The sequence below is a fragment of the Bidens hawaiensis genome, unplaced genomic scaffold, assembly GCF_021521415.1.
Source record: "Bidens hawaiensis isolate Kalapana, Puna unplaced genomic scaffold, B.hawaiensis_p1.1 tig00008036_1, whole genome shotgun sequence".
Classification (NCBI taxonomy): Eukaryota; Viridiplantae; Streptophyta; class Magnoliopsida; order Asterales; family Asteraceae; genus Bidens; species Bidens hawaiensis.
In genome coordinates this window covers 919,896-991,721 of record NW_027491563.1, presented here as the reverse complement: position 1 = coordinate 991,721, position 71,826 = coordinate 919,896, and the positions used below count along the sequence as shown (strand labels likewise).

The following is a 71,826-nucleotide window of genomic DNA, read 5'->3' as shown; positions in this document are numbered from 1 at the left end:
GGCGACCGCGCCTGCTTCAGTTGGTTCAGTTGCTCACCCGGTTGAGCCAATTGTTCCAACTGTAACGACGTCCCCAGCCGGCTGTCAGTGCCATATTTACTGATTCATTCACTGAGCCGGCGGTGAGTGTTTCTGTGGATTCTTCCGCAGCCACGGCCGCGGTTGTGAGTTCACCTTCGGTGAGTTCACCTCCGCTGGTTTCTACCGCGGCGGCCTCCGCTATGCCTCCTCCGGCGCCGGCGACTGCGGCCGGTCCTTCAGGTATGTCCGGGATTGGGGCGTCAAGCCAATCTCTGCCTCCTTCCCATCTGCTTGACCTCTTGGATGGATATCCGTTAGGTTCGGGTGATGGGTTTGGCGGCTACAGGCCTGTCGTTGACCCTACAGGTGCGTAGGGTTATTTTGGCCTTTATTTTATATATATATATATATATATATATATATATTTTATCATCTTTTCCTAACTGCTTTTTGCTTTTGCAGTGTCGGATTCCAATGAAGTGTATGTTCCACGATGGAACATCCGCCGAGGAACAACCCTTCGGACGCCTGTAGAATGCGTCGAATGGGTGCGCCACGCCGCCCCCGCCGGTGCGCTGGGGGAAGCCATGTCCAGCTACCAGGAGGGTAGGCTGTCGAATGAATTGCGGATTCTCCTTGCTCGGATGCAGCCGCGCGTCGAGTTACTTTGCCGTGAAAACGACAAGTTAAAGACGGCGCGTAGCCTGGAAGTGGCTCAGGCGCGGGCCATCCGGAAGGAGAACAAGAGGCTTGCCGCAGTGGCTGCGGAAAAGGAGAAGGCCTTCCAGGCCCTTGAAGTTGAAGTTCAGGCCCGTCTCGAGGCCCGTTCCAAGGCTGCCCAAGCTGTTAACGAACAGCTTCGGCTGGCTAAGGAAACTGCCCGGAACGCGACTGAGAGGGCCACCAAGGCTGAAGCTGTTGCTGAGCCTCTACGCATTGAGAATGAGGAGCTTAAAGCCAAGCTAGAGAGGCTTCAGCAGGCTCATGATGCCTTGGCTATGGAAGACGCCAAGAAGCTCCAAGAGATCTTGGACCAGAGGGGCGTGCTTGACCACACTGAGCGGAAGCTAAAGGGCGTTGAAGAGGCTGCTGTCAAGGAAGTGTTGCTCGCCAACCTTAACAAAAGTGAAGCCGAACGCGCCCGTAACCAAGCTCAAGCCGCCCTCCAGGAAGCTCTGGTTGCCAAGGAATGGCTTCTTCGAGAAGCGTTGTCTCAGGTATGCGTAATTTCATAATATCTTTACGCTTTTCTTTGTAAATAGAAAAGGTTTTGATACTTGTATTTTTTCTTGTAGGTTGTGCATCGAGTCTTCACAGACACATCATACGACGATGCCATGAGCGCAGCCCTCAACGCTTCTCATGAGGATGGGGAAAAGGCCGGCTTCCTGCTTGGTCTAGGGTTCGTTGAGAAAGGCATCCCGCCTTCCAACTTCCCTTTATATGATGTTGATACTGAAGCTGTATATGACCAAGCAGTGAATCAGTATGCCGCCTTCCCGCATCCGGTGGTGGAGAAGGTGAACGAAGTTGCTGCTGCTGATGATGGGCTAGCCATTCTAAAGACCTTCCTTGAACCGCCACAGCCAACTGATGGTGCGGGTACAAGTGGGTTTGGAGGGAGTGGTCCTGAAGCTTGAACCTTAAGATCCCTTCCCACTGTTAGGATAGGTTTACATTGTATAGATTTATATTCTTGTAGGCGGGTAGTTACCTGGCCATTCTTGTAATGATTATTGTGAAATATAAATCTTTGTGCGGGTAAGACCGCTACTTTCACTGGATGACTTGCTTTATAAACGTTATATGACTTGCTCATGCATACTTTAGTTTGAATTAGCAACTTTCCAAGTGTTTAGAATAAGTTAACCTTTGAACGTGGTAGATAATAGGTTGAAGTTTTGCTTCCTCCTTCGTGATTGTGCGGGTAAGACCGTCACTTGCACTTAATAGGATGGCTAAACTTTACCTATATCTGACCTGCGTGGAGGTTTTCCTCATCTTTTCGTTAGAAATTTTCTAAGGGTTTAGAATAGGTTAACCGTTCGACGCGTGGTTGTCAATAGGTTAGTTCGGTTTCTTCTATCATGATTTGTGCGGTTAGGACCGGCACTTTCATTTAGTGGGATCACCAAACTTTACCTATGACTGACCTGCGTGAAGGTTTGCCGTTTTTGGTGTTGATGCGGGTTTTGCCGCCGTCCACATGCAACGATTTCTTTACACTTATTTATGCGGTGAAAACCGGCATCAGTGTTTTGAATAAATTAACCGTTCGACACGCGGTTGTCAATAGGTTAGTTCGGTTTCCTCTATCATGATTTGTGCGGTTAGGACCGGCACTTTCATTTAGTGGGATCACCAAACTTTACCTATGACTGACCTGCGTGAAGGTTTGCCGTTTTTTGTGTTTATGCGGGTTTTGCCTCCTTCCACAAGCAACGACTTTCCCACTTATGTATGCGGTGAAGACCGGCATCAGTGTTTTGAATAAATTAACCGTTCGACGCGCGGTTGTCAATAGGTTAGTTAGGTTTCCTCTATCATGATTTGTGCGGTTAGGACCGGCACTTTCATTTAGTGGGATCACCAAACTTTACCTATGACTGACCTGCGTGAAGGTTTGCCGTTTTTTGTGTTTATGCGGGTTTTTCCGCCTTCCACAAGCAACGACTTTCCCACTTATGTATGCGGTGAAGACCGGCATATCACTGTGGAAAGTTCATAAGTATAAATGTAAGATCATCAGCATCAATGTTTTAAGAAGAATCATTTCCATTAGAAGTGGCTCTGGGCCTTTTCTTTACAAGTTTGGAATTGATCTACATGCAAACTGTGTAATTGAGCTCCCTTACATGTTGTTGGGATGGGAGTGCCATCGAGCCGATATGCACCTGGTTCGGGATCTCGTTGTTTACGCAGCATGTAGTCTCCAACATTGAAGCTGCAATTTTATTCGTGTTTTCCCCAACTGGGGTTCTACACGCATCAGCCTGCTCGTTACGCCACGAGGTGCGCGAGCGTCCCATCTCTGACAAATGCTTCGACAATGTCCTTCACGTCTGTGCATTCTTCAGTGTTATGGCCTTTTGTCCTGTGAAAGTCACAGTATTTGCTCCGATCAGCATTGTGACGATGTCGGATTATTGGAGCCTTTGGCCATGGGAGCTTCTCAGTGGCGAATATCTCGGTGACGCTTTTAGTGAGTGGCGTCCATCTGGAGTTCTGGTTCGACTGTACGTTATCCCTTCCGCCTAACCGATGTTGCAAGCCGGATGAGGTGTCAAAGTTTACCCTTGACTGCCAAATGCCTAGCTTCCGCTTTTTGTTTAGTCGGGCGGTAAGGACGTTGTCTTCTCTTGTTTTCTGGGTGTAGAGGTTTGTGCTCTGGGGGAGATCTCTACCCAGTTGCTTCTCCGTTTCCGCAAAGCGTTTAGCTGCTGTCATGATGGCATCCCATGTGGATGGCATGCCATCTTTACCCGTTAAGGTGCGGATGAGCTCTGGGTCATTCGCCCCCTGGATGAAAGCAGCGCGAACAAGATCTTCGCTAATATTACCCAGACTTAGCTTCTTTGAGTTGAAGCGAGTGATGAAGTCTGGCAAAGATTCATCTTTCTCTCGAATGCAATTGAGGATTGTCCATTGCTCTTCGGTATACTTTCTTTGTTGGCTGAAGTGTTGGCTAAACTTCTGTTGGAAGTCTGCCCAATCTAGATGTGGTTGGCCGGTAGACGATCGAACCACGCTCTAGCTGGCCCAACAAGCGTCATTTGGAACATGTAACACCACGTAGGTTCCGTCCAATTACTGACGGTTGCCCCCGCTATGAATCTGTTCAAATGATCGTCTGGATCAGATATACCATCGTAAGTGCCGATGTTGGACATCTGTTTGGCACTTTTCGGGGCGATTGCTTCCGCAATGTCCCTTGCAAATTTGGACGTTCCCGCATTTGCCGCAGTTGGTCTAAATGTTTTGGAGAAGTCACGTGGGTTTCCACCCGCTTTTTTTGGTCTGAAGGTTTCTCCAAAATGCCTTCTTGGTTGGGAGTCCGTTTCCTTACGCTTCCCTTTCGTCCTATGACGAGGGTTTGCGTCACTATCGGATTCCTCCGAATCATCGTTCAAGTAATCTACGAATTCATCAGCCTGTTGGAGTGAACGTAAGCGTTCATCCAACTCAGCTTGGAATTCTTTTTGACGTGCTTCCGCCCACGCTTTAACTTCATCGAGTGTTTTGCGGGGGAGCCTCGTTCGTTGTCTCTCTAACTGGGTATCGGTGAATCCCAGTGAGCGATTATTTACTGCACTTGCCCCAGCTCGGGTAACTGGGGTAGTGTTCGTAAAATTTACTGCACTTGCCCCGGCTTGGGTAACCGGGGTAGTGTTCGTAAAAACTGTGTAGTCGCCGGTATTCCCCCCAGTAGCTGGGGTTGTGGTTACCGGAGTTTCTTTAACCATCTTTCCAGAAGTTTTGAGAAAACTGAAAGGATTAAGTTCTAGCTTTTATGCACGAATGGCGCCAATGAAGAAACACTAATCTACCCCGGGCAGATTACGGATAATCTGGGGGTTAAATAGATGTTTCCCACGAGGGGTTAGATCCGGCAAAGATGGTTCTTCTGATAACCTGCAAAACAGACACCGTAAGCTCGTCACTGAGAAGGGGGGGTACCTTCTTGTGACCACCCTCCGGCGTGAGAATCAGACTAGATTGCTCTTGAATATAAGTGTATATTAAGAGATTGACTAGAGCAGATATCAGGTAATATATCTAGATATGAGATATGAGATATGAGATGAGATAAGATACCATTCCAAGGTGTTGGAGTATTTATAGCCGAAGGTAGGTTTCCAAGAAGGTACAGCCGGCTGAATAGTGTTCCTGTTCTGCCAACTGTGGGCTACGCACATGCCATGCTGGTGGTTGGTGGGTAGGCAGCGGCTGATAGTGACCAGGCCGGCTGTGTACTATTCCTGTTCCACCAACTGCAGGCTATGCACGTCCTCCGACAGGTTGGTGAGTAGGCAGCGGCTAATAGTGACATACAGTACAAGAGCGTGCTGCTCGTCATACTGTTGTCAGTGAGCTGTCGTATCTTTGGTCAGATCTTTTGTCCATACCTCGTCAGGTACAGTACAAAAGATCCTCCAGTATCGTACGGACTGGCTTATTTGGGCGGGAGTATTCCCGGTTTTGCTCATTCCTTCTTCAGGTGACATTACTGAATTATTATGAGAGCTAAGTGCCTTGTGCGTGTAGCTTTGCTGCGCAGGTAGCCTTCCCTGATGGCTTGTATCCGCAGCTGCGGGAACAGGCAGAGTACTTCACCATTGGGAGGCTTTTCCTGCGGGAACAGCTTGCGTACTGCGCGTAAGGACGTCACGTCTCTGAGCATGGTGGGTCCTGCGGATCCAGTTGGTCTTGGCGCAGACGTCCCTTTAAGTTAAGTCTTGCGAGTTCAACCACGCAGACGTCTGTTAAGGAGTCTTGCGAGTTCAACTGCGCAGACCGTCCCTTTTCAAGGTGAGTCTTGCGGGTCCATCTGGGCTCTGCTGGGACCTACCTCTTCAGTTGGTGTTTCTAGAAAATCCAACCAATTTTGTCTTATTATGTTTTTTTTATTATTTTTCTTCGTTATTTTGTTATTATTATTATTATTATCATATATTAATTAATTATTTATTTATTATTTAATATCCTTTCGGTTAAAAACAGTTAACACATATATATACCAAAAATCATTGTTAAATCTGCACAAATAAAAGAAAATACGACAACTAGAACATAAAATCTACATGAAGTCCCCCATGTCCATACTCATGTCGTCGTCGTGGCCCACGAGCCCCCCGAACGCGTCGCCAACGTCGGCATCGTCCTCTCCCCTGCGCCTCGGCCCCGAACCGTCTGGGGCATCCACGTCGTCGCCCCGTCTGCGTCTCACGCCAGACGTGCTCGCCTCGTGGTCAAAATTGGGGGGGGGGGTGACGATGGCGGTGGCACGGTGTACTGCTGTCCAGACAGCTCCGCTATCTGATTGCCAACAAGCCAGTCGATCTGGCGCGACATCTGGCTCATCCGCCAGTCAATCTGGCGCGACATCCGCCTCATCTCCAACTCTAGGGCCTCCAACCTAGCGTCGGTGGTGGGACCCAGACGCACTGCGCGATATGTGTGTGGAACGTGCTGCGTCGGCCCCTAACAACAAAACCACAGAAATACGTTTAATACGAAGTCGAATTAAAAGAAACGATAAAACGTTAATATATTAAAACGTACCTGAGATGCGCCCGGATCCTCACGTCCGGCACCACTGTCGTCCGAATCCCCGCCGGCCCCCTCTCCCTCGTCGACAGGCTCATGGACAAGGTGCCGCAAGCGGGGGAGGCTCGACTAAAGGCACCAGGACGTAAGGTGCACAGGCCCCCGCCCCGGCCACCAGTCGGTCCTGCGGGCCGTTGGACCCGGGGAACAAACGCACAATGTGCATGCCGCCGCAACGGAGGTGGTCCAGCGGGCTGGGAGGGGTCGGAGTGATACGCAGGCCGTCCACCAGGGCTCCATGGCCCAGAGATATCGCAAGCTGGGTGACGTACCCGCCACCCATCAAGGACCCTCGTCCCTGCCTGAACTGGTAGCCGACAAAATAGTCTGCAAACTCCCTAGCGAGGTTGCAGTGCCTGTGATTCAGCACACACCTAAAAAAACAGGTCGTGTAGGCTGCAGTGCTCCGCGCCCTGATTGCGACCCGCGATGGACATCGCAATCAGCCGTGAAGGTACCTGTGTAATATAAGATAATATAATTTATTAACAATAATATAATATAATATAATATAATATAATATAATATAATATAATATAATATAATATATAATATAATATAATATAATATAATATAATATAATATAATATAATATAATATATTATTATATTATATTATATTATATTATATTATATTATATTATATTATATTATATTATACTAAACAATAGAATACATTTTAAGAACGTCCCTGTGCAGCGGGTCCCTAATAGCCGAGACCTTGGAACTCGTGTCCAATGTCCTATCCCCGAAGTGGTGATCGCTGACGGCCCGCCACCATACCCGCAGCTCGTCCTCCGGCATCTGGTGGATGCTCTCCGTGTTATCGGGCTGCGTACCTCCTGCGCGGTGTATAAGCGCAGAGCAACCGCGAACTCCTCCATCGAGAGATGGAGGTCATGCCCGAACTTGCGGAAGTAAACCTCCGACTGTGTCGTATCGGCGCCTGGCACCCTCATCTGAATCTTTGGCGTACCAGGCGCGCGGGGCCTGCAATAATATAATATAATATAATATAATATAATATAATATAATATAATATAATATAATATAATATAATATAATATAATATAATATAATATAATATAATATAACAATGTGGAGTAAACTTGCGTAACGCGTATCGTGCAGTAAACCTCCAGTGTCCGCTCCCGGTGGGCTGATAGTGGCATACTGAAACATCGGCTCCAGGGCGTATCCTGTCCAATGTACTCAGCCACCCGCTGGTGCGCGTCACAAGACTCCAAAAACGACCAGGATATAATCGTGCTGGGAAACGGGTGCATCTGGCGTAGGCGAATGTATCATGTGTGGGCGGGAGAACCCTCATCAAACTGCACATGAGGGTAGGTGAGCAACACGTCGTTGCCCTCGGGGTGTCCGCGGCCCCGCCCCCGGCCCCGTACACGGACATAGCCCTGGCCCCGCCCCACCTGCTCGAGCTCGGCCTCAATCTCGTTGTCCACAAACTATAATAATAACAAATAATAATAATTATTATAATAATAATAATAATAATAAATACTAATAATAAATATTAATAATAATATTTATAATAATATTAATAATAATATTTATAATAAAACAGAAAATAAAAAAAATTATATCAGACGACGCGTATAGGGCTATACGCCGCGTCTGATAGTCCGTGTAAACGAACGGCCGGACTCCGGCCGACGGTTTTATCTATCAAAACAACAGGATCATCATCATCACATCATCAACAATAAATCATCATCATCATCATGTTAATATAATCATCATCATCAACATAATATTAAAAAATTACCTCCATGTTGTGTTGGTGTCGGGTGAAATCACGTCGGCTCGTTTGGTATTCCGGTCGGTGTCCCTCCGATATAGGCTCGTGTGTGGATGCTCGGATGCTCGGTTGATCGGCCGGGAGTTTGAAATTTGAAAGTATGTGGCTGTTGAGCTGCCGGCGACTGATATAAGGGGGCCAATACGCCGCGTATAGGCCTATTTTTCTATTATTTAATTTTCATTATTTATTAGTATTTATTATTGATTAGTTATTAATATTAATAATAATTTGTTATTTAGTTATTATTATTTATTATTTATTATTATTATTAATATTTTTATTATTTTTATTTTATATTATTTAGTTATTAATATTAATATTAATTTGTTATTTAATTATTGTTATTTATTATTATTAAAATTATTATTATTTATTATTTATTATTTATTATTATTATTATTATTATTATAGACTTTTTGTCCACTGATACAATATCTTCTATAAGCTGTCTAGATCTACGTTAGAGGATTCCCTTCGCCAACCCTGGCGTATGTCTTCGTACTCCTTCAAACGCTGTCCGAACCGTGTTTTCCATTCGAGCGCCGCCGGTACGGCGCTTCTTTCCCAATTAGGGTTTGGCGTAGGTATTGGGAAATGCCCTACATGGTTGATATATATCCAGTGATCACCTCCCCAGTTAGCGATGCCTATAACCTGTGGATCCGGAACCAAGTCAGGACCGATTCTCAATGGGAAGTAAGATTTGATCTAATTGCCAACTAGGTTGACTAACACACGCGTATGTCTGAGCAGCCACGTGCCCGTGACCGGATAAGCTGAACCAACGACTCGGCGGCGCCGGTTTGACTGTGTTGGAGTACGGAATGCTGGAATGAACCCAGCCGTACAATCTGTCATCCTCTTTGTTGAACATCGCCCTCCACCACCCTTCGTTCGTTTCCAGCTCGTTCTGCATCGTCCGCCTAATATCCGGCCAAACTTTCTCATGTATCCCCAAACCCACTGCGATTGATCGAAAACTGCAGTTACCGTCTGGGCGTACGTTTTTGATGTCTGCGACGAACGACTGGGCCTAGCTAGGAATGACGCTCCTAAGCGTTTCTATCGCCGGTACTTGCGCTGGCGAAACCATCAAAGGAAACCCGAGGTGAGCTCCCGTAGGTTTCGATGTCTTAGGTCGTCCACGAGGAGTTTTAAACCGCAATGCTGACTGGGACAACGAACGAGTCAGCGAGGATGGGGTGGGGATTTCTTGGCTGGGCCCTGTGATGAGGATGGGTTGTAGGAGCTGTGTGTGGGGAGATCTGGAGCGGGGGTGTATGCGCTGTGCCTCGGGGGATCTGGTTTTTTGGGACACCCCCGAGGATCCTCTCTTTTTTCTGGCTCCTTCTTTTTAGATCTCCCTGGAATAGCAGACAAGAGCTTGGCGAAAAAACTTTTATTTTGATTAGGGTCATCTATGGACGATAGCGTATCTGTGATGTCCCGTAGACCTGTTGCGTAGTCTGGCTCTTCGTTCGGCGGACAGGCTGGATCAAAATTAAGCCTCCTACAGAACGGGTCAACATCCTCTATTGGGATACACGTGTTGTTAACTATGTATCCCTCAATCCGACAAGCACATGGCAGCCCCGAAGACGAATACAAATGGTGGTCGCATGAAGCACCGCCGTCACGCATCTTGTGTATCAACCCATACTCGTTCACAAGTAGACCCAGAGCGTGAATCGACACCCTGTTTATTAGCTTTTTCAACAAGATGTGCTGTCGATGTCCTTCCATGACCTTCGAACGGGAGGCTTCAAAAGATTTACCGATTTCTTTCAACTGCGAGTTGACCATTTTAAGGATTTGCCTGGAAATTGTGTCGACCGAGTTGTTGCTTCCATTTAGGTACCTTTTCATATTTGCGTGCTGGCTCTCAACTCGGTTCGTCGTAGTTTCGCCGTAGTTTCGGCGTTCGTCGATCCAGCAGGCTACAAACTTGTGTTTGTATGGATCCGGCCAGCTCTTGCGAATGTATTGCCAGACCTCTGAAAAATAAAAGGAAACGTTATTAAGACGAATGTTTAGGTTATTAAAAACTGTCAGGTGATACGAAGGACTTATCGGCTCTATCGTCTCGTATCAAATGACGCTCCATGTTGAGGCGACGGTGGTCATGCTCCTGCACCGTCGGCGACTGATACAGGACCTTCCACCAGTACGCAAAGTCCGTCCCATTTTCATGCTATATAGGCCCTTAAATTTTCTCCTTATATTCTCGGATATGTGCCACCTGCATAAATATGTGCCGCGTCGCATGCGTTCATGAGGGCCTGGTCCGCGTCAGTCAGGATCACGCGTGGCTCCATGCAGTTGTCGAGCATTTGTTTAAGTTTCTCTAGAGCCCAGCTGAAGTTCCTCTGCCGTTCCTTGATCACAAACGTGGCGGCGATACAAAACGACTGTGATGTCGAGGTCACACCGATAAACTGAACCAACGGCCAGTCGTATATGTTGGTGTTGTACATCATGTCAATCATCTGCACCTCGGGGAACGCACTCCACATCTTGTGCGACTTACTATGACAGAAGAAAATTTCCTCCGTCCTGTCGTCGGTATCACTCTCCCGGGTATAGAACGTGAAACCGTTGCCTGCGAAAAAGTTTTCCAGCGCCTGCATTGGATGAAAAAAAACTTTGGTAAATATTACAAGCACAACAAGTACACATTAAAACTACAAGTGTTTTGAACTACCTTCATAGGGGTGTCGCCTAGTAGACCATCCCTCCTAATCTTGGCGGTGTGGTTGTATATATCTTGTGGTTGTATATATCTTTTATTACAGGTTGCACACCGGGAAACTTTTCGCGGAGGGCTGCTTCGATTTCTTGCGGCTTCCCGCCGGCCCTGTGTAAACTCTCAACCATATCCAGCTGGTCGGTGTTCATTTTTCTAAAAGACGCACACCTCTCCTCGAATTCAACGGGATCGTGGTTGTGAGTCTCGTTTACCACTTGAACCCTCCAACATGCATGTAAGGCCCCGATCCCGGAAACCCTACCTTGGCGTTGGATTTACTCATAAACACAGTTATAAAATCAGAGTTAATTAAAACTTTCGCGGAATAGTTAAAAACTTCATACATTACATTACAAAACATCGAATCTTGTCTTAACATACAAAATATCCTTTCATTGACATAATATAAGACAGTCATAACACTTCTTCATAGATACCAGTCTCTTTAGCTCATGCCATGTGTCCCTCTTCAAGCCAGCTGCCTCAACCTATTTGCCTGCGTGCATACTAAAAGTCAGCTACGCTGAGTGAGTTCTAGTTAAGCAGGTAACATACATTTCATTCTCATTCTTTACATTTTTACTTCCATACATTCCTATTTTTACTTACCTTCATTATTTTATACATACATAACCTTTCTACGTTTTTAAAGAGCCTTTCGCCCTATAACCTTCGCATTTATTAGGGTATGCAACCCTTCATTCTTCGCCTATATTATTGGGGTAGGCAACCCTTCATTCTTCGCCTATATTATTAGCGTAGGCAACCCTTTATCTTCGCCTATATTATTAGGGTAGGCAACCCTTTTTTCTTCGCCTATATTATTAGGGTAGGCAACCCTTTATTCTTCAACTTTACATATCATACATACCATTCATACACTACACATATCGTACGTACCTTTCTTTCATTAGCTATATCTGTTCTCATATACCTCTTCACACATACGTTTAACTCTTTCTACACTAATTAGGTATATTTATAACATTCATACGGCATACACTTACCACTTAAGGTAAGTGTATTAACTAATCACATTGAGTATGCACACAGCCCCAACTCATAACACATAAATGGGGCTAGAAACTTACCTGGGTCCTGTTTCTCTCTGAGTTAAGTGTAATGCCCTTCCTTAGCTGCGCACGGCTAACTGTATAACAAGGCACGGGTATCAGTTATCTATCACTTCTACTTCTTACGTCTAGGTGAATGAGACCCTCAACTAACAGGGGTTCGGGGGCAGCACCCCTGGTAGCGGGGTCTAGGGGCGGCAGCCCCTAGCAGGGTCCAAGGGGCAGAGCCCCTGGCTGGGGTTGAACAATTTCGCATGGGAGGTTTCGTTTCGCTTCGCATGGGAGGTTTTCGTTTCGCTTTGCATAAGAAAATTAATCGGGTCACATTTTAATAACAACTTAAACAATTTCGCATGGGAGGAATTTTGCATAGAATTTTGCTTCGCATAACCTATTTCGCTTCTCAAGGCTGAGCGAAGCGACATGCCTGTTTCGCTTCTCATGGCTGAGCGAAGCGAAATGCCTTCCTTTCTTCGTTTTTACCATTTTAAAGCCATTTTACTTCATAGCTCTTCCTCAGGACCTGATTTTTACTCTTTCTCAACTTTTGACACATTCTGACTCTATGCACCTGATCCTGAACACATATCTCAAAGTCCAAACGCCACCTTTTTACCTTAAAGTGCACCCAAGTGGTTATAACTTACCAAGTTTATATTTTTCTTACATTTCACAACCCGATCTACCATTATATCTGTTTGCATGCCGATTCTAATCATAAAACTTAACCATTTAAACCGAAACCTACCTTTTGCTTCGGGTTCGAGTTCAGATCCGGACAATACGAGGATCCGGACGTGTTCTTGCTATTCGAAGGCACTTGAACACCAAAATCTTCCTTACTTTTGCTTGGATTTGAATCCGAAATGCTAGAGAGAAAGTGTGTGTGTTGTGTAAAGAAATGGTGAAAGGATGGGGGATGGCCTTATATAGGGAGCCATGGGCCTCACCATCCACCTCCATTCCAATCTTATCCAAATGCAAACATGCACACAACCAAACTAACGACACACCGATAATAATAAACTTTCTGTTATTTATTAATTCTCAAAATATGGATGTTACAATGCACCCCTCGAGTCGTACCTGCCTAGGATCTTAAACGGACAGCATTTTTTGATGCAGCCGGTACGTCTCACCGTCGCCTTTATTTTGGGTTCGCCTCCGCGATTGCATGCAAGGTCCACGGCGTTTTTCCTTGACCGCTGGACCACAACAACAAACCCATGCTCCCGTCCTCTAATTTTTACCCATTTCTCCAGCTCCTCGCGGCTCTCAAAAATCTGAAACATTTTACGCTAATTCTTAAGCTGTTTATTAAATAACATACAAACAAACAATATTAACTTAAACAAAACACACGGTGCCTTACAACATCTGTTTTATACAAAACCTTCACCTCGCGTATATAGTAGTCATCGTACCCATCTTCGTTATTTGGGTTTGGCCCGGCTTGATCATTTCGCCCGTGGTGCGATGAAGACTCGGTTCCTTAAAACGGATCATTTGCTACCGGTGGCTGGTATGATGACGTTGGCTGACCTCCATAATCCGACCAGGCGACAGATGACGGGTACGACAGCTGACTACCGTAATCCGACACGAAATACTCCTACCATACATAAATTAGAAATTCAAACAATAGTCCTAGTGATAATAATAAATAATAATAATACCTATAAAAAATAAAATATAATATTTTAATAATAAATAAGAATATTAAAATAATAATAAGATAACAATATATTTACAATAAGACTATATAATGAAACCTGGTTCAAGTTTGGCAAGCTGGCGAGCCAGTGTTACCATAAAATTGTTCGGGCTGACAGTAAGGTTGTTGGGGCTGAGTATCATACCCGACATACTCCTAACAAAACGTAATGCAGCATGTGTTAGTAAAAAAAACTACCAAATTCATACTAAATAAATATATAACGAAACCTGGTTCAAGTCGGGTAACCACGACGTGCCAGGCTAATCGTTAGCGGCGTAACCCGGCTCCTCATTTGGAAATAAATGGTTAAACCAAGACATTCTAGGTATATATAGTACAAATGTTGTGTTGTTTTTTTGTTGAACGTTGAGAGATACAACGTCTCCATTTATAATAAAGAAAGGAAATGAGGGAAAGAAGGGGAGCCGGGCTCCAATAATTCAGCAAAAGCAATACGCCGCGTATAGGCCTATACGCGGCGTATAAGGTATGAGTTGACAACCTTGCCCAAATTTTGCAGGGCAGGTTGGAATCAAACTAATACGCCGCGTATAGGCCTATACGCGGCGTATAGGGGAGCTTTTCTAGAAAAAACCAACCAACTTGTCTTATTATGTTTTTTGTGTTTTTTTATTTTCTTTTTTTTTTGTTATTTTTTGTTATTTATAATTATTATTATTTTATTTATGAATAATATATTATTATTCACAATTCGGCAAAGCGTGTTCGGTAGTAGGGCTTCTATGGGAAAATTGACATTGCAAAACAATCCTTCAATTTATTGGCTGATATCGTTATGGACATCTTGAATCAGTACGGTGATTACCTTGGGAAAAACTGGCAGTGCCAAACGAACCCTTTATTGGATGCTCTCGGTATTGGCATCTCAAATCCGTCTCTTCGATATCTTCAAACTTCAACGGTCTTGACCTTCGGCCACCACCGGCAACCGTAGTTGTGTTCACTCAAACACATATCAGTCGTCACTAAGCTTAAGCTTAGGCTTATTATTAGTTTTATTTTTAGTTGTGGGTATTCTAAGTTGGTCATGTTGCGTATATTAAAGAATTATCGGCGTATATATATACGTATACATATATAGTAGATGTGCGGTATAAGAATTCATCGCGCCTACATAACCAGCAGCAGATTGAGACACTAGTTTGATGAGTTTGAGCCTCTCGGATCCTCCGTATCCGTTAACGGCAGCGAGAACGTGAGCCCATACTTTGGATAGATAAGTGGAAATTCGATCATTGCTCCAGCTTAACGAGCACCAGACTGAGATATTAGCCTGGACTTACCTGAACCGGTTGACACGTATGCTGACGTGGATTTAGGCTCGGTGTTGACGCTGATATTAACACGTTTGCATAATACACATTGAAAGCACAAACTCAAACAACAATCCATACAATAGCAATTCTCTTCAACGACCAGTCGAACAAGAAGAAGAGAAAAATAACGAAGATAATTGCTATTGTATGGATTGTTGTTTGAGTTTGTGCTTTCATTGTGTATTATGCAAACCTGTCAACCAATGCTGTAAACAACCGTGTTAATATCCGCGTCAATACTGAACCATAAATCCACGTCTGCATACGTGTCAACCGGTTCAGCTAAATCCGAACTAATATCTCAATCTGGTGCTCGATATGTTGGAGCAATGACCGAATTTCCACCTATCTCTCCAAAGTAGGGGTTCCCGTTCTCGCTGCCGTTAGCGGATACCGCAGATCCGAGAGATTCAAACTCATCAAACTAGTATCTCGATCTGCTGCTGGTTATGTCAGCGCAATGAATTTTTATACCGCACATCTACTATATATATACGTATATATATAAGCTGATAATTCTCTTAATATACGCAAGATGATCAACTTAGAATACCCCCAATTAAAAATAAAACTAATAACGAGCCTAAAATTAAGCTTAGTGACGACTCATATGTGTTTGAGTGAACACAACTACGAATGTCGGTGGTGACCGACGGTCAAGACCGTTGGAGTTCGAAGAAATCGAAGAGCCAGATTTGAGATGTCGATAACGAAAGCGGCCAAGAAATTGAAAGTTCGTTTGGAAATGCCAGTTTTCCCAGGTAAGCCACTGTAACTGACTTAAGATGCCCATAATGGAACCAGCCAATAAATTAAAAGTTCGTCTCGCACAGTCAATTTTCTCAAATAAGTCCCGCTACTGAACGCCCGTTATCGAATTTCGAATAATAATATGTTATTGATAAGTAAATAATATTAATATTAATAATAATCATAAATAACATTAAAAATAACAAAAGTAAAGAAAAGAAATAAAAAAACAAAAAAAAACCATAATAAGACAACACTAGTGGGCTTTTCTAGAAAAACTCACTAACATAAATATAACATAATACTATATTATTATATTATATTATATAATACGCTATACAAACGTACCTCCAAAAGTCTTGCGTCGCCGCCTAACCCCGGCATCTGACTCTCTGACGTACATCAGGTACCTAATAATAATAATAATATTTTAGTACTAATAATAATAGAAAAATTAATGCTTTAATACTAATAATTATATGTTTAGAATAAAAATAATAATAATATAATAATTAATATTTTAATAGTATTTTACTATAATTATTCTAATAATAATAATAAAAATATAATAATTTATATTTAAATAGTATTTAAATATTATTATTTTAATAATAATAATAATAGTACTATTTTAATAAATACAATAATAGTATTTTATTTTACTAACAATAATATTTTCATAACAACAATATCTTAATAATAATATTAATCTTTTAATAGTAATAATATAATAAAAATTTTAGCGCTAACGGCAACAATACGGGAAATCTATTTTAAGTTTAGGAGGCCCGGCGAACTAGGGTTACCGTCAAACAGTCGGTGCCTAGACAAATTTCTAAAGTAAACCATTCACCAAATCTCTGTCCTAACATTTATAACTATGTCTTAACATGTAAAAAATAAAGATAAAACGAAACCTGGTTTAACTCCGACTGACCGTTAGCGTCGTCTGGCATCTCCTCGTCCGACTCCGGAAACATACATGGTTTAATTCTGACTGACCGTTAGCCGTCCGGCATCTCCTCGTCCGACTCCGGAAACATATATGGTTGTTGGTGTTGGTTGAATAGGTGAGGGTTAAGAAAAAAAAATAAAGGAAAAAAGAAATGGTGGAGAGGGAGGGGAGGGAGCCGGGCTCCAATAATATACAAAAGCCAATATGCCGCGTATAGGGCTATACGCGGCGTATAGCCCGTACGATCCGACAACCCTATGACAGAGCCAGGCTAGGACGTCAAATCGTACCCTAATACGCCGCGTATAGCCCTATACGCGGCGTATACGGTGGTGTGGTGGGGTGTCCCTAGCAGGACCCTTTTGTTTTTTGCAATCAACCATTCCTACACTCAAATAAACCATGATGTGTGTACAGTGTACTACCTGCTTTCAACTAATAGTACAACACTCCTTTGATTCTTAAAAACCACACCTGAATAAGCAAACACAATCAAGAATCATTTCAACAAGGGATCTGATCCTCCTACACCACCCCCATATATTTATACGGCTCGTATAGGCCTATACGGTCGTATAGGCTACGCATACCGACAAGGGGAGAGATAAAACAGCTTTTTTCAACATATACGACCGTATAGACCTATACGAGCCGTATATGTATTAAACGGCTCGTATAGGGCTATATGACACACCAGAACACCTATACGGTCGTATAGGGCTATACGGCCGTATAGAAAAACAGCTTTTTTCGACCTATACGACCGTATAGACCTTTACGAGCCGTATAGGTATTAAACGGCTCGTATAGGGCTATCTGACACACCATAACACCTATACGGTCGTATAAGGCTATACGACCGTATAGAAAACTTTTGCAAAAAAAGTCAGCCTGCCTTTGACCACTGTTAACCACTCCCGTATAGGATTTTGGCCAAAACATACTGATAAACATCTAGTCCACATACATCAAAATAAAAGTGCACCCCAAAATATATCATGCTCCAAACACATGGTCTACATGCATAAAAGTAAACAGTTCACCCCAAAATACATCAAGTTTTTAACACGTGGTTCACATACATAAAGTTCATAATAGTGCACATAAAAACATACTGAAAATAAAATAAGAACTACTGTGGTGGTGGCCCCTGCGCCGGTGGCTCCAGTGCCGGTGGTGAACCGGGTATACCGGCACCATGGGAACTGGAATGCACTCCTCCGTTGCCTTGCGAATCATCCATTCCATCATCCACGTGACCCTAGCTTCTGTCCGTCGAGTCCTATACGGCCGTATAACCCTATACGCCCGTATAGGTCTATACTGGCATATTAACGTTTTAATATTTAAAATTTTCAAAAAAATTGTCAATGCGACCGTATAGCTCTATACGCCCCGTATAAGTCTATACGACCGTATAGGGCTATACGAGGCACTACAAACAATGAACAACAATCTCCGACACAATCTGACATTCTTCAGGTGCTATACGACCGTATAGTCCAATACGAGCCGTATAGGAAAAAAAGTGGTGTATGAAGATCCAAGGTGGTGTGGGAGGATCGGCTGCCTTTCAACAAACGTACACTTGATCTCTTTCTCTTCCTTGTTGCATCGGTCACCCAAACCACCTCCACCCTTCATCGATCTCTACCACCAACAACCACTTCCGTAGCAACCATCCTCCTCCTCGCGGAAGCAGCATCAAACAACGTTCGATCCTCTCTATCACTCCATCTCCGTTGCCCCGAAACATCACCGTAATGCCACTGCAACTCTACCGTAAACCACCACCGTGCATCTCTTCACAACCACTCCTCATTCTCTCTCCGATAAAAGCCACCATCGACCACCACCTTCATCACCACCAACAGCCACCTCCACACCCCACCTCACTCTCTGTTAACCACGACAAGCCACCACTTTTCCTCTCTCTACTCTCTCTCCCCCAACATTCCATCATCGCCGGTACACCATCACTATCGGTGCACCACCTCATTGTGGTCTTAACCCGACCCAGGACACCTCTGTGAACCCAAGTCCGGCCCGAAACACTTTCCGGTCTCTTTCGTCAACCGAACGCTATAAGTTTTATATAAAAGTTTTATAGTTGAAAAAGACAAAGTATATTGTTAACAACAATGAAGAAACTGACTTAATAAAATATACGCGGAATGGAGAAAAACGATCTTTTGTCACAATATGGTGAATTTTACTTAAGTCTGTAAATGTGGAAAATATATATACATGGGATGTGAAAATAATAAATTTTATGAATTAAACGGCCGAAACGGTATATAAAGTCGGTTCAGAGTTTATGAACAAGCGCACTAATATACTAGGTTTTACAATCATAACTTAGATAAATATTGCTTTGAAATAAATATATAGTTTTAATATATTTATTACTCGTCCAAATATTTATTACTCGATCAAACGAAACGACTATATCTAAGGGAAACCGACATTAAATAAGAGTTGTATTCATAATATTTATAGAACTGTATAAATATTTATATAAAAACTTATCACCAACGAGTCGTCCAAAAATTAAACGAAACGCTCGGTTGGTGAAAGCAATCGACACCTTAAACGAAAAGATCGGTTAGCAAAAGCAACCGGCACCTTAAACGAAACGACCGGTTGGTGAAAGCAATCGGCACGAACGAACTAACGAAACTACTAGTTGGGTGAAAGAAACTAGTATAAACTGACTTGCGAGTTGTTAATGGAAACTAACTGACCTTACGCGTTTAGGACGTGCGAAAGCAGCTGACCTCCGGTCTAAACTAAAATTGCTAGCGAACTAAACACTATACTCGTGAGGTGAGTTTCACGACCCCCTTTTACTGTTTTACTATTTTATAAATCCAGGAGGGGAAACATACACAATTGCTTTTATATACGATAATTAGAAACAAAACACCCAATCCTTATGCGAACATGAGTTGAACTATGTAGTGCTATAAGCCCCTTGCTTGTATACTATAACCATTAGCTAACGCAGTTAGCCACAGGAATATACAGATAGTACTATTGACGTTGACATTTCCCCCTACTGTTAGGTTAGTCACGCTAACCTCCGATATTGCATCGAAACAAGGTGCGTGTATTCCATCTGTGAGATTTGAACAGGGCAAAAGGATATAAATCGTGGCTTGGTTATAGGCTCAGGGTTTGTCATATCAATTCGTAGATTTAGCTAGTCTATGGAGGATCATCGTATTTGTTTCAACACATTATCGTATACTTATTTCCGAACTGATTCAATGATTTATCAAAAAAAAACATGATTTCAAAGCAAGTCTTAAAACCTGTGAACTCACCAACCATTGTGTTGACTTTTTATTTAAACGTATATTTTTCAGGGAATTTACGAGCATTAAGGAATCATGGAGTCAAGACCTCAATACATAATTAGGATACCTATTTTGGAGGAATTTTTCTTGTACAAACCGAATGATGCTTGGGTCATATACGAGAAATTTTCTTTTTGTCTGCAACTAATTTTGTTTGAAAACAAGTTATGGTTTGTGAACTTTTTTTTAAACTTATGGTAACTAATGCTACTATGTTTGCGATAATCATATGCTTACGGTATACATGGCGTCATGCGCCCACACTTCTGCTTTAGCGGGGTGTGACAACAAAGAATAAAACATGGTATGCGCCCGCACTTCTACTATGTTTGCGATAATCATATGCTTACGGTATACATGGCGTCATGCGCCCGCACTTCTGCTTTAGCGGGGTGTGACAACAAAGAATAAAACATGGTAGAAAAAACTCATATAGCAGGAGCATAACTTGGGAGTTTGAGTAAGTTTTGTGGCTTATAAGTAGTAGACAGAAAATGTCTTGACAAGCTGGATAGAGACATTTTTGTCACAGTTGCCGTACCCAGATTCGATCAAAAGACTATGACTTCATGATTCAAGATTTTTTCACAATCTTACCCTTTTAGTGTCAGTGGGCAAATCACTTATTGTCTAGATTTACGCGTTTATTCCAACGTACATAGTATTTTACATTTTGAAATATTGAAAATTTGGCAATACGTGGTAAATTTAGAATATTTTATAGACAACACTCTCATGCAATGTTTACAGGGATCCTGTAATATATTATTTTCTTTAATTTTATATATTTATCTTTTGTATTTTCGCTCTTCGTACAAAGAATGCATAGATTTTTATCACGCGTCACTTGCAAAGGGATGCAAGGATGCGACGAGGTGGCTTCAATAGCGGAAGCCGGCTATGAAGGACCATCATATTATTAACAAGCATAACATCACCTTTCTTCCAAGGTATTTTGACACATTCTTCTTCCAAGATTCTCAAGCAGTCTCTCATGGCCTCATCAGGCACAACTTCACCATTTCCGAGCCCAATAAACGTATTATCATCATAAATTTTACCTTCCCCATTTACGGGACCAACCAAATTATTGAACCAAGTTTTACGTTCGCTTTCCTTGTCGAATTTGATAGCTGGCAATGGACCCGTTATGGTTTTTACACCATTCTCCATCCATTCCAGCCTTGTTCCCAACTTTGCTGCCCTTTCTTGAGCAACTTTCTTATCGTTTGTCATGTATGCAGACTTCCAACTACTGCCAGTGAAAGATGATGGATGCTCGTCATTACTCATTATCATTATATAAGTCACTCCATGTTCCTCAAGACGCGACACAAAATCAGGGTGTCTCTCTTTCATCTTTTCATATACTATATGACTCAAAACTATCGGGGTTTCTCCCCCGCTTCCTGGGGCTTCTTCGCAAAAGAAGAATAACTTGGATGGACAGTCCGGAACCTGTTTGCAATATGAATTTGAGAATATTTTTTTTAAATGCATCAATTTCTATGTTTTTTTGCACATTAAATGTAGAACTAGGTATGTGATCACATGACTCACAATACAAGGAGCGTGTTTAGACCAAACTTGAAAAGCGAAAAGTGAAGTCACACTGGAGTGACTTTCACTTTCCTAAATAGTTAAGCTGAAAGTCACTCCTCACCACTTCACTTTTTGCATAGATTCCTCAAAGCCGCTCCCACGACTTTACTACTTCTACATACATTAGCATAGCCGACTAGAAACTAAGATGGGAGTGCTAAACTAACTACAACAATATCTTTAAGTTGAAAAAAATTAAAATCGAAAAAGAATTTACATATGTCATCTCATGATGGAAAGGAATCCGCATTTCCGGAGGGCATTCATTTGCCGTGTAAACCCGACCTTTCGTGAGGCTCGGCCTCCAACGTACAGTGACTCTGGGAAGCCAAAAGCTTCCACAACGTTGTTGAAATCAGAAGGAGAGATAACAGGAAAGCCTCGGAAAAGTATGACACCATTTCTCTTGAGTAGAGATTCTAGCCATGGATTGTGATCTCTAATAGCTTCTTTGAAGGCACAGAGTTTTGATTCTTCGATAGAATTAGGGGATAATACAACCGGGAAGAGAACTCCATCGTCGTAAGCTTTTTGCTCAAGTAATTGTACTTCTTGGAAGAATCTTCCGACGGCCATTTCGATTGTGTGTAGTTTCGTTTGATCTTTTGCTTCCCGTGGATGGGTGTTAGTGTGTGTGTGTGTGTGTGTAAGCTTCAAAATGATACTTATCTTATTAAATCAGAAGTTAAAGATTCTGAGGATTTGTATACGATGATAACTAGGAACTTTTTTTTTAGTTGTATTAAAGTTGTAAATACGTGGAAAACATAGCATCCCATTTATAATAAAATGATCCAATTACAATAGGGAGGCAAGTGAGCTAAAAACGGGTATAACATTTGCTCTACATGAAGTTATAGGTCACGTGTAAAGGACGGTGTACCTAGTGACTTTTGCATAGCGTAGTTTGGGAGTATATGTGTTTTGTATAATTTAATCAGCATTTTATTGAATCACTCCCGTAACTTGTGCTATTATTGAAAGTTGGTTTTACTGATAAAAAAATTGTAAGAGCTTGGATTTCGAAGTCAACGGCTTTACTAGGTTTTAATAACATTTTGTTATCCAATATTAGTCTTATAAACACGTGAATCATGATGACATTAGTTCACAAACTTATTTATTCTTGAATTTCATTTTATATGGTTTTAATTTACAAATTTGACGATGGTATATTTACTTTTTTTTTTTTCAAAGATGAAAAATAACATTAAAACATGAAGGGGTATCATAAACAACAGCAAGAAGCTAGATCAAATTTGTCTTTTAAGTAACACTTTGGTTTTACGGATTTTGCAACAGTAATTCTTAATTTTGAAATATTGTTGATCTAAACATATCTAAATAGTATGAAATTGATATAAACGACATCAATAAAATATTACTCAATCACCAACACTTCAAAAGTCGAATAATGTAAGAATAATGACAAGTGTTGAAACACTTTCAAGAGTATCAACAAACTAGCCAACACTAAGTATACAACACAACACAAGTAACGATTAATGGTCACTTTTGACCTTCTTTTGACAAGCTGTAGTGGACATTTAGATGCCTATATCTTAGCTAGAAGTTGGAGAACTCATTAAAGTATGTTGAGATTGGTTATATCGACCTATATATGCTCACAAATCACAATGCACTAAAGGAATCAATTCCGTTATATTCATTTGATTCTAGGGTGGCTGCTAATAAAACGAACTACAATTAATTAACTAGTCCGAGTACATAGTATTTTCCTCAGATGGAACTATGGAAGTATGTATCAAATTCATTATCCATTCCAATTCATATATTCAATAGTTTATATGCATTAGGATGTTCTTCGGTTGTAACAGGTTTCGAGTTTTTAAGGTCGGGTTTGAGAAAATACATGTGAACAAATTTGCATGGTTTGTCTCTTTATTTCAAGAAAATATGTGTCCTTGTGTGGAATTCAGTTTTAACTTTTAACCTCTACGTTATTACTTAGCTTTGTTAATGATGTAGCTTTGGGCTTACTCATTTCATGACTTTAAAAGAAGTATTGGGACCCATAGAGAAACGTGTTAGTTAGATTACAAATTTGCTAAGATTCGAAAATTACTATTTTTATCCACATATTAAATTTGATTGGCATATATAAATAAATAATCTTATTTTTTATATATTGACTGATAATAATTTACCTTTAAAAATCACTGCAGCGGACCAATCTTTCAACTAATATATTTTTTCAATGGATCTCCATTAAAAAACACTTAATGCAGTTTTTTTTTTTCAAATTTTAAATTGATGTTTTAGGACTTTTGATCGGAAAAATTATACGAGTCGACTGATGTAAAATTTATCTCAAAACGGTGATCAAAATGATGAAACGGTGTTTCAAATCGGGTGCTTGAATTTCAAATTAGCAAAAATCAAGTCATTTGAATCGCTGTTTCAAGATAAGTTTTACATTAGTCAACTTGTATTTTTCTTCCAATCAAAAGCCCTAAAACATCGGTTTAAAATTCGAAAATTTTTAACAGATGCCCACTGAAAGAAAAATAGTGAAAAGGCTAGACCGTTGACTGAGATTTTTAAAGGTGAGAGTATTACTGACCAATACACAAAAAGATTTATTAATTTCCAATTTACCAAATTGATTTGATTTAATATACCACTAAATGGGTTTTACCCCCTTCCAAAAATGGGTGATAAGAGTCCGAAGTGACCCTTTGGCATGTATAGAGATCAATTAATGAAACTAGGATTGAGAAATATTAACAAGAAAAGGTGAATTTATGACAAGGACGTGTTAACACGACATGTCACGATACAGCTTAATAAGTTTTGTGTCCTAACAGATTAAAAACCTGTTAACATGTTAGTAACCTGTGTTTATTTTTATTTTATATATATATATATATGATTAGGTTCATTTCAGAAGTGTTTTTAGTGCGAGAAATCGTTATAACCAATCATAATTTTTCTTTCAGTTTTATCTTTAATTTATGTTGGAGGGTATAGTTGTAAACTTGTAATATCCACAAAGGTGTGAATATGGTAACCAGTAATTGTTGGAGGTTTCAAATAATATTTTTCTTTTATTTTCTATAAATATTTGCAAGAGATAGTGTATGTATTTTTCAAACATTTGCAAATAATATTATATATTTTTTATTTTTCTTAAACATTTGAATATGGTAGCTATTTTTTATTTGTCTTTAATTATTGTACGTATTCCCCATGATAACATTAGTGTCGCACAATTCTTCAAATTAATGTTTTTTTGTACTAACATTGTAATTGATAAACTATTTTGTATCTTACGAATAAGCGCTACATATCATATATGACAACATACTATATTTTACCTACACATCCCATAGACATGAGCTTGCATTTTTTTTACATGTGTTCACCATAATACTTCAAATATATTTATATAAAAAAAATTACATCATCCTAATTACTTAGTTTCGTCAACTGCTTATATTTTTGTGCAGGTATGTACGCACGGATGCATGTAAGTATGTAGGTATGTTTTTATGTAGGTACGTAGGTATGTGTAGGTGTTTATGTAAGTACGTACGTATGTAGGTATGCAAATATGTGTAGGAATGTATGTATGTATGTATGTATGTGGTATGTGTAGGTACGTACACACGTATGTATGTATGTATGTACGTACGTTGGTATGTACGTATGTAGGTTTTATATGTGTGTAGGTATAACAAATGAGATGAGGTTAAAAATTGATTAAAAGTCCACAACAAAAATTATTACTTATGATGTAGCGCACGATTGAATGTCTTAAAGATTGATTGAATATTTCTTAAATAAGAGCTCCTAATTACAAGATAATTGCGGTTACGATTTAATTAATTAAGGCGTAAATGGTGGTAACGGATGGAGAGATTGAAGTCTGATTTAATGGTGCCAAAACTCCAAATACATTTATACCCTTTTGAATTTGAATTAAATACATGTTGCAATAATTTCTAATTAATTACTAATATGTCATTTGTATTGTACACCATTGATTAAACACCATCAATGATTCAGCTCTATTTCTCACACTTCTCACCCTAAAATCATTTCTCGCATGATCCATCCCCCATACATTCATACATACACTCCTAAAGTCTTAAACCTAAAGTCATACTTACAAAAGACATTTCACAAATGTCTGTCATAACCTGATATTATATTTTTTTATGTATGTTATGATTTGCTTATATGGTTATTTGTTTCAAGTATGCTATGTATTTGTCGTCTTTTGTTTCTAGTATGTTATGGATTTGTTGTTTTTTGTTTCAAATATGTTCTAGATTATCTATTAATTAAGACTTTTATGCTCGTTTTGAAAATTTTGGTTTCATTATACATGTATTATTCATTGTGTCTTTAAACAGGTCCCTTAACAAGTTAACCTGTTACAAAACAGATTCGTGTTCGTGTTTGGAAAACATGACACGATTAGGTATCGTGTCGTGTTCGTGTTTAGCACAACAGGTCATCGTGTGTTATCATGTCGTGTTCGATATGTTATGACAGCCCTACACCTACTTATTTCGTGTCATGCAAAATTTGTGACCCCTGCTAACTGCAAATTATATTACATTTTGTGCTTTTAAAGTATTTGTTTTGATAGCTTATTTTTTTGGTGACGACTAGTTTAGGCCATGTAAACTTCTTATAACTTAGTTGTGAAAGCCTTCGCAAATAGGTGGCAACAAGACAATTGCGATCGCCTTGCGATTGAATATGCAGTCGCAAAAACCCTGCTATTAGTGTCGGGCGTGATAGTATGGATTTCTAGTTAGCCAGAAAGGCTTTCTAACATGACTTTATGAACCGATAAGTCTGAAAAATATAGGTTTTCATCGGTTCAGTTTGAAGATTTTTTTTTCGAAACCGAGAACCAAACTGAACCAAATTCGAGTATTGAAAAAGCAATCTAAAACGAATTCAAATTCAGTTTGGTTTTTGGTGTCAACCAAATAAACGAGTAACCTTTTTTTGTTTTTCTTAAACTCCTGTTATTTGTCATTCTATTGAATTTGTTATTCGGTTTAAAACTTAATCGAAAATTGAATTTTTAATTCGATTAAGTTTTAATCGATTTCAGTTCACATTCAAGAGTGTAGGTGACTTCAGGAGGCTATTTTAATTGAAAAGAAAGTTTACATCAAGAAGCTTTCACAAAATGTAAGATCTTTAGCATAATACATAGCCTTCCATTGTATTGGTAAAATACATGTCATAGCATTTCAATATCAAAAACATTTATTAATTTATAACACCATCTTACAAAAATCCTTGAATCACTTGCATAGCGAAGCCAGTATCCGACGAGGAGGCTTTATTAGTGGTCGTCGGCAATGAAGAACCGTCAAATTATTAACCAAAAGAACATCCCCATTCTTCCAAGGTATCGCAACGCATTCTTCTTTCAAGATTCGCAACATATCTTTCACAGCATCATCATCCACCGCGCCACCATTACCCAATTCCACCCATGAATTCTTCCTCTCACTAGCTTGAACACTATAAGTAACCGCAAGACTATTAAACCATGTTTTGTGGCCACTCGCCTCATCATACCTGATTGCTGGAACTGGACCAGTTATTGTTTTTGCAGTATTCCCAATCCATTCTAGCTTTGTTCCCACCTTTGCCGCCCTATAATTACACCATTATCATGACTCGATAACTAGGCCTGTAAACGAACCGAATGTTTGGTGAACTGCGGGGAGATCGTTTAAGTTTGCTTATTTAATAAGCAAATGACCATGAACAGCAAATTTGTGTTCATTTAATTAAATGAACGAACATGAAAACATGTTTCGCTAGTTCATTTATGTCCGTGACCGTTCGTTTATTTATGTCCATTTATTTATGTTCGTTTACATATTAATAGCAAGTAATTAAATATTATCCGGAAGAGTTGTCTACATAATGGTTTTATATTTGTTCATCTGCGTTCATTTACATTTGTTCATATATGTTAATTTATGTTTATTTATGTTGGTGAACTGTTCATTTAGGTACAAGCGAACATAAACGAACACGAGCATGTTCATTTTTTGAATAATGAACACGACACAAAATATGTTTTCGATTAAGTGGTCGTGTTCGTTCGGTTCGTTTACAGGCCTATCGATAACACAAAACACGTTAAGGTTTATTGTAAAGATAATAAGACACACCTTTCCTCTGCAATATTCTTATCAGTAGTTTTGTATGCGGTCTTCCAACTACTACCTGTGACGGATGATGGATCGTCCTCATCGCTTGCTATCTTTATATATGTTAATCCGTGATCCTCGAGTTGCGCAATGAATTCCGGGTGTCTTTCTTTCATCTTTTCGTATATGATATGACTCAAAACGATCGGTGTTTCTCCACCTTCTTCGGGTTCTTCTTCGCAAAAGAAAAATAACTTGGTGGGGGATTTTGGAACCTGTTATAAGATGAACTATGTTCAGTTATGACATAGAACAAAAAAAAGATACATAAATGGTAATATGGTATCCTTAAAAATGATATAAAACTGAACAAATTAAAGTATAAAACGCTATAGGGTTTGGATCAAATGCAAATTAAATTCATATGCTAACTGTTTAAATAAAGGAGTGTAATTTTATATACAACATAGTGTAATGATACTCTAGTATAATTACAGCATAGTGTAATTACACTACGATATAACTACATAATTACACTGCTTGTTTTGCACAGTTAGCACGTTCATTAAATTTGTACGTTAACTTTCCCCAAACGCTATATAAGGGTTTTTTTATAGGGAATTTTGAATTTCAAGGTTTGTCAAGGTGTCAAAATTACAAGCTGACTAATACTTATCGAACTTAAGACCACAAAGTAGACATGAAAATTATACTAAGAAGGGTGTGTATGAAATCGAAAAAACTGAATCAAAACAAAAACCGACGGTTTAGTTTTATCTTTGCATTAAAACCGAACTTTTGGTTTGTTTTGGTTATGCATGTAACAAAAACCAAATAAACTGAACCAAATTTATAGATTTTTAGTTTCTTTATACTGAGTTTTTAAGTAATTTTTAAGAAACTATTAAATACTCAAACCCAAATATTTTTAGCCCAAATGTATAATAATAAATAAATAAAAATATTTAGGCCAAAATTTATTATTTTGGACCAACTTTTTGTGTCCCCAAATTTCAAACACAAGTGACAAAACCGAGACCGTAACAAAAGGCAAACGGTTTTCAAAAATTCAAATACCTAAATTTTGGGTTTTGGTCAGGATTTAGCCCAAAACCGACCCAAACCGAACTGTGCACACCTAGAGGTGCAAACGATTCAAGCCGCTAGTTAGCTACTCGAGATCGGATCGATAAAAAGCTCAAAACAAACAAAGCTTTTTTTTTTTCAGCTTGAGCCTCAATTAAAGCTCGCTTAGTATCAAGCACGAGCTTGAGCCTTATACGGGATGCTCGTTTAGGCTCGTCGAGCTTTAATGAGTCATGTGCATTTTTAAGATTTACTTCTTTTGAGGTTGCATGCATTCATTTCACACTTCACAACCAAGCTCGAGCCGAGCTGTGGCTCATTTAAGGTAGGGCTGTCACTTTCACCCGAAACCCGAAACCCAACCCAAAAAAACCGATACCTGAACCCGCACTAACCCGACCCGAAGAACCCGAACCTGAGAAAAGACTAACCCGAACCGAAGTAATTCGGGTTGGTTCTCGGGTTTGATCTATAAGTTTTGGGTCAACCCGAAAACGAATAAACTTTTAGTTTTGAAATTAAATATATATTTAGGTATAATAGGCTAAGTTTAGCCACTAAAGTTATCAGAATCTAGTTCTAATCGACTGTTGTCATTCTAATTATTACGGATCGATTGCTTATTATTAATTTATGTTTTTTCGTTTTTTTCTAATAGCAACGGTAATCAAATAACCAAATCACGCCCGATTAAATATGATTAAGGTTCGAGTTAGTTTTACTCTTCTTTTGAATTGTTTTATCAAGTTATGTTAGTTTATTATTTGATTATTTGTGTTATAAGCCAAGAAGAATATTTTGTTTTAATTTTAGCATTGAAGTTTTTTAATTTGTTTTGTTTTTTGTTTTTAGGATACTCGAAACCCGATTAACCCAACCCAAAAAAAAACCAAACCCGAATTACCCGAACTCGAAAAACCCGTGAGAGATTTGGGTTGGGTTTCAGGTCAAGATTTAAAACTTTGAAACCCGAAGAACCGACCCGAAAAACCCGAAACCTGAAAAACGAAGCTGAAAATCACCCCTAATTTAAGGTATTACATGAGCTCGAGCCGAGCTTAGACTCTCGTTTAATGTTTTTCTTAAAATTCTAAAAATCAGTAAAAGCATATATAAATTAAATAATTTGTTAATAAACAAGACACGCTAGGCGAGCTCGAGCTTAGGTTTAGGTTTAGGTAAGTTAAAACAAACTTACGTAAGCCATCTCATGATGGAAAGGGACTTCCTTATCTAAAGGACTTTCATTCGCCGTGTAAACCCGACCAACGACTTGTTTTCGCAAGGCTCGACCGCCTACATAAGGGAATTCTGGGAAGCCGAAAGCGTCAACCACATCGTTGAAGTCAGAAGGAGATACAACCGGGAAACCTCTAAACAGAATAGCACCACAGTTAACAAGGAGTGACTCTAGCCATGGTTTTTGATCTTTGATCGCGTCTTTAAAAGCCGTGAGTGCTACTGAAGCGGAAGAGGCGGGGGATAAAACCGTCGGGAAAAGAACGTTGTCGTTTTGAAGCTTTTGCTCCGGCAACACGACTTCTCGGAAGAATTTTCCAGTGGCCATTTGGAATATTGGTACAAGTGCTACACTGATTGATATTGACTTTGGCTCTATATGGAGTAGTTCAAAAGTGTTACGGCATATGGGTTTGTAAATTACAGGGTGGTGCTGTTAGTGTAAATTATAGGGTGGAGAGAGAAAAAGTAGTTAGTTTTTGTAAATTTGAGGAAAAGGTAGTGATTTTTTTTATAAATTATAGGGTTGAGAGAAAAAATTGTAATGAAAAAGATATAAAAAATATTATTTAATTAAACAGAAAAAATAAATGTATTGTTTTTTAATGTAATTATTATATAATATATATGGATATAGGGATAGGAAACTGGATGAGAATGCTCTTACACGTCTCTGAATGTTATCTATATATAATTGAAAACATATTACTACAATAGCAGGGACATTTTTGTAATTTTAGTTTGAAAGAAGTTAGCTCCTCACATGTTTGGGATTGAGTTTTAAAAATGGCTTATTGGCTTTTTTAAAAACCATAAAAAACTATAATTTAGAGCTTTTAAAAACTGTTTTTTAACCCTTTTAAAAATCTAGAATAAGAAAGATTTTTATGATTGTCAAACACATTTTAATTTATTAGGCTTTTTGAAAAATCACTGACCCGTTAATGATGTAGCTTTGGGCTTACTCATTTCATGACTTTAAAAGAAGTATTGGGACCCATAGAGAAACGTGTTAGTTAGATTACAAATTTGCTAAGATTCGAAAATTACTATTTTTATCCACATATTAAATTTGATTGGCATATATAAATAAATAATCTTATTTTTTATATATTGACTGATAATAATTTACCTTTAAAAATCACTGCAGCGGACCAATCTTTCAACTAATATATTTTTTTCAATGGATCTCCTAAAAACACTTAATGCAGTTTTTTTTTTTTTCAAATTTTAAATTGATGTTTTAGGACTTTTGATCGGAAAAATTATACGGGTCGACTGATGTAAAATTTATCTCAAAACGGTGATCAAAATGATGAAACGGTGTTTCAAATCGGGTGCTTGAATTTCAAATTAGCAAAAATCAAGTCATTTGAATCGCTGTTTCGAGATAAGTTTTACATTAGTCAACTTGTATTTTTCTTCCAATCAAAAGCCCTAAAACATCGGTTTGAAATTCGGAAATTTTTAACAGATGCCCACTGAAAGAAAAATAGTGAAAAGGCTAGACCGTTGACTGAGATTTTTAAAGGTGAGAGTATTACTGACCAATACACAAAAAGATTTATTAATTTCCAATTTACCAAATTGATTTGATTTAATATACCACTAAATGGGTTTTACCCCCTTCCAAAAATGGGTGATAAGAGTCCGAAGTGAACCTTTGGCATGTAAAGAGATCAATTAATGAAACTAGGATTGAGAAATATTAACAAGAAAAGGTGAATTTATGACAAGGACGTGTTAACACGACATGTCACGATACAGATTTTAACAGGTTTGGGTTTGAGCTTAATAAGTTTTGTGTCCTAACAGATTAAAAACCTGTTAACATGTTAGTAACCTGTGTTGATTTTTATTTTATATATATATATATATTTTTTTATTTTATATATATATATATATATATATATATATATATATATGATTAGGTTCATTTCAGAAGTGTTTTTAGTGCGAGAAATCGTTATAACCAATCATAATTTTTCTTTCAGTTTTATCTTTAATTTATGTTGGAGGGTATAGTTGTAAACTTGTAATATCCACAAAGGTGTGAATATGGTAACCAGTAATTGTTGGAGGTTTCAAATAATATTTTTCTTTTATTTTCTATAAATATTTGCAAGAGATAGTGTATGTATTCTTCAAACATTTGCAAAAAATATTATATATTTTTTATTTTTCTTAAACATTTGAATATGGTAGCTATTTTTTATTTGTCTTTAATTATTGTACGTATTCCCCATGATAACATTAGTGTCGCACAATTCTTCAAATTAATGTTTTTTTGTACTAACTATTGTAATTGATAAACTATTTTGTATCTTACGAATAAGCGCTACATATCATATATGACAACATACTATATTTTACCTACACATCCCATAGACATGAGCTTGCATTTTTTTTACATGTGTTCACCATAATACTTCAAATATATTTATATAAAAAAAAATTACATCATCCTAATTACTTAGTTTCGTCAACTGCTTATATTTTTGTGCAGGTATGTACGCACGGATGCATGTAAGTATGTAGGTATGTTTTTATGTAGGTACGTAGGTATGTGTAGGTGTTTATGTAAGTACGTACGTATGTAGGTATGCAAATATGTGTAGGAATGTATGTATGTATGTATGTATGTATGTATGTATGTGTAGGTACGTACACACGTATGTATGTATGTATGTATGTATGTACGTACGTTGGTATGTACGTATGTAGGTTTTATATGTGTGTAGGTATAACAAATGAGATGAGGTTAAAAATTGATTAAAAGTCCACAACAAAAATTATTACTTATGATGTAGCGCACGATTGAATGTCTTAAAGATTGATTGAATATTTCTTAAATAAGAGCTCCTAATTATAAGATAATTGCGGTTACGATTTAATTAATTAAGGCGTAAATGGTGGTAACGGATGGAGAGATTGAAGTCTGATTTAATGGTGCCAAAACTCCAAATACATTTATACCCTTTTGAATTTGAATTAAATACATGTTGCAATAATTTCTAATTAATTACTAATATGTCATTTGTATTGTACACCATTGATTAAACACCATCAATGATTCAGCTCTATTTCTCACACTTCTCACCCTAAAATCATTTCTCGCATGATCCATCCCCCATACATTCATACATACACTCCTAAAGTCTTAAACCTAAAGTCATACTTACAAAAGACATTTCACAAATGTCTGTCATAACCTGATATTATATTTTTTTATGTATGTTATGATTTGCTTATATGGTTATTTGTTTCAAGTGTGCTATGTATTTGTCGTCTTTTGTTTCTAGTATGTTATGGATTTGTTGTTTTTTGTTTCAAATATGTTCTGGATTATCTATTAATTAAGACTTTTATGCTCGTTTTTGAAAATTTTGGTTTCATTATACATGTATTATTCATTGTGTCTTTAAACAGGTCCCTTAACAAGTTAACCTGTTACAAAACAGATTCGTGTTCGTGTTTGGAAAACATGACACGATTAGGTATCGTGTCGTGTTCGTGTTTAGCACAACAGGTCATCGTGTGTTATCATGTCGTGTTCGATATGTTATGACAGCCCTACACCTACTTATTTCGTGTCATGCAAAATTTGTGACCCCTGCTAACTGCAAATTATATTACATTTTGTGCTTTTAAAGTATTTGTTTTGATAGCTTATTTTTTTGGTGACGACTAGTTTAGGCCATGTAAACTTCTTATAACTTAGTTGTGAAAGCCTTCGCAAATAGGTGGCAACAAGACAATTGCGATCGCCTTGCGATTGAATATGCAGTCGCAAAAACCCTGCTATTAGTGTCGGGCATGATAGTATGGATTTCTAGTTAGCCAGAAAGGCTTTCTAACATGACTTTATGAACCGATAAGTCTGAAAAATATAGGTTTTCATCGGTTCAGTTTGAAGATGTTTTTTTCGAAACCGAGAACCAAACTGAACTAAATTCGAGTATTGAAAAAGCAATCTAAAACGAATTCAAATTCAGTTTGGTTTTTGGTGTCAACCAAATAAACGAGTAACCTTTTTTTGTTTTTCTTAAACTCCTGTTATTTGTCATTCTATTGAATTTGTTATTCGGTTTAAAACTTAATCGAAAATTGAATTTTTAATTCGATTAAGTTTTAATCGATTTCAGTTCACATTCAAGAGTGTAGGTGACTTCAGGAGGCTATTTTAATTGAAAAGAAAGTTTACATCAAGAAGCTTTCACAAAATGTAAGATCTTTAGCATAATACATAGCCTTCCATTGTATTGGTAAAATACATGTCATAGCATTTCAATATCAAAAACATTTATTAATTTATAACACCATCTTACAAAAATCCTTGAATCACTTGCATAGCGAAGCCAGTATCCGACGAGGAGGCTTTATTAGTGGTCGTCGGCAATGAAGAACCGTCAAATTATTAACCAAAAGAACATCCCCATTCTTCCAAGGTATCGCAACGCATTCTTCTTTCAAGATTCGCAACATATCTTTCACAGCATCATCATCCACCGCGCCACCATTACCCAATTCCACCCATGAATTCTTCCTCTCACTAGCTTGAACACTATAAGTAACCGCAAGACTATTAAACCATGTTTTGTGGCCACTCGCCTCATCATACCTGATTGCTGGAACTGGACCAGTTATTGTTTTTGCAGTATTCCCAATCCATTCTAGCTTTGTTCCCACCTTTGCCGCCCTATAATTACACCATTATCATGACTCGATAACTAGGCCTGTAAACGAACCGAATGTTTGGTGAACTGCGGGGAGATCGTTTAAGTTTGCTTATTTAATAAGCAAACGACCATGAACAGCAAATTTGTGTTCATTTAATTAAATGAACGAACATGAAAACATGTTTCGCTAGTTCATTTATGTCCGTGAACGTTCGTTTATTTATGTCCATTTATTTACGTTCGTTTACATATTAATAGCAAGTAATTAAATATTATCCGGAAGAGTTGTCTACATAATGGTTTTATATTTGTTCATCTGCGTTCATTTACATTTGTTCATATATGTTAATTTATGTTTATTTATGTTGGTGAACTGTTCATTTAGGTACAAGCGAACATAAACGAACACGAGCATGTTCATTTTTTGAATAATGAACACGACACAAAATATGTTTTCGATTAAGTGGTCGTGTTCGTTCGGTTCGTTTACAGGCCTATCGATAACACAAAACACGTTAAGGTTTATTGTAAAGATAATAAGACACACCTTTCCTCTGCAATATTCTTATCAGTAGTTTTGTATGCGGTCTTCCAACTACTACCTGTGACGGATGATGGATCGTCCTCATCGCTTGCTATCTTTATATATGTTAATCCGTGATCCTCGAGTTGCGCAATGAATTCCGGGTGTCTTTCTTTCATCTTTTCGTATATGATATGACTCAAAACGATCGGTGTTTCTCCACCTTCTTCGGGTTCTTCTTCGCAAAAGAAAAATAACTTGGTGGGGGATTTTGGAACCTGTTATAAGATGAACTATGTTCAGTTATGACATAGAACAAAAAAAAGATACATAAATGGTAATATGGTATCCTTAAAAATGATATAAAACTGAACAAATTAAAGTATAAAACGCTATAGGGTTTGGATCAAATGCAAATTAAATTCATGTGCTAACTGTTTAAATAAAGGAGTGTAATTTTATATACAACATAGTGTAATGATACTCTAGTATAATTACAGCATAGTGTAATTACACTACGATATAACTACATAATTACACTGCTTGTTTTGCACAGTTAGCACGTTCATTAAATTTGTACGTTAACTTTCCCCAAACGCTATATAAGGGTTTTTTTATAGGGAATTTTGAATTTCAAGGTTTGTCAAAGTGTCAAAATTACAAGCTGACTAATACTTATCGAACTTAAGACCACAAAGTAGACATGAAAATTATACTAAGAAGGGTGTGTATGAAATCGAAAAAACTGAATCAAAACAAAAACCGACGGTTTAGTTTTATCTTTGCATTAAAACCGAACTTTTGGTTTGTTTTGGTTATGCATGTAACAAAAACCAAATAAACTGAACCAAATTTATAGATTTTTAGTTTCTTTATACTGAGTTTTTAAGTAATTTTTAAGAAACTATTAAATACTCAAACCCAAATATTTTTAGCCCAAATGTATAATAATAAATAAATAAAAATATTTAGGCCAAAATTTATTATTTTGGACCAACTTTTTGTGTCCCCAAATTTCAAACACAAGTGACAAAACCGAGACCGTAACAAAAGGCAAACGGTTTTCAAAAATTCAAATACCTAAATTTTGGGTTTTGGTCAGGATTTAGCCCAAAACCGACCCAAACCGAACTGTGCACACCTAGAGGTGCAAACGATTCAAGCCGCTAGTTAGCTACTCGAGATCGGATCGATAAAAAGCTCAAAACAAACAAAGCTTTTTTTTTTTCAGCTTGAGCCTCAATTAAAGCTCGCTTAGTATCAAGCACGAGCTTGAGCCTTATACGGGATGCTCGTTTAGGCTCGTCGAGCTTTAATGAGTCATGTGCATTTTTAAGATTTACTTCTTTTGAGGTTGCATGCATTCATTTCACACTTCACAACCAAGCTCGAGCCGAGCTGTGGCTCATTTAAGGTAGGGCTGTCACTTTCACCCGAAACCCGAAACCCAACCCAAAAAAACCGATACCTGAACCCGCACTAACCCGACCCGAAGAACCCGAACCTGAGAAAAGACTAACCCGAACCGAAGTAATTCGGGTTGGTTCTCGGGTTTGATCTATAAGTTTTGGGTCAACCCGAAAACGAATAAACTTTTAGTTTTGAAATTAAATATATATTTAGGTATAATAGGCTAAGTTTAGCCACTAAAGTTATCAGAATCTAGTTCTAATCGACTGTTGTCATTCTAATTATTACGGATCGATTGCTTATTATTAATTTATGTTTTTTCGTTTTTTTCTAATAGCAACGGTAATCAAATAACCAAATCACGCCCGATTAAATATGATTAAGGTTCGAGTTAGTTTTACTCTTCTTTTGAATTGTTTTATCAAGTTATGTTAGTTTATTATTTGATTATTTGTGTTATAAGCCAAGAAGAATATTTTGTTTTAATTTTAGCATTGAAGTTTTTTAATTTGTTTTGTTTTTTGTTTTTAGGATACTCGAAACCCGATTAACCCAACCCAAAAAAAAACCAAACCCGAATTACCCGAACTCGAAAAACCCGTGAGAGATTTGGGTTGGGTTTCAGGTCAAGATTTAAAACTTTGAAACCCGAAGAACCGACCCGAAAAACCCGAAACCTGAAAAACGAAGCTGAAAATCACCCCTAATTTAAGGTATTACATGAGCTCGAGCCGAGCTTAGACTCTCGTTTAATGTTTTTCTTAAAATTCTAAAAATCAGTAAAAGCATATATAAATTAAATAATTTGTTAATAAACAAGACACGCTAGGCGAGCTCGAGCTTAGGTTTAGGTTTAGGTAAGTTAAAACAAACTTACGTAAGCCATCTCATGATGGAAAGGGACTTCCTTATCTAAAGGACTTTCATTCGCCGTGTAAACCCGACCAACGACTTGTTTTCGCAAGGCTCGACCGCCTACATAAGGGAATTCTGGGAAGCCGAAAGCGTCAACCACATCGTTGAAGTCAGAAGGAGATACAACCGGGAAACCTCTAAACAGAATAGCACCACAGTTAACAAGGAGTGACTCTAGCCATGGTTTTTGATCTTTGATCGCGTCTTTAAAAGCCGTGAGTGCTACTGAAGCGGAAGAGGCGGGGGATAAAACCGTCGGGAAAAGAACGTTGTCGTTTTGAAGCTTTTGCTCCGGCAACACGACTTCTCGGAAGAATTTTCCAGTGGCCATTTGGAATATTGGTACAAGTGCTACACTGATTGATATTGACTTTGGCTCTATATGGAGTAGTTCAAAAGTGTTACGGCATATGGGTTTGTAAATTACAGGGTGGTGCTGTTAGTGTAAATTATAGGGTGAAGAGAGAAAAAGTAGTTAGTTTTTGTAAATTTGAGGAAAAGGTAGTGATTTTTTTTATAAATTATAGGGTTGAGAGAAAAAATTGTAATGAAAAAGATATAAAAAATATTATTTAATTAAACAGAAAAAATAAATGTATTGTTTTTTAGTGTAATTATTATATAATATATATGGATATAGGGATAGGAAACTGGATGAGAATGCTCTTACACGTCTCTGAATGTTATCTATATATAATTGAAAACATATTACTACAATAGCAGGGACATTTTTGTAATTTTAGTTTGAAAGAAGTTAGCTCCTCACATGTTTGGGATTGAGTTTTAAAAATGGCTTATTGGCTTTTTTAAAAACCATAAAAAACTATAATTTAGAGCTTTTAAAAACTGTTTTTTAACCCTTTTAAAAATCTAGAATAAGAAAGATTTTTATGATTGTCAAACACATTTTAATTTATTAGGCTTTTTGAAAAATCACTGACCCGTTAATGATGTAGCTTTGGGCTTACTCATTTCATGACTTTAAAAGAAGTATTGGGACCCATAGAGAAACGTGTTAGTTAGATTACAAATTTGCTAAGATTCGAAAATTACTATTTTTATCCACATATTAAATTTGATTGGCATATATAAATAAATAATCTTATTTTTTATATATTGACTGATAATAATTTACCTTTAAAAATCACTGCAGCGGACCAATCTTTCAACTAATATATTTTTTTCAATGGATCTCCTAAAAACACTTAATGCAGTTTTTTTTTTTTCAAATTTTAAATTGATGTTTTAGGACTTTTGATCGGAAAAATTATACGGGTCGACTGATGTAAAATTTATCTCAAAACGGTGATCAAAATGATGAAACGGTGTTTCAAATCGGGTGCTTGAATTTCAAATTAGCAAAAATCAAGTCATTTGAATCGCTGTTTCGAGATAAGTTTTACATTAGTCAACTTGTATTTTTCTTCCAATCAAAAGCCCTAAAACATCGGTTTGAAATTCGGAAATTTTTAACAGATGCCCACTGAAAGAAAAATAGTGAAAAGGCTAGACCGTTGACTGAGATTTTTAAAGGTGAGAGTATTACTGACCAATACACAAAAAGATTTATTAATTTCCAATTTACCAAATTGATTTGATTTAATATACCACTAAATGGGTTTTACCCCCTTCCAAAAATGGGTGATAAGAGTCCGAAGTGAACCTTTGGCATGTAAAGAGATCAATTAATGAAACTAGGATTGAGAAATATTAACAAGAAAAGGTGAATTTATGACAAGGACGTGTTAACACGACATGTCACGATACAGATTTTAACAGGTTTGGGTTTGAGCTTAATAAGTTTTGTGTCCTAACAGATTAAAAACCTGTTAACATGTTAGTAACCTGTGTTGATTTTTATTTTATATATATATATATATTTTTTTATTTTATATATATATATATATATATATATATATATATATATGATTAGGTTCATTTCAGAAGTGTTTTTAGTGCGAGAAATCGTTATAACCAATCATAATTTTTCTTTCAGTTTTATCTTTAATTTATGTTGGAGGGTATAGTTGTAAACTTGTAATATCCACAAAGGTGTGAATATGGTAACCAGTAATTGTTGGAGGTTTCAAATAATATTTTTCTTTTATTTTCTATAAATATTTGCAAGAGATAGTGTATGTATTCTTCAAACATTTGCAAAAAATATTATATATTTTTTATTTTTCTTAAACATTTGAATATGGTAGCTATTTTTTATTTGTCTTTAATTATTGTACGTATTCCCCATGATAACATTAGTGTCGCACAATTCTTCAAATTAATGTTTTTTTGTACTAACTATTGTAATTGATAAACTATTTTGTATCTTACGAATAAGCGCTACATATCATATATGACAACATACTATATTTTACCTACACATCCCATAGACATGAGCTTGCATTTTTTTTACATGTGTTCACCATAATACTTCAAATATATTTATATAAAAAAAAATTACATCATCCTAATTACTTAGTTTCGTCAACTGCTTATATTTTTGTGCAGGTATGTACGCACGGATGCATGTAAGTATGTAGGTATGTTTTTATGTAGGTACGTAGGTATGTGTAGGTGTTTATGTAAGTACGTACGTATGTAGGTATGCAAATATGTGTAGGAATGTATGTATGTATGTATGTATGTATGTATGTATGTGTAGGTACGTACACACGTATGTATGTATGTATGTATGTATGTACGTACGTTGGTATGTACGTATGTAGGTTTTATATGTGTGTAGGTATAACAAATGAGATGAGGTTAAAAATTGATTAAAAGTCCACAACAAAAATTATTACTTATGATGTAGCGCACGATTGAATGTCTTAAAGATTGATTGAATATTTCTTAAATAAGAGCTCCTAATTATAAGATAATTGCGGTTACGATTTAATTAATTAAGGCGTAAATGGTGGTAACGGATGGAGAGATTGAAGTCTGATTTAATGGTGCCAAAACTCCAAATACATTTATACCCTTTTGAATTTGAATTAAATACATGTTGCAATAATTTCTAATTAATTACTAATATGTCATTTGTATTGTACACCATTGATTAAACACCATCAATGATTCAGCTCTATTTCTCACACTTCTCACCCTAAAATCATTTCTCGCATGATCCATCCCCCATACATTCATACATACACTCCTAAAGTCTTAAACCTAAAGTCATACTTACAAAAGACATTTCACAAATGTCTGTCATAACCTGATATTATATTTTTTTATGTATGTTATGATTTGCTTATATGGTTATTTGTTTCAAGTGTGCTATGTATTTGTCGTCTTTTGTTTCTAGTATGTTATGGATTTGTTGTTTTTTGTTTCAAATATGTTCTGGATTATCTATTAATTAAGACTTTTATGCTCGTTTTTGAAAATTTTGGTTTCATTATACATGTATTATTCATTGTGTCTTTAAACAGGTCCCTTAACAAGTTAACCTGTTACAAAACAGATTCGTGTTCGTGTTTGGAAAACATGACACGATTAGGTATCGTGTCGTGTTCGTGTTTAGCACAACAGGTCATCGTGTGTTATCATGTCGTGTTCGATATGTTATGACAGCCCTACACCTACTTATTTCGTGTCATGCAAAATTTGTGACCCCTGCTAACTGCAAATTATATTACATTTTGTGCTTTTAAAGTATTTGTTTTGATAGCTTATTTTTTTGGTGACGACTAGTTTAGGCCATGTAAACTTCTTATAACTTAGTTGTGAAAGCCTTCGCAAATAGGTGGCAACAAGACAATTGCGATCGCCTTGCGATTGAATATGCAGTCGCAAAAACCCTGCTATTAGTGTCGGGCATGATAGTATGGATTTCTAGTTAGCCAGAAAGGCTTTCTAACATGACTTTATGAACCGATAAGTCTGAAAAATATAGGTTTTCATCGGTTCAGTTTGAAGATGTTTTTTTCGAAACCGAGAACCAAACTGAACTAAATTCGAGTATTGAAAAAGCAATCTAAAACGAATTCAAATTCAGTTTGGTTTTTGGTGTCAACCAAATAAACGAGTAACCTTTTTTTGTTTTTCTTAAACTCCTGTTATTTGTCATTCTATTGAATTTGTTATTCGGTTTAAAACTTAATCGAAAATTGAATTTTTAATTCGATTAAGTTTTAATCGATTTCAGTTCACATTCAAGAGTGTAGGTGACTTCAGGAGGCTATTTTAATTGAAAAGAAAGTTTACATCAAGAAGCTTTCACAAAATGTAAGATCTTTAGCATAATACATAGCCTTCCATTGTATTGGTAAAATACATGTCATAGCATTTCAATATCAAAAACATTTATTAATTTATAACACCATCTTACAAAAATCCTTGAATCACTTGCATAGCGAAGCCAGTATCCGACGAGGAGGCTTTATTAGTGGTCGTCGGCAATGAAGAACCGTCAAATTATTAACCAAAAGAACATCCCCATTCTTCCAAGGTATCGCAACGCATTCTTCTTTCAAGATTCGCAACATATCTTTCACAGCATCATCATCCACCGCGCCACCATTACCCAATTCCACCCATGAATTCTTCCTCTCACTAGCTTGAACACTATAAGTAACCGCAAGACTATTAAACCATGTTTTGTGGCCACTCGCCTCATCATACCTGATTGCTGGAACTGGACCAGTTATTGTTTTTGCAGTATTCCCAATCCATTCTAGCTTTGTTCCCACCTTTGCCGCCCTATAATTACACCATTATCATGACTCGATAACTAGGCCTGTAAACGAACCGAATGTTTGGTGAACTGCGGGGAGATCGTTTAAGTTTGCTTATTTAATAAGCAAACGACCATGAACAGCAAATTTGTGTTCATTTAATTAAATGAACGAACATGAAAACATGTTTCGCTAGTTCATTTATGTCCGTGAACGTTCGTTTATTTATGTCCATTTATTTACGTTCGTTTACATATTAATAGCAAGTAATTAAATATTATCCGGAAGAGTTGTCTACATAATGGTTTTATATTTGTTCATCTGCGTTCATTTACATTTGTTCATATATGTTAATTTATGTTTATTTATGTTGGTGAACTGTTCATTTAGGTACAAGCGAACATAAACGAACACGAGCATGTTCATTTTTTGAATAATGAACACGACACAAAATATGTTTTCGATTAAGTGGTCGTGTTCGTTCGGTTCGTTTACAGGCCTATCGATAACACAAAACACGTTAAGGTTTATTGTAAAGATAATAAGACACACCTTTCCTCTGCAATATTCTTATCAGTAGTTTTGTATGCGGTCTTCCAACTACTACCTGTGACGGATGATGGATCGTCCTCATCGCTTGCTATCTTTATATATGTTAATCCGTGATCCTCGAGTTGCGCAATGAATTCCGGGTGTCTTTCTTTCATCTTTTCGTATATGATATGACTCAAAACGATCGGTGTTTCTCCACCTTCTTCGGGTTCTTCTTCGCAAAAGAAAAATAACTTGGTGGGGGATTTTGGAACCTGTTATAAGATGAACTATGTTCAGTTATGACATAGAACAAAAAAAAGATACATAAATGGTAATATGGTATCCTTAAAAATGATATAAAACTGAACAAATTAAAGTATAAAACGCTATAGGGTTTGGATCAAATGCAAATTAAATTCATGTGCTAACTGTTTAAATAAAGGAGTGTAATTTTATATACAACATAGTGTAATGATACTCTAGTATAATTACAGCATAGTGTAATTACACTACGATATAACTACATAATTACACTGCTTGTTTTGCACAGTTAGCACGTTCATTAAATTTGTACGTTAACTTTCCCCAAACGCTATATAAGGGTTTTTTTATAGGGAATTTTGAATTTCAAGGTTTGTCAAAGTGTCAAAATTACAAGCTGACTAATACTTATCGAACTTAAGACCACAAAGTAGACATGAAAATTATACTAAGAAGGGTGTGTATGAAATCGAAAAAACTGAATCAAAACAAAAACCGACGGTTTAGTTTTATCTTTGCATTAAAACCGAACTTTTGGTTTGTTTTGGTTATGCATGTAACAAAAACCAAATAAACTGAACCAAATTTATAGATTTTTAGTTTCTTTATACTGAGTTTTTAAGTAATTTTTAAGAAACTATTAAATACTCAAACCCAAATATTTTTAGCCCAAATGTATAATAATAAATAAATAAAAATATTTAGGCCAAAATTTATTATTTTGGACCAACTTTTTGTGTCCCCAAATTTCAAACACAAGTGACAAAACCGAGACCGTAACAAAAGGCAAACGGTTTTCAAAAATTCAAATACCTAAATTTTGGGTTTTGGTCAGGATTTAGCCCAAAACCGACCCAAACCGAACTGTGCACACCTAGAGGTGCAAACGATTCAAGCCGCTAGTTAGCTACTCGAGATCGGATCGATAAAAAGCTCAAAACAAACAAAGCTTTTTTTTTTTTCAGCTTGAGCCTCAATTAAAGCTCGCTTAGTATCAAGCACGAGCTTGAGCCTTATACGGGATGCTCGTTTAGGCTCGTCGAGCTTTAATGAGTCATGTGCATTTTTAAGATTTACTTCTTTTGAGGTTGCATGCATTCATTTCACACTTCACAACCAAGCTCGAGCCGAGCTGTGGCTCATTTAAGGTAGGGCTGTCACTTTCACCCGAAACCCGAAACCCAACCCAAAAAAACCGATACCTGAACCCGCACTAACCCGACCCGAAGAACCCGAACCTGAGAAAAGACTAACCCGAACCGAAGTAATTCGGGTTGGTTCTCGGGTTTGATCTATAAGTTTTGGGTCAACCCGAAAACGAATAAACTTTTAGTTTTGAAATTAAATATATATTTAGGTATAATAGGCTAAGTTTAGCCACTAAAGTTATCAGAATCTAGTTCTAATCGACTGTTGTCATTCTAATTATTACGGATCGATTGCTTATTATTAATTTATGTTTTTTCGTTTTTTTCTAATAGCAACGGTAATCAAATAACCAAATCACGCCCGATTAAATATGATTAAGGTTTGAGTTAGTTTTACTCTTCTTTTGAATTGTTTTATCAAGTTATGTTAGTTTATTATTTGATTATTTGTGTTATAAGCCAAGAAGAATATTTTGTTTTAATTTTAGCATTGAAGTTTTTTAATTTGTTTTGTTTTTTGTTTTTAGGATACTCGAAACCCGATTAACCCAACCCAAAAAAAAACCAAACCCGAATTACCCGAACTCGAAAAACCCGTGAGAGATTTGGGTTGGGTTTCAGGTCAAGATTTAAAACTTTGAAACCCGAAGAACCGACCCGAAAAACCCGAAACCTGAAAAACGAAGCTGAAAATCACCCCTAATTTAAGGTATTACATGAGCTCGAGCCGAGCTTAGACTCTCGTTTAATGTTTTTCTTAAAATTCTAAAAATCAGTAAAAGCATATATAAATTAAATAATTTGTTAATAAACAAGACACGCTAGGCGAGCTCGAGCTTAGGTTTAGGTTTAGGTAAGTTAAAACAAACTTACGTAAGCCATCTCATGATGGAAAGGGACTTCCTTATCTAAAGGACTTTCATTCGCCGTGTAAACCCGACCAACGACTTGTTTTCGCAAGGCTCGACCGCCTACATAAGGGAATTCTGGGAAGCCGAAAGCGTCAACCACATCGTTGAAGTCAGAAGGAGATACAACCGGGAAACCTCTAAACAGAATAGCACCACAGTTAACAAGGAGTGACTCTAGCCATGGTTTTTGATCTTTGATCGCGTCTTTAAAAGCCGTGAGTGCTACTGAAGCGGAAGAGGCGGGGGATAAAACCGTCGGGAAAAGAACGTTGTCGTTTTGAAGCTTTTGCTCCGGCAACACGACTTCTCGGAAGAATTTTCCAGTGGCCATTTGGAATATTGGTACAAGTGCTACACTGATTGATATTGACTTTGGCTCTATATGGAGTAGTTCAAAAGTGTTACGGCATATGGGTTTGTAAATTACAGGGTGGTGCTGTTAGTGTAAATTATAGGGTGAAGAGAGAAAAAGTAGTTAGTTTTTGTAAATTTGAGGAAAAGGTAGTGATTTTTTTTATAAATTATAGGGTTGAGAGAAAAAATTGTAATGAAAAAGATATAAAAAATATTATTTAATTAAACAGAAAAAATAAATGTATTGTTTTTTAGTGTAATTATTATATAATATATATGGATATAGGGATAGGAAACTGGATGAGAATGCTCTTACACGTCTCTGAATGTTATCTATATATAATTGAAAACATATTACTACAATATCAGGGACATTTTTGTAATTTTAGTTTGAAAGAAGTTAGCTCCTCACATGTTTGGGATTGAGTTTTAAAAATGGCTTATTGGCTTTTTTAAAAACCATAAAAAACTATAATTTAGAGCTTTTAAAAACTGTTTTTTAACCCTTTTAAAAATCTAGAATAAGAGAGATTTTTATGATTGTCAAACACGTTTTAATTTATTGGGCTTTTTGAAAAACATCAGTAAGCCAATAAGTATTTTTCAAACTCAATCCCAAACATGCTTTTAGTATTTGTACTTCTTCATACCAAGGTTCGACTGACTTTTGCAATTAATTTTATTTATTTCATTTCTGGCATTGTCCAAGTATTTTATAATATGAGTAAAATAATTTTTAATTGCTAAGTAATGTTATAACACTAAATCGTACATTTTAAGTTCGTATTTAAGTTTATAAATTTTAAATAATAATTGTATCATAGGTAAATAATAAAAGAAATCAACGAACCAAACATACGTCAAAGTTTCAGTTATTTTATAATTTGAGTAAATTACTTTTTAATTGCTAAATAATACTAAATCAACTTTTTAAGTTTATAAATTTTAAATAATAATTGTATCATAGGTAACTAATAAAAGAAATCAAAAAACCAAACACACTTCGAAGTTATTTTAGACACACTACAATTTGATTATGTTGTTTTTCCATGCCGGTATGGTAATGAACCTAAGCGATACTTATTAAATTTGTGTCGACTCACTACCGTAGCGTCCGCCTTTTCGTTTCGTTTTTTTTAATTTGTTTTAAATACGTTAGCTTGACCGAAAAACCTTTTTGGGTTAACGTAGTAGTTGATACCCACCGAATTAGTACCAACTCGGGGAAGCAACGCCCGTGTTTTACCAAACACCAAACAACTTGCGCCGGATAACAACCTATTTCTGTTTATTGTAAAGTTATTTATTTATGACATATATGTTATCAGTCAACGGTTTAACATTCAATCCTAGTTTTAATTATGATTTTACAATTATTAACCCTCATTAAAATAATCATAAACGCAGCGGAATGAATAAACGAATAATCATCACTTTATGGAACCTTACAAGATCCGGTTACAAACAATACGAGTACAAATCTAAACAACCAATTAAATATAATTAGAATTATAAACCGACAATATATTTAATTTTACATCGGTTAATAAATAACCGATTGAGGCACTGAGGGATAACAAACTTCGCTAGGTGTCAACACGAACGAGACCCCACCGTGCACTGAGGCAGCCGGCAGCAGCGGTGGTCAGTGACGGCGCGGTGGTTGGATGGCAGCAGCGGCACGACAATGGCTGGTCAACGGCTACGGTAGCGTCGCAAGGGCAGGTGACCGGCGGCGGTGGTGGAGGGAGAGAAGATATGGAGAGCTTCTTGGTGGTTAAGGTTTTTTTTTTTTTATTGTCAAACTTATTATTAGGTTAATTGGTTATAATTAGAGATGTTCAACGAAACCGGTTCCTGGAACCGAACCGGTGGACCCGAACCGGACCCGAACCGGTTCCTACCCGTTTTTTGTAGGAACCGGACCCTATCTGATTCAACCCGATGATCCGTGACCGGTTCTTGCATTTCTGAGTGGGGGCGGGTAGGAACCGGAACCGAACCGGAACCGGTTCTGGAACCGAACCATCCGGAACCGGTTCCTTTACCGTTTTTTGGCCGTTTTTTGACCGTTGGGGTCAAAAATAGCCGTTTTTTGACCGGTTACGGTACAGGAACCGGGTTAGGAACCGGTAAGAACCGGTTATATAGGTTAGGGGTCCGAGGGTGGGAGAACCGGTTCGGTTCCCTAACCGGTTCGAGCCTGGAACCGGTTTAAAAGGGGGTTTTGAATATAGGAACCGGTTAGGAACCGGTTCCGGTTCCTAGTCCCAAACCGTTTTGAACATGCCTAGTTATAATAAACTAGTTAAGCCAAACTGGACCACCAAACCCATCTCTAACTCTAAAGCCCAGTCCACTATATGCTATAATCTCGTTAATAATTGCTGATACCGAATAACTAGTTTAAGCGGTTTTATCTCGTTACCCAATGTGTAACTCTCACGGGTCATAACTCAGTCTACCGCGTTGACTTAATCGAATCGGTCCACAACATCCAAGAATACAAAGTAAAATAAAATCTTACACGTGTGGACCGTAATGCTGTAATGGACTAATTAGTGGCCATTGGATCTTTACGTATATTTATTGTGTACTTCACACAAATTTTTTCCTTTCATAATTACAAAATCAGAAATAACTTTGTAAATTCTTTTAACTTCATCATTTCATTAATTTTTTTTCAGTATACAAGCCCGAGTCACTTTCTACTTTCAAATCAAATATATTGTTATTTCGCAACGTTAAAGGATGTTATGTTCGTATATACTTTGTTTGTGCCATCATTCTTTTCCATGTTCTCATATAAACTATCACACCCTAACCTACGATGAAATATCGGGTACAACTAATCACACAGTACCATCATTAATATAGTGGCAATAACTAGTTATTTAATTTAAATTATTCAAGTGCATCTAAAAAATCCAAACATTATCCAAAACTTTCAAATTCAAACAAAACACGATAAATAAATTGTTTATTTGGTAAATAACCTAAAGGTATCATATACTCGCTTATCTTCAATTATTCAAGATGATATCCTGCAATATGTATGAAAATGATTTTATCAACACAAGGTTGGTGATATATAATAATAAAAACCAATTCTTATGCGAAAATGTAGCTACAATTATATTACAACAATAACAAACAATAATCCGTTCATCATGACCTTAGGTCAAGCTACTAAGGTGGCGTAAGATCTTACTAGTGAGAATGAGGATGAGGATGAGGCCATCAACAATAAAACAATAAACACTTTAGCACATTACATGTAACAAATAATTGAGTAATAACATAAACTCATAGATTAGAATTATGGTTGAGGATGTGAAATAATATTTATGCGGTTTATAATATACATGTTTCCCCAAAACACTTAAAACAAAAAAGGGGATGTGAATTTACTCACCTTAGCAATTGGCAAGTGAAAGAAGATAAGAATATAGAAGAAATCGACTTAAGCAAATTTTGACCAGACCAAACTTGATGATTTCCTAAAAACTAGGTAAATATTCCAAATTTAAAACAAAACCAAAACAAATAAGAATCAATAATAAAACTTGAGATTTAACCAAATAACAAAGAAAACGAACTATAAGCGAGCGTTCGGTTCGTAGTCAGTCCGAATGTCGTTATGAGGTCGAATTTGGATCCAACACGTCCACAACTTAATTATAAACATAAAATATTGAAAAGTCATAAGCTAATTTGGGTTATTTCTTAGTGTAATTGAAAAGCCCAAAATTAGTTTCCAATATAAACCCTACATTGATTTTGATTAAATTGAATATGAAATCCCTCAATTCTTTTGAAATGATTGAGGGTTTTCATTCTAGGGTTCATAACAATTTATAAAAATACAAACTTACCTGGAAATTAGAAGAAAAACTTGATTAATTAAAACCTAGACCTATTTAACTTTGAAAGGAAACCTTAAAGAATACTTGAAAAATAACTTGAATTCATGGTTAAACGAGTCAAAACGCACCTAAATGAGTTGAACCGAACTAAAAACGATTCTGGTCTGCTGCAGCTACGCACTCATAACCATCTTCCTCGTTGCGTGACGCGGCGAGGATGGCCTCCCATATTTTCAATTTCGTCACAAATGCTCCCTATAGTTTTAGAAATTGCTATAACTTGCTAAAACTTGATATTTAAAATACATAAGCGATTTGTAACAATACTAACACATGACAAATGAATAACATGAACTTTTATTAACGGTTCAAGACCCGAATTATAGTACAGTCGGATACAACGATTAAAAATAACGGTTGTTACATACCCACCATACAAAGAATGGTCAATTTAAAGGAGCCATGTGTTTTGACACATGGGATTTTTGGGCACTAAGCGCACAATCAACTGGCCACATGGAGCACTAAAACGAGTCGTGTAGATATCTTCGTGGTAAAATCCCAACAACCCTTAAAAAGCAGTTGGCAAATTTTGCTTAAAGATTAGAATTTGGAGGCTAATTTTGACCATAGATAAATAGCTGTTGGCGCATTTCTTCTAAAGATAATAACGTAATTGCATGCACTCGATTTGATTGGTCCTCTCTCTAGTTTGCATCTAACGTTGAAATTGCAATAAGTGCTTATTCATGTAAAATGTCAACAAGCTATTCGGTAAAAAACACCTAAATAAAATCAAGATACATTAAAAAAATCAAATCCCTACAACCTCCAGTTTAAATTTTGTTACTGCCAAACGGACCTAGATCTTAAATTTGGGGATACGTCTTATTCACGATACCTAGTAACGATTCCCCTGTAGCAATTGAGATGAGCAATGGTGGAGTTGGATATGGAGTAGAAAATAGAATTAGAATTAATATAGCTAAAGTAACTTCAACTGATTTACCTCTATTCTTTTCAAATTGAACAATGACGGTGGTGGACGTCGGACTACTGTGACTGAATTTGTGGATCAGGATCTGATTAGATAGGAGCAGGGCTTTGTGTTCGTAGATGTGGAGAAGAAGAAGAAACAACCACCAGGATCTGATTCAAAAGTTTATTGTTTTGAATCAGGGCTTTTTTTGTGTCTTGATGTTGGGTTAAATAATAGGGCTTTAGTATAGCACGATAAGACATGACGCGATAAGTAATCGTGTCATTTTTAACAAAGGCGGACACGAACGTGTTTAGGAAACACGATAAATATCGTATATGTAATGAAACAAGAACTGGTACCGACTTGCCACGGCGGTGGCGGCGACGCTCTTGATCGGCTTCTTCTTGTTCACTTCGATCCGTCGGTTCTTATTAATCAGGTAGTTTAATTGTAGGAGGGATTTTGAGGATTTTGAATCTAGGGTTTTGTAGTTTATTGGTCTGAATTAGGGCTTTTTTGTGACTGGATGTTGGATTAATACAACTAGGGCTTTAGTATAGTGCGATAAGACATGATTCGATAACTAATTGTGTCATTTTTTCAAAACATAAAGACGAACCTGTTTAGAAACTGGTTACACGACATGAGGTGGTTATCTTTAGGGACATGATAAATAATTAAATCTTATATATGTGGCTAAACAAATGTTGCCAAAAGTTAATAAAAGTCTTGATTAATACGTAATCCTTAACGTATTTAAAACAAAAAATTGTAAAAGTCTGAAATTAAATCATAACTTCTACTAGGCAGAGCATATCTTTTATTTAACATTAAAAAATATAAAGAGATCAGGTTATCAGGTGTTTAGTGCTTATACACGAATTTAAGCAGGTCTTAAACATGTTGACTTGTTTAACACACGAAACATGGTAAGTCCACTTGTCCAAACTCAAACTTGTTTGACTCGGTGTCGTTTCGTGTTGTGTTAATAGGTTTGTGTTAGAAGTTGCCAGACCCAAGGGCTTATTAACAAGATGCTTTGTGGTGTTGTAGTTTACTAGTTTTATCTGCATTCATTAGATTTCAACTAGCATTAGGGTTTTTGTTAGGCTAAATTTTAACCAAGTTATGTGACTGATAAAGATGAGTTTTGGGAGAATGAAACCACAAGGGTGAAATATTAATTAACCATGATTTGTGACTGGTAAAGTTGAGGAAGTTTTCTAGTTGATTATAGACCATACTTTAGGGGGCAAATGTTCTTTAATATCTGATTTGGATAAAACCTGAACTTGAACTTTAGATTTTTATTCGTGGATAAAATTGGATAGAACTTGGAACTTTTAGTCAGTAATGCACCTTTTTGGATTCACTTGGCACTGTGGAATATATATGACAATCCACCTTTAAACTTTGGAATAAAACTTGATTAGGTGTAGATTATGGCCCAACAATGGTTAAGACCACGTATTTCTCTGGTATAAATTGCATGGAACAGTCTCCTTTTTCTTTATGTTTGTAACTTTTTGTTGCACCAAAAGAGTGTTGGTGATAAACTTGTAACAGGTATCATTTGAGTATTAGAATGCTAGTAGGTTTTGACAAGAAGAATGCTGTTTTTGATTGGGACTAGAAATTGCTCATAAATTACTCTAACATACACATACATACTTCATCTAACATGAACATTGGCAAACAGAAATCAGAGATGCAGAACAAAGTTATAAAGAGGGGAGGGCCGTTTTAAAATTAAAATATATTTTAATTGTGATAGAAAAAAGGTTATATAAAGGTTTTAATCAATTGAAGCCTTTGGATTACATTTATTGGATTCATTATGGTATCAGTTAGTTTCAACATGCAATTCATAGTTCATTGAAATTGTTTGTTATTATATTAACGGGTTGAATAATTATGTACAGATTGATGAACTCGTTGCAAAGGCGTTGAAAAAAGAAGTGAGGAATGAGAAGGAAATAGAATCTTTTGCCCAAGTATTACATGAAATGCAAAATTCATTAAAGGTTGATATAGTTGATACTTTCAAAATATGAATATTTTCTATTTATCAATCATCTTATCCATACTTAAATTTTGTGTTTTTCTGACATTTTGAATCCCAAATACAGCCATGGGTTTCAAGATTCCAGAACATTCTTCCAGTCCCTGTTATAGAGTCCAAGGGTCAATTAGAAACAAGTTTCGCAAACATGAAAATAATTCCTTCCATAAATGAAGAGCCAAGCACAAATCCTGTCAGCCCATACGCTGACAAGTTTGACTTTTTGGTCTCCCCGTCACCACTAGTATCTTGGCGTGCTGACTCAGCAGCGGATGGCGGTTGAAACCTTTTCATGCTAACACCTCTGCCTAAACACACACCGTTTCCATCAAGATTAAAGAAATCATCAAAGTCAGTATTCGAGAAGATAACCAGCGATGTTATTGTTGGGCCTGCGGGCCTCGTGGCTGATATGGCTAACATTGCCATCAATAAGAAAACTGCTGTGGACAAAACAAATGATGATACTCTTGGGCATGTCGGGCCTGCGTGTCAAGTGGAGAATGTGTATTCTTCACCTGAAAAGGTGATAAGAAGGAACGAACCCATTATTGTTTCAACTCCATACATGAAAATGTCACCACCAAAATCTTGTAAGTTGCTGGAGCCGTCTTCTGAATGGGCCAAAACAAATGGGACCCGAAAACAGGCGGTGGTGGGTCGGGGGGATTCTGACCCGTCTTCTGAATGGCGCAGCAAGATAAGTGAGACTCATTTGGCTTTAAAATACCCTGAGCTTTTTGGGATTAGGTCCGGTTGTAAAATGGGGAATTCAAGAAAAGTGGTGGAAGCATCACCAAATTGGAGTATGCTAATGTCACCACCAAAGACTTGCGTTCTTTTGGAACCGGGTGATGAGAATGATCAGATTAAAGATGTTGAAACAAAGTTGAAAAATACTGTTGCTTCATGCAAAGAAGGTATGTCTCTTTTAGAGGTGACAATTGGGCGGGTTGGGCAGGTCAAACGGGTCAGGTCAGATAGGTTGGGTTGCAGGTCAAATGGGTCAGGTCTGTGCTGGCCAAATGGGCTTTGGTTAAAAACGTAAACATTTATAATAGTGGTAAGGTCAGACGGGCTGGGTAACAGTTCAAACGAGTCTGAGTCAAAATGGAAAAGTTTTTAATATGGTTTAAACGGGCCGCGATTGTGCTGGGTTAGGCCAACCAATAATATTTTTTGATTTGTTTTTCTGTAAATAGTTAATGTGCTAAGTAAGTTTTATAAAAACTATCTTGATGATAATAATTACATTTAAGATATAAATCTCGGAGGCTTTAAGCAATTTTAACACTTAAGTCAACCTTTGACCTGATAGATCCATTTGACCTGTTCTCATTTTAGCTATGTCTAAAAGTCTCCCTGTTGACCTGTTAAGAAAGCTTTAATACGGGTCGGGCCAACCCGTCAACATTTTTTTGTCCTATTTTTGAATCTTATAAAGTAGCTTTTCTTTTCTTAACGAAAATTTTCTTTTACTTCCCTGGACTCAAACCCAAGGCCTTTGGGTGATTAGGAGACTTTGTCTAGCTCTTTGCATTGACAGTTTGACACCTTATGTGTATTTTAATAGCAGTGATTGAGAGCACTCCAATGTGTAAGGATCTTGACACCACAATTTTAAAAGGCAAGCGAGTGGGTGAGAACACGTTGAAGAAGGAATTGTGGACAAGATTTGAAGCAGCAACCGCTCATGGCTTTCACTTTAAATCGTCTTTCAATCAAGATAATGATAATAACTCCGGTACCAACAAAGGATTTATGGACTTGTTAGAAGAGGTTTCTTGAATAAAGTTTGCAAAAGCAGAATGTAATCACTTCGCCACACTTGCAATTTTTGACCATTGAAGAAGGTTCATAATGGCTTATACTTTCGGTCTAATGATTTCGGTCCATTAGAATACTTGCTGATGTTCTTGACTTTTGAAACTTGAAACTTGTAATCTGTAAGAAGTTAACTGATATACACCAAATTTTATTTTGTCAAATCGTTGGTAACACTCTATTCTTAAAAATCATTGGGCAAAATTATTGTCTTACTATGATCTATTACTAAAGTTGGTGTAATATAGTTTTTTATATACTTGCTTTTGTTGTCCTAAGAGCAACTACAACTGGCTCGAAGGCCCAAGGTCTTAACACATGTGGCATATGAGTATATGACGGATTGAGGATGGCGCGGACAACGATGTAGGGGCAGAGATTGTGCTTGCAACGGACATGAAATTGGGCCCTCCATGGAAAAGAAATAATAAATGAAAAGTTGAATGCATCTATCTATCAACTGAAAAAAGAAATAATAAAGAATAATAAATGGCAAATTGAATGCATATTCCAAACACAAAAATGTTGTACGTTTTATTATTATGCTTAATGTATTTTATTATATTTTAAATGCTTTATTATTTTTAAAGTTAAAATTTTAAATGTTTTTTTAAGTTATATTTTTTTAAATGTTTAATGCATCATTTAAATATATACGAAACATAAAACCTAAATTTGTTATAAAAGTAATTTAAATAAATATAAATTAATTATAGAGGTAGGTGATAATGTGACGGTTTGTGAAAGTTTGTTGCTGTGAAAGAAAGTGAGAGTTTTCAAGAAAAGCTTGAAATGTGATGTGACAGTTTGTAAAGGTTTGTTGTGGATGGTTTGAGATTGGTGACCTAATGACCAAGTGGCCGAGACCGTCTCTTAAGCGCCTTAAGGTCCTAGATCCGAGTCCCATAAACTGAAAATTAAAAGAAAATTACCTCCCAAATATATATATTTTTTTTGTTCATTTTAAATACTTGATGTTTGTTTTTAAGGTTTATAAAAGGTGTTATCATTGTTACCCTTAAGAGATTGAATCCACATCCCTACTCTAATCACATCAAGCATGTCTGTTTAAATTTACACTGTATACAGTATACACATATATATTATATACCCTTATACAATATATGTGCTATAGTTGCTTACTAAAGCATGGATTCTTTAGATTTTAGATTACCCCTTTAGATTCCTCTTAACACCGATTTTCAGACGAAGCTGGATTCTTAGGCCGAAACCGATTTTCTTGATGAATGTCACTAGACGACACGCCTATTTGACTGTTTGCTTGTGGGTGTCCGGTAATCCAAATACAAGTGGATGGTGAGTCTTCACTCATACCCAGTGTTGTAAAAATCGGGACTAGTTGGCGATTAATCACTAATCGGCTGGTGTTCGATTAATCACTCATACCCTGGCATTACTTTCGATCAATTTTCGGCAATTTGCAACAATTTCCGACTAATTTCCAACAACTCTAGCAATTTCCGGTCAAATGCTGACCAATTTGCAGATACACATAAAAATTGTGTATACACACACATATATATAAGTTACTCATAAAAATGTGTGTATGCATTAAAATTACACATAAAATTACATATAAAAATGCCGTGTATATATAAATTACACATAAAAACGTGTGTGCATATATATAAAACTAAAAATTATATATATAAAACTAAAAATTGTATATAAATTTTTAATCATATTAATCCCGACTATTGACTAGCGGTTTTCTATTACACCACTCGTATCTGTATGTTAATTATGAAAAGTATTTAAAACTAGACATAATATTAAAGAGAAAAGAAATGTTTTTGAAAAATAAACATCAACATAAAAAAATAGTAAATTAATATGACTGGGTTTAGAGGTGCACAAATTGGGTTAAAGCTTAAAGCCGGTTTGGATTGAAACCGGTTCGGTTTTGTCAACAAATTGATTCGTGACCAGGTTAAAGCTTATTCGTCGGTTTTCCTTACTCGTATCGGTTCGGTTTTGATGTGCAGACTGAAACCGGTTCGGTTTGGGTTGAAACCGGTTTCTTGACCAGGTTAAAATCGGTTTTGGTTCGGGTTTTGACCGGTTTTGCTTGGTTTCGATCATGTTAACCGGTTTTGGTGAAGAAAATTACAAACCGGTTTCGAATTACGGTTCCAAACCAGTTTCTGTATATTCGGTTTCAAACCAGTTCAGCTTCGAATTTCGAGTCGATTCAGTTAACTGGTTTATATGCCCACCTCTAATTGGGTTAGAGATGATGTAAGTCTCCCTATCTCCCTATCTCCCAATCCAATAAAAGAGTGAATTGTTGCCAACCTTCTCTTTTTTATAGTGAACACCATCTCTTCAAAATGCCATGTGGCATTTTCTAACAAAATATTCAAAAAAAAATCAATGTAGAGGAAGCATTCGGCTATATTAAAAAAAATCAATTTAAATATATACATTTATTATCGGCAGTTTCAAAAGAGATATCATCTTCATCATGGAAGACCTTCAAAACCTAACAATCAACTGAACAGGTAATTATTATCTTTCGTTTTTTTAATATAGGTATCCCAAAAGAGATTTTAGCCCCTACGCAACAAATAACACAACGACGATTGACCAACATTTGTAATCTTGGTCTTATATATTTTTTTATTTTTTTTAATTAACATTCGTCATGTTCTTACAATCACTATTATATTAAATTCTGTTACCTTCAGATATATGTAAGGAAAACCGACGAATAAGAAAATTGATTCGTGATAATAAAAAGAACCCTGGCCAGATATCTTTTCAGTCTACACATCAAAATACATCTTCAAATTACCTCAATAATTGTAAGTATATTTTGGGTTCTTATTTATTAATTAGATTCATATTACATCTCATACTAACCTTATAATGATTTTTCATTTTAGCGATGGCTTTTGATAGTATGAGTTGTAAAGAGAAAAGATATTTTTGAATACAACAACGTTTGTATAGCAAAAGAAAACGTGAATATGATACCGGTAACTTTATATTAACATCAAATAAGTAATGAACACAGAGTCTTTTGATGTTTATAAATCATCTTTTTTTGATCTTTCAGCTCATCAAAGTGTTAACAAACGTCAAACATCATCCACTGCAAATTGCTTTCCGCCTTATGATAAAGAAAATGTCAATCCTCAAACACCAATGTCATATCAAACACACATTGGAAATACTTTCAATTTTTCGTCTCCATTGTCTGACATCACAAATCGTGGTACCTTTTGTTATTGTTTCGTTTTTTTATGCCATCGATATCAAATTGTATTTACACAAACTCTTTTTTCATTTTAGGTATGTATCAAAGCTGCAGTACAACACCAACAACTTTCCAATCACTTTCTGTGTTGTCCAATGTCCCTTCCTCATCAAACGCATCTGTATGTAAGTATTTTGGTCAATCTTATTATCTATTTTAACCATTAACTTCTGAGCACCTGTATTTGTTTAAGCTTTGTTATCAGGCGGTGCATAATGTTAGCTATTAATGACCAATATACCCTTCAAACGAAATACATTTTTTTTGTTTTTACATGTATTCACTGTCAGAGACGACTGAATTTGGTTAGGCCCGTTCGGACCATTTTTTTTTCTCACTAACTGTTGATTAGCAACCTTTTTTATTCATTTTCAGCAACGTGAAACGAACCCTTTTCTCACTGACTGTTGATTAGCAATCTGAATTATTCATTTTCAGAAACGTGAAACAAACCCTATTTTATCACATGACCTGGAAGTATTTGGTCAGATCCCGTGTTCAGCCGAAAAAATTGATGAGGGTCAATCACAGCAGCAATTTTTACCATAAGCGAGTGAATTTTGGTCAGGCCCGTTCGGACCAATTTTTTTTTTCAACCGAGTGTTCACTACCAACAAATTTTATTCATTTTCAGCAACGTGAAACTAACCTACTTTTAAAACTACACATTCCGACCACAACCCGACATGAGCTCGACCTATTTGCTGATGCCCCCTGTTCAACCGAAAATATTTAAACTGTCAGTGACAGCAGCAATTTTGTTCAGATACACTCGGATTAATTTGGACAATTTTCGTCATTTGTTGTCAGATTACGTACACCTACCTGCAACATAAATGAAATAACAAAACACATTGCCTAACGATTTTGGTCATCAAACGTATCTGTATGTAAGTATTTTGGTCAATCTTATGTAAGTATTAACTTTTGAGCTTACGTATTTGTTTAAGTTTTGTTATCTGGCGGTGTATAATGCTAGCTATTAATGACGAATATACCCTTCACACGAAATACATTTTTTGTACATGTATTCACTGTCAGAGACCCGATGACAAAATGTCTAACATTCTTTATACCTTATAATACTCAAGTACAATATGTTTATTTATTTATTTTTTATTTTCAGGTCCTCAAAATGTAGGCTTGCGTCACATATCATCCGTTACTAATCTCCTGTCTTTATATGATCAAGAAAATGTCAACCCTCAAACACCTACAACATATCAGTCAAACTTTGCCAAGAATAACAACCCACCGTTACATATTTCAACGCCATTAACTGACATCACAAATGGTATTACTTATCCTTTTTTAACTTATCATATTGATGCAATATTTTAATACAAAATATGCACATATATTTACAGGTATGTATCAAAAATGCTATACAACTCCTACACCACCAAATGTCCCATCGTCATCAAAAACATGTATTTTGCGCACGACGGGATCTTTTGTGAAGGCACGTAATAAAAAGAAAGGTAAAAACACAACAAATTTAAGCCCACGTGAGTTGCATGATGAATTAAATGATGCCCAGGAAATAGAAAATGGCTTCAAAGGAATTTCTAAAGGTAATTTTTAATTTAGCATAATGTTTGTTACAAAGTTTTGCCTTTTATAATCCGCTTACTTAATATTTCCAATTCTATATTAAAATAGATTACAAGGATCACGGTGATCAATCAGTTATATGTTCAGCATGTCAAGCAAAATTATGGAAGGATGAATCAAGAAGGGGAAACGAAAAGGTTGGGAATAAAGTCTATTCAATGTGTTGTGCCAAAGGGAAGGTTCAACTTCCTAAATGGAAGGAGCCATCAGATAATTATAAACGTTTATTTCTTTCGTCTGATGATAAAAGCAAGTTCTTTTTGAAAAACATTCGTCGATATAATTCCATGTTTAGCTTCACATCAATGGGCGGTAAAATCGACCGCTCAATAAATAAAGGCAATGCTCCATTTGTTTTCAGACTTAGTGGACAGAATTATCATAGTATTGGTAGTCTTCTACCGGATACCGGCTCAAAACCAAAATTTGCACAACTCTACATATATGATACCGACAACGAAGTATCTAATAGATAAGGAATATTCTGGTAATTTTACTAAATTCAGAACTACCTGTATTTTCCGTACGTTTTTGTCTGCACATTTTCACCATATACTAATAATTATTTTGTTTTTTTATAGTGAATCCGGTTCTTCGTCAAATTCAGCTTCAAATACTTTAGATTTGACCATCATAAGTGAATTAAAGCAAATGTTAGATTCACAGAATCACTTGGTTAAATCGTATAGAATGGCAAGAGATTGTATTGAACAAAATCCGTGTATTGAACTAAAGCTTAGAATCATCGGTAACAGGCAGAAAGATGGTCGTACTTATAACTTACCTGCCGCTTCAGAAGTAGCTGCATTAATAGTTGGTGACATTCATGAACAGCTAGACACAAGAGACATTGTTGTGAAAACTCAAGACGGAAATCTGACACCAATTAGCGAACTGCATCCGTCTTACCTTCCACTTCAATATCCGTTGATACATGTGTATGGTGAAGATGGATATAGGATTGACATACCTCATAGAGGTGAAACACTAGAATCTGAATCTACAAATAAACGAAAAACAACAAGTATGCGCCAGTGGTTTTGTTACATGATTCAAGACAGGGTCAATCAGTTTTCAATAATTGTAAATGGAAGACGGTTAAATCAACAGTATTTAGTTGACGCTTATACGATGATAGAAAGTAAAAGACATTTTTACATACGTAACAAGCAAACCATTCTTAGATCTGAGACCTATGAGAATCTTTGCAAATTAAAAAGCAAAGGAAACGGAGATATATCAAGAGCTGGCCAACCTGTTATGTTACCATCATCTTTTACTGGCGGTTCGCGATATATGATGCAGAATTATTTGGACGCAATGTCTCTTTGTAAGTGGTTTGGCTACCCGGACTTTTTCATTACTTTTACATGTAACCCGAATTGGCCAGAAATTAAACGTTTTTTAAGAGGCACCAACCTAAAAGCAGAAGACAGGCCTGGCATATCGTGTCGAATATTTAAAATCAAGCTAGACTCATTGATGAAGGACTTGAAAGAAAAACAACCTTTGGGTAAAGTTCAAGCAGGTATTCTTAAAGCCATATTCATAAAACATATATGATTTTTATTGTTTTTTATCTTTTTGTCGCATTTACTAATTATAGTTTCTTTGATTTCATATGTAGTTGTTTACACAGTTGAGTATCAAAAAAGGGGATTACCGAATGTACATATATGCATATTTTTACATCCTGATAGCAAACTATCATCAGTTGAAGATGTTGACCCAATAATTTCAGCTGAGATTCTTGACAAGGACGAAGATCCGGAATTGTACTCACTTGTAAAGGATTTCATGATTCACGGTCCTTGCGGAGCTTATAATCCAAAATGTTCTTGCATGATAGATAACAAATGCTCCAAAAACTTTCCTAAAAGATTCAGCGACATCACTTGTGTTGATACAGATGGTTTTCCCATATACAAAAGACCAAATAATGGAAGGTATGTTGACAAATCTGCTTTTGATCTAGATAACGGGTATATAGTGCCCTATAACAAATATCTTTTGAAAAGATACCAGGGACATATTAATGTGGAATGGTGTAACCAAAGCGGGTCAATAAAGTATCTGTTTAAATATATAAACAAGGGTCCGGATAGAACAACGATACAGTTGGGAGAGAAAACAATCATGATGAACAACAAGACGCAGTTGATGAAATCAAGGAATACTAGGACTGTAGATATCTATCAGCGTGTGAAGCAACATGGAGAATATTGGCATACGATGTTCATTATATAATACCTTCGGTCACCAGACTTCCTTTTCATCTTCCTGGCAAGCATTCAGTTGTATATGGTCCAGATGAAGATGTTGACACTGTTCTTGATAAACAGTCAATTTCCTCTTCTATGTTTACATCGTGGATGAAATGTAACCAGCTATATGAAGAAGCAAGACAATTAAATTACGTTGATTTCCCAACAAAATTTACTTGGAAACAAGAAATTAAACGTTGGGAACGAAGGAAATCTGGATTTTCCATAGGAAGGATTCATGCGGCATCTCCAGCACTCGGTGAAGCATACTTCTTAAGGGTTCTATTAAACAAAGTTAAAGGCCCAACCTCATTTGAGGACATTAGAACTGTCAATGGAAAATTGCATGAAACCTTTAGAGATGCATGTTTCGAGCTGGGCCTTTTAGATGTTGACTCAGAGAGTATATTGAAGCGATCAAAGAAGCCAGCCATTCTGGTATTGGTTTCTATGTAAGGTCTTTATTTGTTACAATGTTAACATCCCACAGTTTGTCTAGACCAGAAGTTGTATGGAACAATACATGGGAACTTTTATCAGATGGTATTCTTTACAATCAACGCCGTATTCTTAAATCTCCAGGTACTTCGACCTTATTTTTAATTTACCAATCTCTTAACGGGCCTGAATACCAACTTTTTTACCCCGAACATGAGCGCATACAAGTCAGAACAGAATATTATATTCTAACAATTTGAAAATTATAAAAATGAATTTTCTCATCAGAACTTTAATCACTTAATTTGTATATCTTTGCTGATTTCTTTGCTGTCTTTTTGAACTAATACAGTTAATTTCAACAAAACTACTTCAAATAATTTGTAGGTAATTTTAAGTTGTTTTTTCAACTAATCCAGTTTGTCAACATCAGCTGGCTGTTTGGATTTCTTTGCTATTTGTATTTTTTAACTGATATCGTGATTGTTTAACTGTATTTCTTTGCTTTTTAGTTCAAAATAATCATATAGCTGTTTAACTGGATTTCTTTGAACTGGCTGTTTGCAGTTTAAGCTGCAAAACTCATTTAATACAAACTTTGTTAGTGCCAATTTAACAGCAGCATAATAACATATCCTATTTGTATTTTTGCTATGAGGTATTCTGCAGCGACTTTCATTTGTAATTAAAGTACGTAACTTTTTCATACTATAATGAAGAAGGTCAATGATTTAAAATAATGATAATATAATAAATATATTCACAATAATGTTCGGCCCGGTACCGGTGGAATGATATCTGTATTTATGAAAACAAATTTTGGAAATGCCAGTATAATACAATACAAGCTCGAAACTTTGGTACCGATTCGGAATCGACGTTACCGAATCGGTACCGACGTTTTCGTACCAAATCCGGTTCTGTACCGGTACCAATTCTAAGTTTACTCATCCCTACTCATAACTATTATTTAATATAATAAATAATTTATATATGTTTACATTATTATTTACAGATTTAGCTCTTCCTGATGAAGAAATAAAAAATCTTACTTTATGTGAGATTGAAAAAATATTGAGTCGCAATGCAAACACCCTTAAAAACTTTGAAACCATGCCTTTTCCTGATTATGAATTCGCCGCTTCATCAAATAATCCTCTCATTAATGAGGAGCTCGGTTATGACAAGAAGTTCTTAACTCGGAATATATAATCTGTTGTCTTCGTTAACTGACGAGCAACGAAGTATCTTTGATGAAATCATGAATTCCATAACATGCAACAAAGGAGGCAGTTTTTTTGTTTATGGTTACGGTGGTACCGGTAAAACATTTTTGTGGAAAACTTTGGCTGCAAGTATAAGATCAAAAGGCGATATCGTTATAAATGTTGCTTCAAGTGGTATTGCATCATTACTATTGTCTAGTAGTAGGACGGCACACTCTCGGTTTCATATTCCAATTAATTTAAATGAGACTTCCTCTTGCAATATAAAGCCATTTACAGATGAATCACATTTGTTAACTAAAACCTCACTGATTATATGGGATGAAGCTCCAATGACACATAAACATGCTTTTGAAGCATTGGATAGAACTTTAAGGGATATATTGGGATGTAGGAGCCAACCTTTTAGTGGTAAAGTAATAGTTTTTGGAGGTGATTTTAGGCAGATTTTACCAATCGTTCAACACGGTGCAAGACAAGATGTGGTAAATGCATCAATAAGTTCGTCTTATTTATGGTCAACAATCAAGGTCCTACGCCTAACAAAAAACATGAGGTTAACCATAGGATCCAACTCATCCAATATTGAACAGACAAGGTTGTTTGCTAAGTGGCTTTTGGATTTAGGTGAAGGAAAAGTTGGTGGTCCCAATGATGGTGAGACCGAAATTGAAGTTCCTCACGATCTACTTATCAAAGATTCATTAGATCCACTATCCGATCTTATTGAATTTGTATACCCAGATATTCTATCAAATTACAAAAACAAAGAATTTTTTGAAGAAAGAGCGGTTCTGGCACCTACGAATGAAGTCGTCCAACAAATCAATGATCGCTTGCTTGAGATACTTCCTGGATCTGAACATCAGTATTTAAGTTCAGACAGTGTATGTCCTGACGAGTGTCTTAGTGACAGTTTTGATGAAAGTTTATATGCGCCTGATATATTAAACGGTCTCAACATATCGGGTTTGCCAAAGCATAAGTTGGTGTTAAAAGTTGGCATCCCCGTCATGTTATTAAGAAATATTAATCAAAAGGATGGCTTATGTAATGGAACAAGATTGCAAATTACATCTCTAGGAGAACGGGTTATTAAGGCACAAATTATATCAGGAACTAACATCGGAGATATGGTATTTATTCCTAGAATGGTGTTGACACCTACCGACAAAAAAATTCCTTTCAGATTTCAGCGAAGACAATATCCCGTTTCTGTATGTTTTGCGATGACAGTAAACAAAAGTCAAGGACAATCTATGTCAAAGGTAGCTTTGTTTTTAAAAGAGTGTGTATTCTCACATGGGCAGCTATATGTAGCTTTATCTAGAGTCAAAAGTAGAGAAGGTCTTAAACTTTTAATATTGGATAAGGATGGTAAAGTCACCAATAAGACGACAAACGTTGTTTATAAGAAAATATTTAGAGATTTGTAATTTTTTTCTTTGCTTGATGCCTTTGTAATTCTTCAAACATTATTATTGTAATCGAATTATCTTTCTTTTTATCTATTTTAACAATTTCTTTTTGAGTTTAGAATTTATTTACATTCTCTTTCATCATCCAAAGTTGGAAACTTCTTTCTTGACAACTTTCCTAATCATACATTTTTACTTTTGATCAATCATGCAAAAAATAGGCACTACAAATAAATTATATCCAAAAATAAACAGTATCAATAAAATGTCATATACAAAAACCGTCATATTTTAAGTGAATTTTAAAAATTTTGACATTTTAAAAAATTGTCTAAATGTCAATTGCAACTTCAGAGTGTACGAAAAACTATTTCACGAATATCAAATAATTGCTGCAATTATCAAAAGATTTACGGGGTTCTCAAAATTTACAAATTATTTATCCCCAAAATATATATTTGTCTTCTTTAGCTCCGTAATTAATGGTTCTTATCTCAGTATTGAAATTAATCGATTCTAATTAAGAAGTATAGAAACTTTTCAATATTAAATAATTTGATTACCAATTACTATTTAAATATTTATGGAATGAGGAAAAGATTAATCATAAGATTTTGGTTATTTATAAAATGATTTCGATTTCCAAATAAAATTAACAACTGTAAGTTAGGAAATGAATTGTCTAATTGTTACTTGCATTTGAATTTGAATTGAATACTGAGATAACAACCATTAATTACGAAGCTAAAGAAGACAAATATAATACTGTAAGTTAGGAAATGAATTATCCAATTGTTACTTGCATTTGAATTTGAATTGAAATGTCTTATTTAATTGTTTATCACACGGGGTCATAAAATAAAATGTGATTTTCTAACTAATTGTATCGATATATCCTATTTAATCTTTTGAATTTCAAATTCCCAAATAATCCTCAATTATCATAATTATAATTATTTGACTTTCAATTTTAAAAACTTACCTATTTAGACTCTTCACTATTTCTTCTATAAATTAACAATTCTTCATTTTCATGCTTTGTTATGCTATCAAAAATTACTATCAATACAAAATTATTATGTCTTCTTCAAAGGCCATTGTAACTTCATCAACTTCATCTGAGAATAGCAGGCCATTTGTTTTACGTTTTATAAATGTTTAAATTTTTTATTTAATGAAGCAACCATATAAATTTATGGTCATATTCATATGTAAATTATATAATTAATAATTATAAACTGAGGCTAAACAGTTTAAAGAAATTTCCACTGTTGAATATTTTATAAATCTATTTTATTTTCAGCTTGCTGGTTGACAATATAACTTATCTCAATGAAGTTAACAACTCAAAAGACCCTTCAACTATTAAGGTTAGAATCATCAGGCTTTGGGAAAATAGAGATCCTAAGCCCCCACACGACCTCTGGACCATGGAAATGGTCTTGGTGGATGAAAAGGTAAATTCCACATCTTATTTTTCTATTATTGTGTTATATTATAATTATTATATTTTTTAATTAACTTATCATCCTTTCTTTATTTATGTTACATTATAATTATTTCTATGATTGTTGTAGGGTAATAAAATGAGGGCTAGCATGCTTAGAAAAATCTTTTTGAAGTTCGGGACCAAAGTTAAACTAAACGCAACTTTATTGATTACAAATACGGTCCTTGCAGACCTCAGGCCTAACCAAAGGATACTCGGTCACTCGCATAAGATAAGTTTTAATTTTCTACTCAGATGCTCTTGATCGATGATTTTATTGGAGAGCCGTTTGCATTCTCTTTTAAAAGTTTTGTTGATTTAAATGGAAACAAATGTGAAGAATATCAAACAGTTGGTTAGTATTTATTTCTTTAATTAAACTTAACTCAAATTTGATTATTGACATAAGAAATGTTATAATTATTTTTTTTTCTATATAGATATTATAGGTTGCGTTACTCACTGGAAACCCATTGCCTATTTTGGAAACAAAGGTCCAAATGACGTCAAAATGACATTAATACTTAAAGACGAATAGTGCGTATCGGTATCAACTTTTTAATTATATTATTATTTACATCTTTATGTATTCCTATGTTAATTATTTTTTTCTTTCCGTCTTCTACAGTAAGCGGGCAATTAATGTGACTCTTTTTGGTGATTATGCAAAAGAAATGGACGCATACATCAAACAACACCCTGATGCTTATAATGTCGTTATCGTGTTGCAGTTCGGCAAGTTCGGTTTTTATAAGAGTAAGTTTTTATATTATTAAATTTTATGAATTTGTTATAATAATTTTAATTAATTACTTCTATTTTGTTAAATTTAGAGGCACCTCAAGTCTCCAACAACTACTTTGTGTCTAAGCTTTTTATCAATGAAGACATTCCTGCTATTAATGTCTTTAAACAAAGGTTATAACTTCAAACATTTTTTTTATATTGGTTGTTTGTCATCCACTAATGTTTATTTTTACATATTTCTAGATTTTGTCTCCATTAAAAAGCTGGATTGAACATTGAAGAGGTAGGTCCCAGCAGAGCCCAGTTGGATCCGCAAGACTCACCTTAAAGAGGGACGTCTGCGCAAAGACCAACTGGATCCGCAGGACCCACCATGCTCAGAGAGATGAAGACCTTACGCATAGTACGCCAGCTGTTCCCGCAGGAAAAGCCTCCCAATGGTGAAGTACTCCGCCTGTTCCCGCAGCTGCGGATACAAGCCATGAGGGAAGGCTACCCGCACTAATAGTAAGGCTACACGCACAAGGCACTAACTCTTAATAATTCAGTAATGTCACCTGAAGAAGGAATGAGCAAGGCGGGAATACTCCCGCCCAAATGAGCCAGTCCGTACGCTTCTGGAAGATCTTTTGTACTATACCTGCCAAGGTATGGACAAAATAGACAAGATCTGACCAAAGCAGCCCATGAACCAATCACAGGGTGACAGCTCACCGACAATAGTACAAGGAGGAGCATGCTCCAGTACAAAATGTCACTATCAGCCGCTGCCTACCCACCAACCCTCATCGTGGCACGTACATAGCCTGTAGTTGGTGGAAAAGGAATAGTACACAGCCGGCCATGTCACTATCAGCCGCTGCCTACCCACCAACCACCAGCATGGCACGTACGTAGCCCACAGTTGGTGGAAAAGGAATATTATACAGCTGGCCGTACCTGCTTGGAAACCTACCTTCGGCTATAAATACTCCAACACCTTGGAACGGTATCATTATCTTATATCATCATATATCATCTGATATTATCTTATCTTCTCTAGCTATTTCTCTTAATATACACTTATATTCAGAGCAATCTAGTCTGATTCTCACGCCGGAGGGTGGTCACAAGGAGGAACCCCCCCTTCTCAGTGACGAGCTCACGGTGTCTGTTTTGCAGGTCATCAGAAGAATAACCATCTTTGCCGGACCTAACCCTCGTGGGAAACATCTACTTAACCCTAAGATTATCCGTAATCTGCCGGGGTCCCTTAGTGTTTCTTCATTGGCGCCATCCGTGCATAAAAGCTAGAACTAATTCTCTCAGTTTTTTCAAAACCTCTGGAAAGATGGTTAAGGTTACTCCGATGCCAAGGCCAACGAGTGACCAAGAAACTCCGGTAACCACAACCCTAGCTACTGGGGGGAACACCGGCGAGTACACAATTTTTACGAACACTACCCCGGTTACCCAAGCCGGGGCAAGTGCAGTAAACAATCCTTCACTGGGATTCACCGATACCCAGTTGGAGAGACAACAGGCGAGGCTCCCCCGCCAAACACTTGATCAAGTTAAAGCGTGGGCGGAAGCACGTCAGAAGGAATTCCAAGCTGAGTTGGATGAACGCTTACGTTCACTCCAACAGGCTGACGAATTCGGAAGCACTCGACAACAGCTCAACATGAGCAATGAGTGCGTGTACTTGGACGATGATTGGGAGGAGTCCGACAGTGACGCAAACCCTCGTCATAGGGCGAAAGGGAAGCGCAAGGATACGGACTTCCAACCAAGAAAGAATTTTGGAGAAACCTTCAAACCAAGGAACGCGGGGGGAAACCCACGTGACTTCTCCAAAACCTTTAGACCAACTGTTGCAAATGCGGGAACGTCCAAGTTTGCAAGGGACATTGCGGAAGCAATCGCCCCGAAGAGTGCCAAACAGATGTCCAACATCGGCACTTATGATGGTATATCCGACCCAGACGATCACTTGAACAGATTCATAGCGGGGGCAACCGTCAGCAACTGGACGGAACTCACGTGGTGTTATATGTTCCAGATGACGCTGGTTGGAGTGGCCAGGGCGTGGTTTGATCGTTTACCGGTCCACCACATCTATGATTGGGCGGATTTCCAACACAAGTTCAGCCAACACTTCAGTCAACAGAGGAAATATACTGAAGAGCAGTGGACGATCCTCAACTGCGTTAGATAGGAGGATGAATCTTTACTAGACTTCATCACTCGCTTCAACTCGAAGAAGCTGAGTCTGGGCACCATAAGCGAAGATCTTGTTCGCGCCGCTTTCATCCAAAGCGCCGAATACCCAGAGCTTATCCGCACATTGACGGGTAAAGACGGCATGCCATCCACATGGGATGCCATCATGACGGCGGCCAAGCGCTTTGCCGAAACGGAGAAGCAACTGGGTAGGAATCTTCCCCAGAGTACAAACCTCTACACGCAGAGGACTAGAGAAAACAACGTCCGGACCGCCCGGATAAACAAAAAGAGAAAGCTAGGTATTTGGCAGTCAAGGGTAAACTTTGACACCTCATCCAGCTCTCGCCCTCTAGTAGGCGGAAGGGATAACACGCACCCATCAAGCCGAAAACCCCGATGGACGCCACTCACCAAAAGCGTCACGGAGATATTTGCCACCGAAAACTCCCAAGGCCAAAAGCTCCAATGATCCGGCAGCGACATAACGCGGATCAGAGCAAATCCTGTGACTTCCACGGGACAAAGGGTCACACCACTGAGGAGTGTACATCCTTGAAGGATATTGTTGAAACATTCGTCAAGGATGAAAAACTTACACACCTTGTGGCATCAATCAAGAATGGAGGGAGGAATGATAACCGATACAAAGGCAACGGACGAAAGCCCGTTGACATCAGCATCCACATGGTTCATAGTAACGTCAGAGGAAGAAAAAGACGAACGACAGAACCATGCGCGTGGAAGGAAGCTGAGGTGCGCTTCCCGCGAGTACCAGGAGGACCCAGCAAAGAAGGCCCTATCGTCATCAAAAGCCAGCTGGGGCACTACATCACTTCCCGCACTCTTGCTGACAACGGCGCCTCGTCAACGGTTATGTACAGGCAGTTCTTCGACAAGCTAGACGACGAAGACAAGGAACGCCTGCAAACGGTCTACGCCTCGATGGAAGGGTTCGACGGCAGCACAAACACCCCCCTGGGTATCCTATCTTTCCCCGTCATTCTCACGGACGGGAAACACTCCCGCACAGAAGACGTGGACTTTGTCGTAATGAGGAAGCCACACCACACATACGACATTCTCTTCGGGAGAGACGGGATGGCAAGATTCAATGCCGTGGTATCTTTAGTCCACGGCATGATGGGATGGCCAACAACTGAGGGTGTAGCGATGATCACCGGTATTCCCCAGGTATGCATCGCATCTGTCTCATCTAAACCCAAACCAAAGATGGCTAAACCAACCATCACTGAACCAGAAGAATGGGCCTTCAATGGCAAATACCCTGACCAGGCTGTTACCATTGGCCCAACAATCACTGATCCTACGCGCACCTTACTCAAACGCTTACTACAGAAAAACGCTGACATCTTCGCGTGGACACCAGCTGACATGACTGGTGTACCTCGAAGAAGTGTGACCCGGCTTTTACGCCAGTCATACAAAAGCGCAGAGTAATGGGGGCGGAACAAGCTAACGCGTGTAGAACCCAAGTCAAGGAACTCCTTGACGCGGGCATCGTACGCGTTAGCAGATATTAAACATGGGTTGCAAATCCCGTCATGGTACCGAAATCTAACAAACAATGGCGCATGTGCATAGATTTCAAAGACTTAAACAAAGCATGCCCCAAAGATTGTTACCCGTTACCCAAAATTGACCTTAAGGTAGATTCGTTGGCACCGTTTCGCCTTAAATGCTTCCTTGATGCGTATAAGGGGTACCATCAAATCCACATGGCCGTTGACGATCAGGACAAAACCGCATTTCGGACGCCCGATAGCACATTTTGTTATCAAATGATGCCATTCGGACTTAAGAATGCCGGGTCCACATACCAACACCTGATGGACAAAGAGTTTCATGCCCAAATTGGGAGGAACTTGGAAGTCTACATGGATGACTTGGTCATCAAAAGCCCTGAGCCAGAAGCGATGTTGAAAGACATCGAAGAAACTTTCAACACGCTCAGAAAGATAAACATGAAGCTCAATCCGAGCAAGTGTTCCTTTGGGATGGAAGAAGGGAAGTTCTTAGGAGTCATTGTTACTAAAGATGGCTTCAGAGCGAACCCTGAAAAGGTCGAAGCCATTATCAAAATGGAATCACCTACTACCATCAAGCAAACTCAGACACTGAATGGACGACTAGTCACACTTAACCGCTTTTTGGCAAACCATGCGGATAGGTCGTTCCCATTCGTGTCAACATTGAGAAACTGTTTAAAGAAAACGCACTTCCACTGGACACCAGAAGCGGAAGCAGCTTTTCAGGAAATTCGGTCACGCTTGATCGAACTCCCAACGCTCACAGCACCAGAAGCGGGGGAGGAATTAATCCTATACCTTTCCGCCACAGATAGAGCAACCGGGGCAGTCCTGCTAGTAGAGCGAAAAGGCATCCAGATGCCAATCTACTATGTTAGCCGTGTCCTAACAGACGTAGAAACCCGGTACTCTACCCTGGAAAAATTAGTCTTAGCACTTGTACAGGCTTCACGCAGGCTAAGACGATATTTCCAAGGTCACCCAATCACCATTTTCACCAACTTCAAACTTGCAAACGTTCTAGGCAAACCCGAATTGTCAGGACGCCTAGCCAAATGGGCAATAGAATTGGGAGAATACGCGATAAAGTACAAGCCAAGACCAGCCATAAAAGGCCAGGTCTTGGCCGACTTTATTGCAGAAGTCCCCGCTTCGCGGGAGAAAGAGTGCCAGGAGGAGGCTCAACCCTCTCCAGCACAGGACATCGATGATGTCTGGCGACTCTACACTGATGGAGCAGCCAACAACGAGGGTTCAGGCGC

General features: G+C 37.2%; 6 protein-coding genes and 1 pseudogene across 8 annotated transcripts; 3 read left to right on the top strand and 4 right to left on the bottom strand.

The window, feature by feature from the left end:
• Positions 1-20,921: 20,921 nt before the first annotated feature.
• LOC143636645 (clavaminate synthase-like protein At3g21360) lies at positions 20,922-22,298 on the bottom strand (annotated as a pseudogene). Its single transcript, XR_013154276.1, has 2 exons — positions 21,929-22,298; positions 20,922-21,567 (listed from the first exon to the last, which is right to left on the bottom strand). The product of XR_013154276.1 is annotated as a clavaminate synthase-like protein At3g21360 (transcript).
• A 4,684-nt stretch (positions 22,299-26,982) lies between these two features.
• On the bottom strand, positions 26,983-30,541 carry LOC143636644 (clavaminate synthase-like protein At3g21360). Its single transcript, XM_077104185.1, has 3 exons — positions 30,151-30,541; positions 27,888-28,141; positions 26,983-27,360 (listed from the first exon to the last, which is right to left on the bottom strand). The coding sequence occupies exons 1-3, from the start codon at positions 30,517-30,519 to the stop codon at positions 27,003-27,005; spliced, it is 981 nt and encodes a 326-aa protein (XP_076960300.1). The 5' UTR covers positions 30,520-30,541; the 3' UTR covers positions 26,983-27,002.
• A 3,971-nt stretch (positions 30,542-34,512) lies between these two features.
• LOC143636643 (clavaminate synthase-like protein At3g21360) lies at positions 34,513-38,071 on the bottom strand. The gene is made up of 3 exons (XM_077104184.1): positions 37,681-38,071; positions 35,418-35,671; positions 34,513-34,890 (listed from the first exon to the last, which is right to left on the bottom strand). Exons 1-3 carry the CDS (start codon positions 38,047-38,049, stop codon positions 34,533-34,535), a joined length of 981 nt encoding a protein of 326 aa, XP_076960299.1. The 5' UTR covers positions 38,050-38,071; the 3' UTR covers positions 34,513-34,532.
• Positions 38,072-42,041: 3,970 nt separating this feature from the next.
• LOC143636642 (clavaminate synthase-like protein At3g21360) lies at positions 42,042-45,601 on the bottom strand. Its single transcript, XM_077104183.1, has 3 exons — positions 45,211-45,601; positions 42,947-43,200; positions 42,042-42,419 (listed from the first exon to the last, which is right to left on the bottom strand). The coding sequence occupies exons 1-3, from the start codon at positions 45,577-45,579 to the stop codon at positions 42,062-42,064; spliced, it is 981 nt and encodes a 326-aa protein (XP_076960298.1). The 5' UTR covers positions 45,580-45,601; the 3' UTR covers positions 42,042-42,061.
• Positions 45,602-50,790: 5,189 nt separating this feature from the next.
• LOC143636629 (uncharacterized) lies at positions 50,791-52,873 on the top strand. The gene is made up of 3 exons (XM_077104175.1): positions 50,791-50,889; positions 52,373-52,474; positions 52,580-52,873. The coding sequence occupies exons 1-3, from the start codon at positions 50,791-50,793 to the stop codon at positions 52,793-52,795; spliced, it is 417 nt and encodes a 138-aa protein (XP_076960290.1). The 3' UTR covers positions 52,796-52,873.
• A 312-nt stretch (positions 52,874-53,185) lies between these two features.
• LOC143636640 (uncharacterized) lies at positions 53,186-54,462 on the top strand. 2 transcript variants are annotated; one of them, XM_077104182.1, is made up of 2 exons: positions 53,186-53,432; positions 54,089-54,462. In XM_077104182.1, exons 1-2 carry the CDS (start codon positions 53,276-53,278, stop codon positions 54,298-54,300), a joined length of 369 nt encoding a protein of 122 aa, XP_076960297.1. In that variant the 5' UTR covers positions 53,186-53,275; the 3' UTR covers positions 54,301-54,462. The 2 variants fall into 2 exon arrangements, with proteins under 2 accessions (XP_076960297.1, XP_076960296.1); XM_077104181.1 differs by having other exon boundaries at positions 54,086-54,462.
• A 2,901-nt stretch (positions 54,463-57,363) lies between these two features.
• On the top strand, positions 57,364-61,950 carry LOC143636628 (uncharacterized). The gene is made up of 9 exons (XM_077104174.1): positions 57,364-57,574; positions 57,652-57,741; positions 58,743-58,910; positions 58,984-59,190; positions 59,279-59,691; positions 59,737-59,744; positions 59,812-60,758; positions 60,858-61,176; positions 61,494-61,950. Exons 1-9 carry the CDS (start codon positions 57,364-57,366, stop codon positions 61,948-61,950), a joined length of 2,820 nt encoding a protein of 939 aa, XP_076960289.1.
• The last annotated feature ends 9,876 nt before the right edge of the window (positions 61,951-71,826 follow it).

Excerpts from the sequence above, each read along its gene's own strand:
- LOC143636628 (XM_077104174.1), top strand. The coding sequence starts at position 57,364 with ATGAACACAGAGTCTTTTGATGTTTATAAATCATCTTTTTTTGATCTT. Across the intron at positions 60,759-60,857 it reads TTTGGGTAAAGTTCAAGCAG|TTGTTTACACAGTTGAGTAT; the intron begins GTATTCTTAAAG and ends TTTCATATGTAG. Across the intron at positions 61,177-61,493 it reads AAAAGACCAAATAATGGAAG|ACTTCCTTTTCATCTTCCTG; the intron begins GTATGTTGACAA and ends TTCGGTCACCAG.
- LOC143636640 (XM_077104181.1), top strand. The coding sequence starts at position 53,276 with ATGGGGAATTCAAGAAAAGTGGTGGAAGCATCACCAAATTGGAGTATG. Across the intron at positions 53,433-54,085 it reads TGTTGCTTCATGCAAAGAAG|CAGTGATTGAGAGCACTCCA; the intron begins GTATGTCTCTTT and ends GTATTTTAATAG.
- LOC143636629 (XM_077104175.1), top strand. The coding sequence starts at position 50,791 with ATGAAACAAGAACTGGTACCGACTTGCCACGGCGGTGGCGGCGACGCT. Across the intron at positions 50,890-52,372 it reads CGTCGGTTCTTATTAATCAG|ATTGATGAACTCGTTGCAAA; the intron begins GTAGTTTAATTG and ends AATTATGTACAG. Across the intron at positions 52,475-52,579 it reads AAATGCAAAATTCATTAAAG|CCATGGGTTTCAAGATTCCA; the intron begins GTTGATATAGTT and ends TCCCAAATACAG.
- LOC143636644 (XM_077104185.1), bottom strand. The coding sequence starts at position 30,519 with ATGGCCACTGGAAAATTCTTCCGAGAAGTCGTGTTGCCGGAGCAAAAG. Across the intron at positions 28,142-30,150 it reads TCCATCATGAGATGGCTTAC|GTTCCAAAATCCCCCACCAA; the intron begins GTAAGTTTGTTT and ends ATCTTATAACAG. Across the intron at positions 27,361-27,887 it reads AAGAATATTGCAGAGGAAAG|GGCGGCAAAGGTGGGAACAA; the intron begins GTGTGTCTTATT and ends GTGTAATTATAG.
- LOC143636642 (XM_077104183.1), bottom strand. The coding sequence starts at position 45,579 with ATGGCCACTGGAAAATTCTTCCGAGAAGTCGTGTTGCCGGAGCAAAAG. Across the intron at positions 43,201-45,210 it reads TCCATCATGAGATGGCTTAC|GTTCCAAAATCCCCCACCAA; the intron begins GTAAGTTTGTTT and ends ATCTTATAACAG. Across the intron at positions 42,420-42,946 it reads AAGAATATTGCAGAGGAAAG|GGCGGCAAAGGTGGGAACAA; the intron begins GTGTGTCTTATT and ends GTGTAATTATAG.
- LOC143636643 (XM_077104184.1), bottom strand. The coding sequence starts at position 38,049 with ATGGCCACTGGAAAATTCTTCCGAGAAGTCGTGTTGCCGGAGCAAAAG. Across the intron at positions 35,672-37,680 it reads TCCATCATGAGATGGCTTAC|GTTCCAAAATCCCCCACCAA; the intron begins GTAAGTTTGTTT and ends ATCTTATAACAG. Across the intron at positions 34,891-35,417 it reads AAGAATATTGCAGAGGAAAG|GGCGGCAAAGGTGGGAACAA; the intron begins GTGTGTCTTATT and ends GTGTAATTATAG.